The sequence below is a fragment of the Phocoena sinus genome, chromosome 1, assembly GCF_008692025.1.
Source record: "Phocoena sinus isolate mPhoSin1 chromosome 1, mPhoSin1.pri, whole genome shotgun sequence".
Classification (NCBI taxonomy): domain Eukaryota; kingdom Metazoa; phylum Chordata; class Mammalia; order Artiodactyla; family Phocoenidae; genus Phocoena; species Phocoena sinus.
Genome location: NC_045763.1, coordinates 58,285,319 through 58,342,540, shown reverse-complemented (window position 1 = coordinate 58,342,540; position 57,222 = coordinate 58,285,319). Strand labels below are relative to the sequence as shown.

The 57,222-nt window shown below is 37.7% G+C and overlaps 1 protein-coding gene across 1 annotated transcript; it reads left to right on the top strand.

The window, feature by feature from the left end:
* The first annotated feature begins 695 nt into the window (after window positions 1-695).
* Window positions 696-47,153, top strand: C1H1orf141 (chromosome 1 C1orf141 homolog). The gene is made up of 8 exons (XM_032605270.1): window positions 696-719; window positions 6,880-6,971; window positions 10,413-10,570; window positions 25,257-25,369; window positions 32,285-32,352; window positions 39,597-39,739; window positions 44,298-44,451; window positions 46,164-47,153. Exons 2-8 carry the CDS (start codon window positions 6,897-6,899, stop codon window positions 46,554-46,556), a joined length of 1,104 nt encoding a protein of 367 aa, XP_032461161.1. The 5' UTR covers window positions 696-719; window positions 6,880-6,896; the 3' UTR covers window positions 46,557-47,153.
* Window positions 47,154-57,222: the final 10,069 nt, after the last annotated feature.

The following is a 57,222-nucleotide window of genomic DNA, read 5'->3' as shown; positions in this document are numbered from 1 at the left end:
ACACAAGAAAATGAAACTGTCACTGGGACAAAGAATGAAAGAATGTCAAGCAAAGTCTCACAGAAGAGGTTACCTTTACATTAGGAGTTGGGAAAGAATAGGCTTTTGACTGGAAGACATGAGGAAAGAACATCCCAAGTGGAAGGAAAAACAGGAGTGAAGGACGTGCTTGGAAAGGGGCAGGATGTGTCTGGGGAATAGGAGTAGTAGCACATGGCAGAACAAGATGGGTTATGGTGGGAGATTAACTGGAAAGGTAGACCGAGCCAGGTCCTGGACTGTTTTCTTGAACTGTCTCGTATGTCATCTGCAGAGTTTGCGTGTTATTCTGCAGGTAATGGGGAGCAAGCCGAGGTTTGTGGGCTGGAGCTGGACCTGATCGGTGTCCTGTTTAATAAAGACAGCTCTGATGGCATTTTGAAAGACCAATATTTGAGGGATATTGAGGAGGAAAGTTAGGGGCTAGCAAATTAGGGAGATTAGAAGCGTAGTAACTGAGAGGAGGGAAAATGAACACCTGAAGATCTGAAGGAAGACATGACAATGAAAATAAAAGCAAGGATCAGAAAGGTCTTGTCCATTTGGGGTCAATGTTGCCTCACTGTTCATGGAATTATGTGAAAGACTATTGACCCATTTTAACCCCAAGATTCTATGGGTTAGGTTTCTGTGACCACATAAGAACTCTCTATTCCAGAAGGGAGGATTTCCCAGCAACTGTAAGTATAATAAGAATGCTTCAGATATAGCGATACATATTTAAGAAGTGAGATCATCTCTTTCACCCCTAGTTAATATATCAGTTGAAAGGGGGATGATTAGATCTATTTACTTGAACACAAACTAATTTTGTTTTTTGATGAGTCTCCAGTATGGCGGCATAGAAATGCTTATCAAAGTAGTGGCCCTAAACAGTTACTATATATTCAAGGCCTACAGTAACACTTTATGCGACAATGAGTTTTAGTTTCTGTTCACTGAACTCCGAATAAGAATTTAATAAAAAACTGAGAAGTAAAACTATGAGAAAATTAGAGAAGGAAAGGAAAGAAGATAATAGATGACATGGTACAGAAGACACTGAATTTCTGGATTAAAATAGAAGATACTGACTTGCTGAATACTTATTGTTTCCCAAGTTCCAAGCATTTAGTACAGGTATAATTGAAGAAATATACTGTGAAGGAAGCAAGTAGGCCATAAGACGTATGGAAACCATTGGTGATCGCATAGTGGCAGGTATGCAGAAAAAACCAAAATGATATGCACGTGAGGAACATGCATTTTGCAGAATTTATACGTATTCTCACACACCTTAACCCTAACTGGTAAGTGTATCATTACTTATATTCTTTTCTTATCAAGCACTTAATGTGTCACTTGCATTCACTCAATTAAACATCATAACCCCATGAAGTAGGTCCTCCTATGATTCCCATTTTATGGATGGGACAACACAGAAAGATTAGGCAATTAGCCCACAGTCATACAGCTGGTAAGTAGCAGAGCCAAGGATTCAAACGCAGGCAGTCTGATTTTAGAGTCCATGTTCTTAACCAGTATACTATACTGCCTTTCTAAGTTTGAAGGTGGGAGAGAAAGCAGTGCTTTTTAATGCTATGGCTTGATCTAGAAGAACCTCAAGAGGACTCTGTCAAGGATTTATGTATACTCAGAAATGTAAATGCAGGATGAAAGCAAGTGTAGCATTTACTGTTTTCCATTTCCTCTATGGCTGATGGTTAATTCATTTATTCAGTTTGTTAGGTATTAGGGATGCAAAGATGAATTAGACATGGTTCCTGCCTTCAAGAAACAGTATAGGGGGGAATCAAGTATATCAAATGCTTTAATAAAGTGTGATTAAGTACTAGGATAGCAGTATACATAGGCTATCCTGTGAACACAGACATTGGACATCTATATCACAGTGTATCAGGGAAAGCCTCCCAGCTGAGGTGTTATTTGTGTTGCGTCTTGAGAGATGAATGGGACTTAGAAATACAGGGAATGGATAACAGCATTGTAGGCAGAGGGAACAGCAGAGACAAAGCAACAAGTAAAGGAAAATACAACACATTCAAGAATTGCAAGTTGTTCATTAGGACTGGAATATCAAGTATACGTGAGGGAGAGGCAGGTGAGGTTAAAGGCTTAGTCAGAGGCCAAACCATGAGCCTTGCATGATAAATCAAGGAGCTTGACCTTTGTCCTGAAAGCTATAGGGAGTCATTGAAGCTGCAATCAGGGAGGCATGTGATTGTATTTTTCTTGAAAAAATAATTCAGGCAATAGTGAAGAATAAAATGGATAGGATGGAACAAATGTACAGATATTTTGAAACTACTACAATAATCCAGACAACAGGTTATGGAATCTTAAACTGAGGCAATAGCAATGTGAATGGATAAGAGGAAAAAAACTAAAAAGATATGTAGGATGTAGCATAAACAAGAGAAGGTGACTGTTGTATACTTAGGGAAAGGATGGGAGGGAGTTTTCCAGGAGAGTGGTGACAAAATTCTGGTTTGGGGAATGGCTGCATCAGAATGGCTTTAAAAAATAGATCCTGGGGGGCTTCCCTGGTGGCGCACTGGTTGAGAGTCCTCCTGCCGATGCAGGGGACACGGGTTCGTGCCCCGGTCCGGGAAGATCCCACATGCTGCGGAGCGGCTGGGGCCGTGAGCGTGGCCGTTGAGCCTGCGCGTCCGGAGCCTGTGCTCTGCAACGGGAGAGGCCACAACAGTGAGAGACCCGCGTACAGCAAAAAAAAAAAAAAAAAAAAAAAAAAAGTAGATCCTGGGACTTTACCTCCATAAATCCTGACTTAGTGGATCTGAGGTGGTAACTGGGAATTTGTATTTCTTCAAACCGTTTGAGTTCATTCTGCAGTGTAACTAGGATTGAGAACCTTTACAACTCCTAAGTTTATGGGCTGGATGCCTAAGATACAACCTGTGTGATAATAAAGAGATGCCTATGTGATAATAAAGGTTGGAAGAGATTTTTGGCTAAGGGAGCAGAAGAATGGATTTACTTTTAGACCTACCTTTGGGCTACCTGTGGGAAATCTGGATGGAGTGAGGTATATAGGTTTGGAACTCAGAAGAGAGATTTTCTTTAGAAATAAATGGTAGTTACTTCCAAACCCATGGTTTGGGTTTGGAAGCTCATCCTGGAAGAATATATGGAATAGTGGAAAAGATGGCTGAACATTTAGGAACACTAGTATTTAGGAAGCGGTCTGAGAAAGAAGAGAAGGCAAGAAGACGTGAGTGTTGTCACAGAAACCAAGAGAAGGGAGACCCATAGAAAGGGGTGGTCAACATTAGCAAAAGTTATAAAAACTCAAATAAGGTAAATAAGAGCAGAAAAGTGCCCACCTATGTATAAGATGGTGACCCTGGTGACTTATGAGAGCAGATTTAGAGGAATAGTTTAAGAGGAAGTCAAATGATGGCTGACTGAGAAGGACAAGGGATGTAAAAAATTAGAAAACCTAAGTATAGACAACTAGCTTAAGAAATTTGGCAATAAAGGGAAGATGAGAGAGAATAATGGCTAGTAAGGTTAGAGGAGGAATTTTTTTCCTTTTTTTAAATAGAAGAGACTTGAGCATGCTAAGGAGAAGAACTTGGGGAAGAAAACCAATGAAAGATAGAGGAAAGGGGATAAAAAATGGAAGTAATTATTTTAGGAGGCCAGAGATAGAAGAACTTAGAGTATTTGGGAGGGATTAGCTTTGGATGGGAGAGGAAACACTTCTATTAAAATTAAAATACAGGTGAGATGGGAATGGATGCTGATGAGACCCTGGTATGAGAAGTGGAAGTTGAAGAAGTTCTTACCTGAAATAGGAGAGACTATTTGCCTTGCCTAGGAAGATGGGTGTCACAAGAAAAATGTCTGCCAGGTGCCAACTTACTCAATAAATTTGGTAGAATACCTAGCACAGTGTCTTTCATGTAATAGAGTTAGTAGCTGGAGGCCAAATGAAATGTTTATCATTAAATGAAAATGTATGCTCATAGAAATAGGACAATGAAGCAGAATTTATGCCCATAGAAGTATAAATATGAAGCAGAAGTATGAAGCCAATATGCTGGTTTAAAATAGACATTAAGGGCTTCCCTGGTGGCGTGGTAGTTGAGAGTCCGCCTGCCGATGCAGGGGATACGGGTTCGTGCCCCGGTCCAGGAAGATCCCACATGCCGCGGAGTGGCCGGGCCCGTGAGCCATGGCCGCTAAGCCTGCGCGTCCAGAGCCTGTGCTCCGCAACGGGAGAGGCCACAACAGTGAGAGGCCCACGTACCGCAAAAAAAAGAAAGGACTGAAATACAGAAGGTCAAATTGAGGAACGTTTAATACAGTAGATGCATTTTGCATCAAAAGATTAGTTTTTACTTCATGCAAAAGCAGTTGGGATGCATTGTCATACTGGACCTGATGTTCCTTTGCTCTCAGCATTTACTTGAAGAGACACAGCTAGGTCCTCGGAACCCTTGTTGTAATGATGAAAGCAAGCAAGTTAGTCTGTAGTGTTAGTCTCACCTCCACTTTCTCCCAGTGCCCTTCCTCCGCTGGGAACCATTGGCACATTGCCAAAGACCTATGAAAGCATTTGCAAACTGAAAAAGGAAGTATTGGTTCCAAAATATGAAAATAAAACTGCAAAACTGAAACTAATATCATTCCGTCAATTTCATTAAGTGTCAAATTCCGTATTCTTCACTTCAAAGAAACTCATGATATGCACAGTGATTTGCCAGAAATCATATCATAGCTAAATAACTTACTCAGCAAAATAATTTTAAATCAAAACCAAAAATTCTTTCAAATTGCAGCTCTGTGTGCGTGTATGTGTGTAAAAAATGGGATGATGTGGTATAGCTTAAAATTCTGATGTGATGTTAAAGATGAGGGACTCTAAAAGTAAGATGCATAAGACACTTTACCCTTTAAAAGGACCTGCTTTCCATCCCTCTCATAGTAAGTAGCATGTCTCAGTTCCCTCATGTAATTTTTACCTTCCCCAAACTTGGAAATGCATTCATTTCAATATGCTGGTTCCTCTAGTTATTTACCTCTCTCTTTCATTTAGAAATAGAAACCTTTGTCTCCAATAAAATAAATTTTGGTGAGAAATATAGCATCCTTCCCCATACTTGAAGTCATATTATGTTTAAGGGAAACACAGAAACTAAAATTCCTGAAGTTGTTTTTAGGATATATAAGAGGGGTGGTTTCTGAATCTGAAAAGACAGTATATAGTGTCCAGATAATCTCTATTCTCTTCCAAAATCTCTCCCCTCCTCTCCTGCAGGAGACCCAGAGAGTCTGAGGCATTCACACTGTGCTAACACCCTTACCCTGCCTCTCTTCTTTCCAACCTGCAACCCAAGGTTATGTGGTTCACAACAAGGCAGGCTATCTGCCCGCAGCCTCATAGCCCACAAAAGCCCTTTGTCACATTGGATTACATCATGGGACAGAGGTGAAGTATTTAGATGTAGCAAAATGTCAGAGGGCATTCTGGGATGGAAAGACACTAGCAGAGCACCAGGAATTCACTCCCAGGGCAATAGGTAGTAAAGGAAAGAAAGTAGAAAAGAGAGCTAAAAGAAACCAAGTACAAAATAATATGAGCTTTTGACATAGGATTCTTAATTCTTGTCTTTTCATGCTTTACTGTCTCTGTGTGATATTGATTGAATAATATACAATATGGGAGACATCGCATAAAATTTTTTTGAGCTAGAAAGAACCTTAGTGTTGACATTGATATTTATTAGAAATATTAATGAATTCAATGTTTTCTGTGAACTTTTACATTTAAATGCTGCTGGAGCCCATTCAATTCACTGACCAAAAATATATCAAATGCATAAATGTCTGCTCAAACTTTTAAAATAAATAAAATAGAGGGAGATTTGGGTTAATATTCCTGATCCTTGCCTCCACTCTGCCCCTAGCTATTTGTACTGCATTGTAAGATATTCTGTGGCTTTTAATTTTCTCATCTGAAAGTGGAAATAAATTAGACCAAGTCCTGATGGCTAACACTCAGGTCCCCAAAACTAATGTGGACCATCTGACCCCAGATGAAATTTTCAGCAAATTAATTAACTGGAAAATAAGAACTATTGTGGCAACAGAACCTCACCAGTTTGGTTGCTGCTCCTTCTGTGTGACTGACTGTCTTCTAAGTGCTGTATTAACAGTTTTGGATCATTGACCAATTTATTTTATTTATTTATTTTCGGTACGCGGGCCTCTCACTGTTGTGGCCTCTCCTGTTGCAGAGCACAGGCTCCGGACGCGCAGGCTCAGCGGCCATGGCTCATGGGCCCAGCCGCTCCGCGGCATGTGGGATCTTTCCGGACCGGGGCATGAACCCGTGTCCCCTGCATCAGCAGGCGGACTCTCAACCACTGCGCCACCAGGGAAGCCCCCATTGACCAATTTAATTTGAATGTAATTAACTCTGTAAATGTGAGCTCTTCTTATTTACTTTCATTAAAATTAAATCATGACAAAAAGAAAATAGATATAAATCAAGCTGCATGCCCTTGCTTCAGGTATGAGTCACATCTGGTTCTCATACAGTAATCTTGAACTTTCTCCAACTCACCTTTATCATACATTTAAAAATTCCTGGGGCCCACATGCTTCCAGGAATTCTGATCATATGAGCTTCTATCTAAAAAACTTGGGTACCTCTACAATTCTGTGGTTTATTCCATGATCTATACAGTTCTTTTCTTTACCTAAAACAGTATTGTAAAAGTGGATCTCTTAATTTATGCCTAAATAATTGATTATATGTTTAAATTTAATTGCTTTGGAGATTTATTATTTTTCCCCCTCCTTTTAAAATAGGAATTTACTGACTGACAATGGCAAAAAAAATCTTAGAGAAGTTAGATATTCTGGATGAGCAAGCAAAGACACTCTTGGCCATAAGAGCAAAGGTTTGTAAAATATAGGCTAAAATTCAATTTTCCATTAAAAGGTTATCATTTCAAATGTGAACGATTTTTACTTCTTAGTTAATGATGCATTAGTATGAGGCTACAAACCAATTTGTAAAAAACAAATAATTATATTAGTTGAAAGAGTCATCTATGTAATACTATAAAGAATTAATTAAACATACAAGGTAACTTTTAGCTAGCTGCTGTATTTGGTTGTGATGTATCTAACCTGCTTAAAAAAAAAAAATCCTGGGTTTCCCTGGTGGTGCAGTGGTTAAGAATCCGCCTGCCATGTAGGGGACATGGGTTTGAGCCCTGGTCCAGGAAGATCCCATGTGCCGGTGAGCAACTAAGCCCATGCGTCACAACTACTGAGCCTGTGCTCTAGAGCCCACGAACCACAACTACTGAAGCCCGTGTGCCTAGAGCCCATGCTCCACAACAAGAGAAGCCACTGCAGTGAGAAGCCTGCACACTGCAACCAAGAGTAGCCCCCGCTTGCCACAACTAGAGAAAGCCCACGCGCAGCAACAAAGACCCAATGCAGCCAAAAATAAATAAATAAAATAAGTAAATTAAAAAAAAAAGAATCCTAAGCAGTCGAATAGTAAATGTGACTATTCCTATAGTTGTTACTAACCTGTTAAACATAAAGACTTGTTTAGCTGGTTCATTAAAAGGAAGAAAATATTTGGTATAGCTACCAAATTAGAAATAAAGTTCATAGAAAATAATTAAACTAAAAAGGGTGAGTCTCTTATAAAATCCAATATAAAATATTAATAAAGAATACAGTTCTGAAACACCAGATTTTTTACCATATGTGAGCAATTTAATTTGGTTGCAAAAAGACTTGTAAAATAATATAACAATGTGAATAAATGAGGCATATATAAGGAACAATAGCATCTGAGAAATCAAGGAAGACATCACAGAGAGGAACTCTTAAGTGAATGAACATATGTGCAATTTGAAAATGAAAACGTTGGTGTTTGAATAATAATTTGGTTTCTTTTTAATTTTTCATAATTATCTCCTTTCATTCAGAAAGTAAAGGAATACTGAAAAATGGGATAACTTAATTCTGTTATAGCTATCAAAATTTTGAATAGCAAGCCAGGGGTAACTTGACTAAAGCAAACCTTTTAGACTTTGATGATACCCCAAAGTTTATTGCTTTTTTTTTGTTTGTTTAAAATGAATTGTAATATACTTTAAAAAATACAATCAGATAAATCTATTAAATTTGTCACGAAATTTCCTTTTACATAAAATTTTAAGTTATAATTAGTAATAATAATTCTTACTTTTCCTGGGAGCTTCGTTTGGGCAAAGCATTTCCACATATTTTCTCATTTTGTGTTACTATTCATGTGTTACTGATAGAAAATTCTCTGGAGATTCTTCTGAAAGTATATATAATCATTTTTAAAACCTTTTCTTAATTTTCAAATTATACTTTTGGAAACAAGCAACATATAGATATGTATAAAGAAAGTTATACAAAAGGAAAGTTATATAAAGAAATATTAAGAGTCTGGCCTCTTCCCTCTAATCCTTTCCTCTGAGACAGACACATTTTAGCAGTTGAGGTTTATTCATCCACATCTTTTGTACTCTTACAAAGATATACAAGTATGAATATCTGTACGTATACATACATTTATCTTTACTTACAAATATCCATAATATAAATATACATGTACATATATACATATACATTTATGAAAGTGGATTATCTATTTTTTTCTATTGACAAAAAAATGAAATACAGTATATAAATCACTTTGGTAATTGTTTTTTAATCTTTTAAAAACATTTATTTTGAAATAATCATAGACTCACAGGAAGCTGCAGAAATAGTACCAAGAGTTCCATGTACCTTTCACCCAGTTGACCCTATCAGTGACATCTTACAGAGTTGTAGTTCAATAGCAAAACCGGTATGAGTTACATCCAACATTGACACGGGTGTATTACTGTTAACTAGACTACAGACGTTATTGAGTTGTCACCATTTTTTAACCTTCATTCGTTTGGGTCTGTAGTTTTATGCAATTTTATCCCGCTACAGATTTACAGAAATCACCACAATCAAGACACAGGACACTTCCATCCTATAAAAGTACTCTCTCATGTTACTTCTTTATATTTGTATCCATGCCCTCACCTCAATTCTCTGTCTCTAACCCCAGCAAGGACTAATCTGTTCTCCATATCTATGATTTTGTAATTTTGACAATGGTATATAAATGGAATTATTCAGTGTGTAAAATTTTGAGATTGAATATTTCACTATGCCCCTGAGGTCCATCTAAGTTTTTGCATGAAGCAATAGCTTTTATATGATAAATAACATATAAATTTTATTGCTGAGTAATATTCCATTATATGGATGTACAGAGTTTCAACTGCTCACCCATTGAAGGACATTTGGGTTGTTTTCAATATTTTGCTTTTAAAAATGAAGCTGCTAAAAAAATAAGATGAAGTAAAACTGCTATGAATATTTGTGTACAGGTTTTTGTATGAACGTAAGTTTTCATTTCTCTGGAGTGAATGCCCAAGAGTGTGATTGCTGGTGCAGGGTCTGTCTCTCCAACTCAACAAGGTCAGAGCCACAAGCTTTGGTTTAAGTTCCCCCTCCTTGTGCGTCAGTCCAGAAACTGCCTCCAAGAAGTAAGCTAGGCTATTGTAGGGTTTACCTAATTTGTTTCCCTTTCTTCAGGGATCATGATCCTGCTCTGCCTGTTTCCTAATGCCTGATTGTAGTTGTTTTCACATACTTTGGCTGGTTTTACTACTTGTGTATAGCAGAAGGACAATTCCTGTAGCACTTAATCCCTCACTGGCAGGAACAGAAGTTCCCATATCCTTTGACTTCTTTTTTAAGTTTTTATCTCTTTATGCCTCTGTGCTGTGCTCTGAGAGAATGTTTTAAAGAAGATTTTCGGCTCCTTAACTCACTCTTTAGCTTTACGCTTTTCCCTCTTCAGTCCATCTGTATAAATATTTGAACAAAGTTCTCTTTCGATTGCTTTCTTAACTCTATTTCTGGCTCATGTTCCACCATGTGTGTGGCTCCAGGGAGGAGAGCAGGTTGGAGAGAGCTGCCAGCTATAGTTCCAATAACTCTATGTATCAATATTGTCTTTGCTAAATACATAGGTCGTTCTTAAATTCTGGACTTTGGATTTTGGAGGGAGCCTTCATGATCATCTAGTCCAACACCCTCATTTCATAGATAGAAAAAGAGTTGGTACACAAGGCCTCCAATTTTCAGTCTGCATTATTTTTCCATTGTTGCCTGACACATAAATTCTGTGTGTGAGTGTGTGTATGTATGAAGTGAGATTAATTTTGTCCTTTCCATACCGGATTTGCCTTATATGAAAAGTGCTCCCTTTTTCACTGAGTTATGTTTTGGATTTGCTGCAGAAAAACTTTCTTCAGGGTGAAGTAAAGAAAAAGATTTCAGTGATACCCCTGACATTTGATTTTCAGTTGGAATTTGAAAAGGATATTGCTACCTCCATATCTGAGGCAGAATCAAAGATCACAAAAGACAGATCATATGGCATTAAAAAAACAAAAAGGTAATCATCATAACTACCTCAAACTTTCACTTTGAACTTTTAAAGCATTATTTTATATTTGCCTTAGATTATGCAATCTATACTAAATGTAAGCTTTGTATATTTCATAATGGTTATGAGTTACAATATGCTAGATTAGCATTCTGAATATTCCTAGTTTATAAAATATTTATTATAATATTTCACTATTGCAGATGATAATTTTATATAGTAATTATAATTCCAGATTTTTAAAGAAAGACTTCTTGAACTTTACTATATCACCCCAAATTAATCTCAGGATTTATTTCAAACTTTAACCAATATACTGCAAAAAAAAGTAGGCCTAGAAAACTAAGTAAGGCAGTTTCTCTGTGTACTTACAAGGGGTAGCCTGAATATGTAATAATTGGTCTTTCACTGGCATTGTGTATGTATGTAATGCTATATAATTTTCTAGGCATCAGAAATGTGGAGGAGAGCCCAGACAAAAGAAATACTCAGGTGCAGAATCAATAGGACTTCAAATCAGTTGGACATAGGTGGTAGTGTGTTCTTACCTCATTTATTCTGTAGTAAATCATTGTATTAAGTGCAGTTTTACAGATGCCAAACCCAAGTCTTGATGAGGTAAAATAACTTGCCCAAAGTCACAAAGCTAACACATGACGGAAGCTGGATTTAGACATAGCAGTCTGATTTCCGAGCCTATGCTCTTACCACTACCACATTCAACAGAATGATTTCCAGCTTTTGGTCTTGGTGACTAGATGTACTTTGGTGTTTTGTACTTAGGTGGAGATCATAGGATGAAAAGCAGATTGGAGTGGATAAGAGATTAGAGTGAGAAATGCTGAGCTTTATTTTGAATATGTTAAGTTTTAGATGCCTGTGGGGCATCCAGGTGATGGTGTCTAGAAGACAATTGGACAAATATGTCTTAATCTAAAGTAAAACAAGATCATTTGGACTCAAAATACAGTTTACTCAGATTTTTGTTGTTTATGATTTACCAGGATGTCAGAACATGTTTCCATTGTGCAGCCATAAGAAAAAGGAGTTTGTTCCTAACACAAATAAATATTAGTGGTTTATGTAATTCAGCTTTATCACAAACTTCTTTCACTACTACTTTGTTTTTATGTACAGCCGATAAAAGCCAATACTTTTACTTTGAAATCATTTATAGAACTATCCATGTTAAAATAGAATATTTTAATAATACATAGAAAAAGTTGCATAAAATGGAAGTTGGGCATGTAGAGAAGGGAAAAATAATGTCTTATTATATATTATGTATTATATAATTGTAATTATATATATTTTATATTTGTATATATTTATATTTTTGAATTTATATATATGTATACCATTATGTGATAACATAATATATGGCTAATGACCCATTAGACACATTTAAAGATAACGTGCAGTGTGTTTTATGACAGTATTTTCCAGGATGATACTGTTGCTTTCCCTTTCCTTTCTGTAGTTTATAAGTAGTTTATAAAGGCGTCATTGATCCTGTCTTTAGTGAGGATATCAAGAGCTGAGTAATGTTCCTTTTGAGTTAAGTCTGGCTGAGTTGAAGTTTGAAATCAGAGTCCAAAATAAAGACAAACAGGCACATAGTTTCAACATTCAAAGACCAAGTAAATTTTGCTTGCTCGGTGCTCAGAGGACCAAAACTATCACACACACACACACACACACACACACACACACACACACATACACAAGTACAGGAAAATGTCAAGAATTTACACAAGAATTAGGGTGTAACCTAGGCCAAAAGAAAGAAAATTTGGTTGAAGAAATTAAGAGAATCTAGTACATACAGATAAGTCCAACTGGCAGCATATCTAGGCTCCGAGTTTCGCTTTTAAGACCACTTCTAACAGTTGCCTCTCTTCAAGTAGCTTTGTGGCAATTTTGTACTGTCACTCATGCTTGAATGATTGGCCCTAAACCAAGTTCAAATAAAGAATTCTTACAGACAACTTCATTTTAATTTTCGTTAACAGTAGCTCTGCTATCCCATATGACTGTAATTTTAATTTATTGATTTTATTCTACAAGTGTTTACTGAGTGACTACTATACTCTAGGCATATAACAGCAAGAGTGAAATATTATCTCTTCAATGGAGATTCAGATAAGCAAAGGGGCAAACACCAGTTGCCACAGAGATTCCTAATGTGAGGATCTGCAAGTTTCCTAGAGGAGGTGGCCCCTCAGGTGAGACCCAGAGAGTTAGTGAAGAGGCAACAAGATTTAAAAGAGAGAAATTGATTCCAGGCCAAGGCAATAACATGAACAAAGGGTCAGCCAGAGGCAAAGCAAAGCCCAGCTCATTTGAGGAACCAAAAGTAGTTCAGTGTTGCTAGACTTGAAAGGGATATGGGGTAGAGACTGGAGATGGATTGGTAAGAAATGAGGCTAAAGGGGTAAACAAAGGCCAGATCACCAAGGCCTTATGAGCCAAGTAAAGCATTCTGGACAATCTCCTTCAGTGAGGAGCTGCTGCAGGGTTTAAACAGGGCAGTGCATACTCAGATTTGGATTTCAGAAATATCATTAACTAGCAAAAGTGGTCATTAAAAATTATGGGGGCTCCTCAGAGAACCGAACCTTTTATTAGAATTTATAGTATCTCCAGAAACCGCCTGTTCTAGGAAGCCAATCATCTTGCAGTGAGTCCTTTTCCAGCCATAGCGGAACGATTACTTAAATAACAGAGCATAAGGCGGTAAGTTTTTTCCCCATATCAACAATGATATGCTGATTACACTGGCTATATTGCACAGATTTAATTCCTCCAAATCTTGAGATGCAGCTCCTGGTCTTATAAGTTACGTTAATTATAACAGGGTACCAGCCTCCACCAGTGCTCACAAACCTCACTCCTGTCCTACACTGAGCCAAGATGTCAGATCTGAGTCACACAGCTTTCAGCTTAGCCTAAACCTTACATCATAACTACCACCACCAGTACCATAGTAACTCCTGGTAACTGCATGCCTCTTTCATTTTTGATCTCTGGTCTCTTGCTATTCAAAGTGTTGTCTTCCATCCAGCAGCATTGGCATCAAACTCGGCAGCTTGTTTGAAATGCAGAGTCTCTGACCCCATCTCTGACCCCATCCCAGATGACAGCTGCAGTTAACAAGATCCCCCAGGTGATTCCCATGGACAGTAATGACGGAGAAACCCTGCTCTAGCCCAGTGGTTCTCAAACATGGAGGACTAGTTAAAACACAGATTGGGGGCCCCCACTGACAGAGTTTTTGATTCTGTAGGTCTGGGCTGGGGCCTAATAATTTGCATGTCTAGTAAGTTTCCAGGTGATGCTGACACTGATGGTCCAGGGTCATCATCCTCTAGCTGGATGAGTCCCTCCTCTAGCTGTGTCCCACTATAACCATACTGCCCAACACTGACATCGGTTCCATGTTTCTCCTTGGCTTGCTTAATATCATAGCAACGCTCAACCTGGTGCTACCTGATTTGTAGCTGAGCTTTGTTTTCAAAGCAGTGGTTTTCAACCCACCTGCATGTTAGTATTACCTGGGAAGCTTTAAAGTAATTGGATTCAACTTTAATTAGTTTGGAGTAGGTCCCAGGCATTACTATTTTAATGATTTTCCCAGATGATTCTTACTTAAAGCTAGGATCAAAAACCATTAAAATGCATAGGGCTTCTTTTTCAGTTAATCCCAGAGACATCTTTTCCATGTAACTATTATCTCAGGATTTCTGCATTTTTCTTGGATAAAAGGGAACTGATAAAGTTGATGGCCACAAATACCCAGAATTTGCTGGAAGGACCTTCCTAAGATTACTTTCCTGATACAGAGAGAGTTTTATAATCATTCAAAAATCTCAGTCTTTTGCCTTTCATTTGTATATAGTCTTTAAGATTTGTCAATAAACACCAAATCTACTCTTCTTTGCAACTTTTCATAATTGGACCTTTTACAGAAGAGCCATACTCGGGCTTCCCTGGTGGCGCAGTGGTTGAGGGTCCGCCTGCCGATGCAGGGGACATGGGTTTGTACCCCGGTCCGGGAAGATCCCACATGCCGCGGAGCGGCTGGGCCCGTGATCATGGCCGCTGAGCCTGTGCGTCTGGAGCCTGTGCTCCGCAACGGGAGAGGCCACAACAGTGAGAGGCCCGCGTACCGAAAAAAAAAAAAAAAAAAGAGAGAAGAGCCATACTCATTTTAGAAAATTACCTGGAACATAAGAAATGTTTAAAGAGAAACAAAGTGAGTTCTTCAGTACCTAAGCATTCAGTACTGGATTATCAGATGAAAATGGCAACTTTACCATTTATTAAGTGGTAAGAACTAGGAAACAATTTAGGAGTAAGTAGACAGATTTAGATTAATAGGGGCTTCTCATTAGAAGAATTATTTTCCTAAAAATAAATTCAAAATAATATTCCTTTCAGAAATATTTTTACGACAGAAGGATAAACTTGCATACAGGAAAGACAATGAAATATAGAGAATATGGTAACAGCCTACAGTGAAATTTAATTGGTCAAATTCCACATGAGAAGCCCGCACACCGCAACGAAGGGTAGACCCCGCTCGCTGCAACTAGAGAAAGCCCGCATGCCGCAACAAACACCCAACACAGCCAAAAATAAGTAAGATAGTAATGAGATACACGAACCATGTTTACATATGGCAATCATTTCGACGATAAAAATCCTAGGTAAAGTGTGACATAATAGGTAGGTGGGTTGGGGAGGGACGGGAGCAGGAAGGAGAAGGAGGCATTTAAGTAAGTGAAAACAGAGGTTCATGCCTTGCTTGCTGCTACCCACACAACTTCTCCCTTACCTGGGCACAGGCTCCTTAAAGGCCCCACGAGGATTCTGGGCAGGTAACAGCCTTGCCTCCTCCAGCTGTCTGTGGAGAGAGCTTCACTTCTGGGCTGGATGCTTCCTCTCCCCTGCAGCTGGAAGAAGGCTCCCACTTATTGCTCATACCTGGAGAAACCTGAGACTCTCCCACAAAGCTTCTCAGCGGTGGCTGCTCACTTCAGAGTATTTGGAAAATGCACTGAGCCCTGCCCTAGAGATTGTGAGTTAACTAGTAGGGAAGAGTCTGGGCATAGGTGCTTTTTCAGAGCGCCCCGGATGGTTCTAATATACAACTAGATGTTTGAGAACCATTTCTGGAGGCCTCTTCATTTCTCACTCCCTCAGCTGCCATGTGAGACCCTCTCATGACAGCTTGTTTACCACTGATCACTGCAAAAGAATCTTCTCTCACCGCCTGATACTACCTGAGTCCCAAATAGCCTGACCTTCATAGGTGCTGCAGGAACCCACACTCACTGAAATGAGTAAAGAGAAACCACAGGTCATTTAAGGGGACTCACATGAAGGATGGAGATGAAGCCAAACAATCAGAACAGGTACCTGACTCCTAACGAGGCAGACTTATGGGAGGAAACAGAAGAGAACTTTAGAAAATATCTCTCTTAAGGACAGTAAACAGGAGAAAAGGGTATTTAAAAAAAACAGACATTTTTGAATCAAAAACTGAGTAGGGAAATTAAAAATAGAATACAGATGAAGACTGAATTGGTAATCTAGAAGGTCAAATAAAGGCACAATCTTATAAAAACACCAAAAAATGGATATCAGTTAGAAAAGAGACATGTAGATACATTCAGGATACTCAGTATGAAAATATATATTTAATACATAAAGCAGGAGAGTAAGAAACAGATGGTGAGGAAATAATCAAAGAAATATAAGAAAAAAGCGCCCTTTATTTAAGACAGACTTGAATCTTCAAATCAAAAGTGTTACTAAGTGCTAGACTTATGGTGAAATTACCCAATTCCAAAGGCACAGGAAAAAAACGGTTAATTACAAAGGAAAGGATAGCAAATCAGTTTCATATGTCTCATCTGCATCTCTGAGACTAGAAAATAGTAAACCATTTTCAACTTCTAACAAAATGGCAATCCAGAAATCTGCTATTCGGATGAATCATCATTTATATTTGAGAACAAAAGAAAGACAAGTGTTTGGACATGAAAGACTTTAGAATGTAAACTGCTTATTTATTCTTTCTGAGGGACTTGGAGAAATATTTTTATCCAAATTTAAATTAAATATGAATAAAATAAAGATCCAAACTGGGTATCTTTATTACACAAAAATGCGTTTGAAATTTTCCCATGGTGTCTGAATGAAATTCTGGACTTCCATCTCAAAGTGGCTGTTCTATAAAAACATAAAACATTCCAAAGAATTACCATGTAAGTGGTCCATAAGAGATTTCAAGTTGGGAAGAGACAGCTTTAGCTCAACCCCCATCCTCCCATCTGAGCTGTACTTTTCTCTGGGTTTCTTCCTTTGCCAGTGCCACTTCAATGGTCCATCCCAGACACATGCAGCAGCCTTCCTTTAATTCCAGCCCATGCAGCACAAATCAAGGCCTTTACTTGTATTCCCTTTAACTCAACTGCAACAGGATGTAATTTCACAGGGAATTTTTCTAACTATAAGACAAAAAAAGTGGGAGAGGGAAAAGGATGAATTTTTAAACATTTGAGCAGCCCCAAACCAATACAACTTACAAAAACGGATTTATAAACTTATGCTAGTGAACTAACCTACCAAATGTATAACTCCAGTTCCATTCCTCATATTCTATGAAAACCCAGTGCTGGGCTTCCCTAGTGGCGCAGTGGTTGAGAGACCGCCTGCTGAAGCAGGGGACACGGGTTCGTGCCCCAGTCCATGAAGATCCTACAATGCTATGAGATTAGATATCAAATACAGGAAAAAAATCTGTAAAAAATACAAATACATGGAGGCTAAACAATACACTACTTAATAACCAAGAGATCACTGAAGACATCAAAGAGGAAATCAAAAAATACCTAGAAACAAATGACAATAAAAACATGACAACCCAAAACCTATGAGATGCAGCAAAAGCAGTTCTAAGAGGGAAGTTTATAGCAATACAATCCTACCTCAAGAAACAAGAAACATCTCAAATAACCAACTTAACCTTACACCTAAAGCAATTAGACAAAGAAGAACAAAAAACCCCAAAGTTAGCAGAAGGAAAGAAATCATAAAGATCAGATTAGAAATAAATGAAAAAGAAATGAAGGAAACAATAGGAAAGATCAATAAAACTAAAAGCTGGTTCTTTGAGAAGATAAACAAAATTGATAAACCATTAGCCAGACTCATCAAGAAAAAAAGGGAGAAGACTCAAAACAACAGAATTAGAAATGAAAAAGGAGAAGAAACAACTGACACTGCAGAAATACAAAGGATCATGAGAGATTACTGCAAGCAACTATATGCCAATAAAATGGACAACCTGGAAGAAATGGACAAATTCTTAGAAAAGTACAAACTTCCGAGACTGAACCAGGAAGAAATAGAAAATATGAACAGACTGAACTAGGAAGAAATAGAAAATATAAACAGACCAGTCACAAGTACTGAAATTGAGACTGCGATGAAAAATCTTCCAACAAAAAAAAGCCAAGGACCAGATGGCTTCACAGGCGAATTCTACCAAACATTTAGAGAAGAGATAACACCTATCCTTCTTAAAATCTTTCAAAATATAGCAGAGAGAGGAACACTCCCCAACTCATTCTACCAGGCCACCATCACCCTGATACCAAAACCAGACAAAGATGTCACAAAGAAAGAAAACTACAGGCCAATATCACTGATGAACATAGATGCAAAAATCCTCAACAAAATACTAGCAAACAGAACCCAACAGCACATTAAAAGGAGCATACACCATGACCAAGTGGGGTTTATCCCAGGAATGCAAGGATTCTTCAATATATGCAAATCAACCAATGTGATACACCGTCTTAACAAATTGAAGGAGAAAAACCATATGATCATCACAATAGATGCAGAAAAACTTTTGACAAAATTCAACACCCATTTATGATAAAACCCCCCAGAAAGTAGGCATAGAGGGAACTTACCTCAACATAATAAAGGCCATATACGACAAACCCACAGCCAACATCATTCTCAATGGTGAAAAACTGAAACCATTTCCTCTAAGATCAGGAACAAGACAAGGTTGCCCACTCTCACCACTATTATTCAACATAGTTTTGGAAGTTTTAGCCATAGCAATCAGACAAGGAAAAGAAATAAAAGGAATCCAAATCAGAAAAGAAGTAAAGCCGTCACCATTTGCAGATGACATGATACTATACATAGAGAACCCTAAAGATGCTACCAGAAAACTACTAGAGCTAATCAATGAATGTGGCAAAGTAGCAGGATACAAAATTATTGCACAGAATTCTCTTGCATTCCTATATACTAATGATGAAAAATCTAAAAGAGAAATTAAGGAAACACTCCCATTTACCATTGCAACAAAAAGAATAAAATACCAGGAATAAACCTACCTAAGGAGACAAAAGACCTGTATGCAGTAAACTATAAGATACTGATGAAAGGCATTAAAGATGATACAAACAGATGGAGAGATATACCATGTTCTTGGACTGGAAGAATCAATATTGTGAAAATTACTACCCAAAGCAATTTACAGATTCAATGCAATCCCTATCAAACTACCAGTGGCATTTTTCACAGAACTAGAACAAAAAAATTTCACAATTTATATGGAAACACAAAAGACTCTGAATAGCCAAAGCAGTCTTGAGAAAGAAAAACAGAGCTGGAAGAATCAGGCTCCTGGACTTCAAACTATACTATAAAGCTACAGAAATCAAGACAGTATGGTACTGGCACAAAAAAAGGTATATAGATCAATGGAATAGGATAGAAAGCCTAGAGATTAAACCCACACACATATGGTCACCTTACTTTTGATAAAGCAGGCGAGAATATACAATGGAGAAAAGACAGCCTCTTTTCTGGGAAAACTGGTCAGCTACATGTAAAAGAATGAAGTTAGGGACTTCCCTGGTGGCACAGTGGTTGAGAGTCTGCCTGCCAACGCAGGGGACACGGGTTAGATCCCTGGTCTAGGAAGATCCCACATGCTGCGGAGCAACTAAGCCCGTGTGCCACAACTACTGAGCCTGCTCTCTAGAGCCCGCGAGCCACAGCTACTGAACCCACGTGCCACAACTACTGAAGTCCTCACGCCTAGAGCCCGTGCTCCACAACAAGAGAAGCCAGTGCGATGAGAAGCCCGTGCGACACAACAAAGAGTAGCCCTGCTCGCGGCAACTGGAGAAAGCCTGCACACAGCAACGAAGACCCAACACAGCCAAAAATAAATAAATAAAAATTAAAATTAAAAAAAAAAGAATGAAGTTAGAAACCTCCCTAACACCATACACAAAAATAAACTCAAAATGGATTAAAGGCCTAAATGTAAGGCCAGACACTATAAAACTCTTAGAGCAAAACGTAGGCAGAACAGTCTATGACATAAATCACAGCAAGATCCTTTTTGACCCACCTCCTAGAGAAATGGAAATAAAAACAAAAATAAACAAATGGGACCTAGTGAAACTTCAAAGCTTTTGCACAGCAAAGGAAACCATAAACAAGATGAAAAGACAACCCACAGAATGGGAGAAAATATTTGCAAATGAAGCAGCTGACAAAGGATTAATCTCTAAATTTTACAAGCAGCTCATGCAGCTCAATATCAAAAAAACAAACAACCCAATCCAAAAATGGGCAGAAGACCTAAATAGACATTTCTCCAAAGAAGATATACAGATTGCCAACAAATGCGTGAAAGGATGCTCAATATCACTAATCATTAGAGAAATGCAAATCAAAACTACAATGAGGTATAACCTCACATCAGTCAGAATGGCCATCATCAAAAAATCTACAAACAATAAATGCTGGAGAGGGTGTGGAGAAAAGGGAACCCTCTTTCACTGTTGGTGGGAATGTAAATTGATACAGCCACTATGGAGAACAGTATGGAAGTTCCTTAAAAAACTGAAAATAGAACTACCATATAACCCAGCAATCCCACTACTGGGCATATGCCCTGAGAAAACCATAATTCAAAAAGAGTCATGTACCACAATGTTCATTGCAGCACTATTTACAATAGGCAGGACATGGAAGCAACCTAAGTGTCCATCAACAGATGAATGGATAAAGAAGATGTGGCACATATATACAATGGACTATTACTCAGCCGTAAAAAGAAGTGAAATTGAGTTATTTGTAGTGAGGTTGATGGATGTAGAGACTGTCACAGTGTGAAGTAAGTCATAAAGGGAAAAACAAATGCCATATGCTAACACATATATATGGATTCTAAAGAAAAAAAAAGGTTCTGAAGAGCCTAGGGGCAGAACAGGTATAAAGACACAGACGTAGAGAATGGACTTGAGTACACAGGGAGGGGGAAGGGTAAGCTGGGATGAAGTGAGAGTGGCATGGACATATATACACTATCAAATATAAAATAGAAAGCTAGTGGGAAGCAGCTGCATAGCACAGGGGGATCAGCTTGGTGCTTTGTGACCACCTAGAGGAGTGGGATAGAGAGGATGGGAGGGAGATGCAAGATTGAGGAGATACAGGGATATATGTATATGTATAGCTGATTCACTTTGTTATAAAGCAGAAACCAACACACCACTGTAAAGCAATTATACTTCAATAAAGATGTAAAAAAAAAAAAAAGCTGTCATCTCCCAGTACTTCCACCAGACTTTGGCTTTCCTCTCATAAGCACACTGAATCTTTAAGAACATGTTGCAAAATTAGCATGTTTAAGACCTCCCCAAAGAATGTTAAAATGACCATAATTTAAGAAATTGAAGAGAAGAAACAGACAACGTAAAGGCACAATATTAGTAATGAGAAAGGAGCTATGACGATGGACGTAGAAGAAATTAAAATAATTATAATGAGTACTTCATATAACTGAGCTGCTTTGAAACATGAGTCTGTTAGTGGATAATCTGGGAAAATATGAATGGTGAAAATAGAATCAAGAAGAAAAAGAAAATGTAACTAAATCAATAACTAGAAAATTTTGAGAAATTGTCAAAGAACTGTCTTTTACAAAAGCAGTGTCTTGGATTTCCCTAGTGGTGCAGTGGTTAAGAATCTGCCTGCCAATGCAAGGGACACGGGTTCAAGCCCTGGTCCGGGAAGATCCCACATGCCACGGAGCAACTAAGCCCGTGTGCCACCACTACTGAGCCTGCACTCTAGAGCCCACGAGCCACAACTACTGAGCCCACGTTCCACAACTACTAAAGCCCACATGCCTAGAGCCCGTGCTCCACAACAAGAGAAGCCACTGCAATGAGATGCCTGCACACCGCAACAAAGAGTAACCCCCGCTCACCACAACTAGAGAAAGCCCGTGCGCAGCAACTAAGACCCAACACAGCCAAAAATAAATGAAATAAAATAATTTATTAAGAAAAAACAAGAAAAAGCAGCGTCTTGAAGCTGTGTCAGGGTGACTCCAACGTTTCAAGGAAGTATTTAAATGGTTTCTGAGCATAGAGATGGAATAGTTCCAATTCTTTTTATAAAGATAGCTTTGAACCTCAAGTCTGACCACAAGAATATAAAACAGTTGCAGTATCTTGCTTATAAATATAGATTTTTTAAAAATCTAAAATAAAAATATTAGCTTAACTGTTTCATTGCCTTTCTCAACTTGGGAACATAAAACATAAAGCAGTTTTATATTTATTTCTCCAATTTTACTCTGATCATTTTTGGTTATTAAAAGTCTGACCAGTTTAGTATTTTGGTCCCACGTATTAGTTGAGGTTTCCCCTTCCCCCATATCAGCCAGTTTAGTGACCTGAAATGAAAAGGGTTATGGCCAGCAATTTGATTCTTCCTGTCCTGACCTGTAAGTGGGAGATGGGTGTGGTCTTCCTCTAGCGCACCTCCTCTTCTTCCCTCTTTTAATTTTTTTTTTCTTCTGGTATGGGATCATTGGTGTGCTACAGCCAGCTCCCAACAATTTGTTAGAGCTGATTGTTGAATCTTCAGGGATTTTGTTAGATGGTTATTAAACACAGTCATTATTTAAATTAAATATGTAAGCTAAAAATTCAGTGACATACTAAAAAAGATAAAACTCATCACCTCCTAATTATTTTATTACATTTCACTGTTATCTAATGTTTTTTGTTTGTTTGTTTGTTATTTGAAGGCCCAGTGTTTGATTTTATTTCATCCAACAGAAGGTTCTATCTGTGGTAGCGAACAGACGGTGGGGATTAAGGCTGAGAGGGGGCAGGAAAAGGAAAAAAAAGCCACATCCACTACCACGCATAGGTTTTCCCCGGAATTGCTGCGTGGGGATGAATGAGTGATTCTGGAATTTATCACCTTCTCTCTCCTCCCTTCCTCTGGCTTCCGCTGGGTCTTGATAACGCCCATGCCTTCAACAGGAGGTCCCAAGGCGCGGGGTAGTGGGGAGATCCCTGGGGCAAAAGGCGTCACCCCGTGGCTGCAGTGAACGGCGGGTGCCTATCTAATGTAAATAATTCTTATAACAACCCCAAGAGGTAAATATTACCCTCAGTTAGCATATGAGGGACTGAGATTCAGAGAAACTCAATATTCTGCAGAAGTTTACGTAGAGTTTAGATGAAAAGTATGGTCTAACCTCAAAGCCCATGCTCTTTGGTTCACTGTAAGGAAATCCATATCTGAACATCTCTATATATTCTGCAAATGTATTTGAAAAAATGCCTTAGTAAGATAAGGATAAAAAAATCATCTCCTTAACAAGACTATATAGCCAGCAACATTAGGGTGGAATCTTTGACACATTCCCATTTAAATTAGAAACAGAGGGATGCCTGTTCTCACTAGTATAGTAAACTATTCTGGAAGTACTTGCCAATGATATTAAATAACAACATAATATACAAATTTAAATGTTTTGAAAGGAACAGATAAATTATTTTATGAAGATTAAATGATTGTTTATTGAAAAACCTAAAGAGAATAAACTGAAAACTCATTGGAAATTGTAAGATTATAAGAGAGTTCAATCAAAATTTACCAAAACAATTCATACATTCAACAAATATTTATTGTACGTGTACTATGTGCCAGTCACTGTTCTAGGTGCTAGGAATACAACAGTGACTACAAAGACCCTGCCCTCAATTTGCATTCTAGGATAAGGTAGAGAGACAGATAACAAATAAACAAGCAAATGAATGTATAATATACATTCACTAGTGATAAATGCTATGAAGAAAAATATAGTAAATTAACGGAATTAAGATTGATTCCCATAATTTACTATATTAGATGAGAGGGGGCACGAAAAGACCTTTCTGGAGAGATGGAAATTTGAGTAAAGACTTATGAAATACATCTCTTATGATTTAAGTGAGTAAACCTTGCAATACCTAGGGGAAGAATATTACAGGCAGAGGGGAGAGCAAGGGCCAAGGTACTTACGTGGGAGCATAAGTTCCTTTCCTTAAGCCAAACAGCCAAAAAACTCACTCTGCTTCCATGTGGAGGAGAGGGGTAAAGGGATGCACAGAGAGAGGCCTGGAGGGGCGTTCAATGGAAGCTCCTCTACTTGGAAATACAAGAATTGGGAGGAAAGTTTCTGTCTTACAATGAGAATTGTGAATTTCATTTCAGTGTGACGGGAAACAGTTGGAGGGAAATGACAGTCTCATTTATATTTTACAGGTGCCACCATGGTTGCATTGGGAAAATACTGCTGGGCACAAGAGTGATAGAGAGAGCAGATAGAAGAAGACGAGGGATGTAGAGAAGTAGTTCAGATGAGAGATGAAGGGGCCTTGGACTAGGGTAGGTGTGATGAGGAAGGAAGTGGTTGGATTTGGAATGTATTTCAAAGAAAGGTCCAATGAGATGTGCTGAGATATCGGGAATGGGGAACGAGAGAAAGAAAAGTCAAAGATGATTGCAGAGTTTTTGGCCTAAGCCTTTGGCTGAATGGAAATGAGAAAACCTGGGGGGAAGGAACAGATTGGAAAGGAAGTGGAAGCAAACATTTGGTTTTGAATATGTTTGAAATTCCCATGATATATCTAACTGCATAAATCATGTAGCAGTTGGATATATAAATCTGGAGCTCAGAGAAGAGTTTGGGGTCTGTACTATAAATCTGGAGGACATCAACCTATAGATAATAAAAGGTGGGAGACTGGATGACATAAACTAAAGGTGAGTGTCTGAGATCTGAGTCATAGCATTTAGAGGTCAGAAATATCATAAATTATATAATTATTATAATTACATACCCTCAATAGTCAGTTAAAGAATTTAGCGGAGAAAAACTTCTGTTTACAGTAAATGGATTCTGTGATCCTATCTGGTATACTGTTCTGGAATCTGAGCTGACCCTAACTGCATAAACCACCACTATGACTAGGCTTGGCAATGTCCCTAGTATCTCATTTAACAAATTTCCAATGTATTTTTCTAAAAGGGTTAATTAGCTTGTGAACAATAGTTTCCTGAGTGCCCTCAATTCTATGACAACAGCACTTTTCTCTGTTTCCAGTGATTACCACTAATATTTTTAGCTCCTGCTTAATCAGTCCCAATCTTTTACACTTTGTACTATAATATATTAAAACAATAACATTCAAATCTATATAACTGGGACTTGACCACATTTCTCCAAATTTATTTTTTAGATTAGTTTTGTAAATTTTCTGATTATTTTAATTTAGATTAATTTTATTTCTTTCAGATATGTCTCCTTCAGAAATATGCCTGAACCTAAAAAGAGTGATTTTGAAAAGTCAAATTTAAGACCACACTTTGTACCAACAAAAATAAAAATTCAAGAAATCAAGTCAATAGGTAATGCTTTGTATATTTATCTCTGTTTTGATGTATTAATGAAGTTCTTTTATTAAATACTTTATTATTTATTAATGTTTGTCTTATAAGTTCTTATAATTTGATGTTTCTGTTGAAAGCATTTGCTTGAAAGCCTATGGGTTATAACTGAAGTGTGAAAGATATCAGTGAGCTATAAAGAAGAATTTCCTAAGAGAAAGAGATGATAAATGTCAGAATAGACATTTGTACAATTCACAAATTAAGAATATATTTTTATGTTTACTTTTCTGGAAAGAAAATCTCTGGATTTCCTTTCAGCTCAATCCTGAGTTTTCTTGTAATTGTTTTAAAAAAATCACTCAAGCTTGTACACCTTACTTAGTAGAAATTTACTTTATAGGGACTGTAAAGGAACTCACTTTCCTAGAAACTTCAGGAATCTGTGAGCTAGGAAACAGCGTTATAGATCCTCAGAAGATTTGAGTGTTTTATGTTGTCTTTGTTTTTCTTTCCCTGGCATTATCAAAAAACCCATCTAATTGTGTCATGCTCATCAACAACCCTGACTGAGGCTCCTTGAATCCACATTGCCCCATATTGCCTCATTTCTGTGACTCTTCGTAATCTAATTTCTCAAAAGATTTGTTTACATATACTGTCTCTACTCCCTCAACATTTTTTTTTTTTTTTTTTTTGCGGTACGTGGGCCTCTCACTGTTGTGGCCTCTCCCATTGCGGAGCACAGGCTCCAGACGCACAGGCTCAGCGGCCATGGCTCACGGGCCTAGCCACTCTGCGGCATGTGGGATTTTCCCAGACCGGGCCGCGAACCCGTGTCCCCTGCACCGGCAGGCGGACTCTCAACCACTGCGCCACCAGGGAAGCCCACTCTGTCAACTTTTGTTTAAACTTCAACCTACTCCAAATTGGTCTTGCCTCCACCATTCTACTGAAGTTACACTGATTAAGAGTACCAGTGATCTCCATGTTGCTAAATCCAAAGGATATTTTTCTGCCACCTCTCAGTCCCAGTATAGTTAGTTGATCACTCCCTTCTGCTTAAAACTCTGTTTTTCTGCTATCTCACCCTTTCTCAGTCTCTCTTTTTAATTTCTCTTCTCCATCCTTAAAATACTGTATTTGCTCAGAGCTCAATCCTGAGCCTGCCTCTGCTTCTACATTCTTTCTCCTTGGGTGATCTAATCCAGTCTTACAGATTAGATCACCCAACTGTATTTTAAATCTCTATGGTTTAAAATACTGTAGAGATACCGTTAAATCCTTCATTTATATCTCAATCCAGACTAATCCTCTGAAGGGCAGGTACCTACGCTGAACAACCTATTTGATATCTCCACTCAAACTTCTCATTACATCTTAAACCTAATATCCAGAACTGGTCTCATGATTCCCTATCCTAGCCATCCTCTCAAACTTTCTCTCCCATCCCCTCCCCGCAACAGCATTCCATTCTCAGTACATTGGACCAATTTACGCCAACTGGCTCAAGTCTAAAACCTAGAAGCAATCCTTGATCTCTCCTTTCCTTCCTCCCCAAAGTTCAATATGTCAACAAGCTCTTTTCATTCTAACTCATCTTGAATTAATCTATTTTCACCATGTCTGCTGTCACCACCCTAATCCAAATCATCATCATCTTTGTGTGTCAACTATAGTAGCTTGCCGACAGGTATTTCTTCTTTCATTCCTGCCCTCTTTATAATCACTTTCCTTTTTTATTAAACCATTAAAAATTATGAAATAACATACATTATGAAAAGTGAATGTAGCATAAAATGTACAGTATAATAACCAATTATTAAAAAAACACCTATATAACCATATTGCACATCAAGAAATAGAGCATTGCCAACATCACCACTTGACCTTTCCCAAATCACCTCTCCCTTCCTTGTCCCTGGAAGTTACTACTGTCCTGATTTCTGTGGTAATCAATTCCTTACTTTTCTTTAAAATTTTACCATCTATTATTTGCATCTCTAAAGAATATTGTTTAGTTTGCTTGCTTTTTACTGTATATGAATGTAATCATGCCATATGCATTCATTTGTATTCTTTTTTCTTAGCGTTGTTTGTAAGATTCACTCATATTGTTCTGTGGAGGTGTAGTTGCTTCATTTTCATTGCTGTTAAGTATTCCATTGCATGAATATATCACACTTTGTCCGTACTACTCCTGAAATTTGGGGTTTTTAGTTTGTCAGTCATTGCAATGCTGAAATGAATATTTTTGTTTAGGCATCCTGCTGCATCTGTGTAAAAGTTTCTTGAGAGTGTATATCCAGGATTTACATTACCAGGGATGCTTATCTTCAACTATAATAGATAATGTCAACTTTCCAAAGTGTTTTTACCAATTTATGCTCCCATCAGATTTGTGAGGGTTCTTTTTGTTCTGCTTCCTAACACTTGGAATTGTCAGTTTTCCATTTTAGCAATCTACTGGGTATATAATAGTATATCATTATGGTTTAATTTGCATTTCTGTGATTACTAATAGGTTTGAGAACTTTTTCATAGACTATTGACAAATTGGATTTATACTTTTGGAAATCATCCAAGTTTTACCTTATTTTAAAATTAGTTTTTTATCCTTTTCTTGTTTATTTTTAAATATATTCTTTTTACTAGTTCTTTGTTGGTTTTGCGAATACCTTCCCCTTTTCTATGGGTTTTCTTTTCACTCTCTTTATGGTGTCTTTTTGATGAACAAAAATTCTTCCACTTTAATAAGGTCAAATATACCAAATCTTTTCTCATTTGATAAGGACTTTTTGTACCATATCTAAGAAATCTTTTCCTACTCTGTGGTCATGAATATCTTTTTCTGTTTATCTTGCAAAAGATTTTAGTTCTTCTTTTTACCTTTAGGTCTAAAGTCTACCTGGAATTACATTTTGAGTGAAGTAAGAGTCAAGTTTAGTTTTTCTTCATGTGAATACCCAGCTATCCCAGTGTGGTATTAAAAAGGCTATTCTTGGGCTTCCCTGGTGGTGCAGTGGTTGGGAGTCTGCCTGCTGATGCAGGGGACACGGGTTTGTGCCACGGTCCGGGAAGATCCCACATGCCGTGGAGCAGCTGGGCCCATGAGCCATGGCCGCTGAGCCTGCGCATCTGGAGCCTGTGTTCTGCAACGGGAGAGGCCACAACAGTGAGAGGCCCGTGTACTGCAAAAAAAAAAAAAAAAGAAAAAAGGCTATTCTTTCCCTAATACTCTGGGCTCTTTGTTCTGGAGTTCTTATTATGTTTCACTATATTATTTATCCATTTCAATATCAATACCAAACAACATTAATTTCTGTAGCTTAAAATAACCCTTGATATCTGGTAGAGCAAGTCTTCCCACCTTGTTCTTCAAGAGTATCATGGTTATTTTCTGTTTTCCATTATGATTTCTTCTTCTGACACATTGGTTATTTGGAAGTTTATGTCTTAATTCAAAATATATTAGGCTTTTCTAATTATCTTTTGGTTATAAATTTTTAGCACAATTACATTGTAGTTTGAGGATGTAATCCATAGGATTTCAGTCCTATGTAATTAGTTAACGCTTGTATTTTCACCCAGTATATGGTCGATTGTTGTAAATGTTCGGTATGTGCTTGAAAATAAAGTATATTCTGCAGCTGTTGGGTGCAGTGTTCTACATATGTCTTTTAGGTCAAATTTCTTCATTGTTTTTCAACTCTTCTATATCCTTTTTTATTTTTCTGCTTGCTTATTCTGTCAATTGCTGAGAAATTTCAGACTCATTTATTTTTTCCTTGTAGAATTATCAAATTTTGCTTTACAGATCTTTAATATAGTTTAGGCTGTGTTATTAATTGCATAAAATTTTAGAATTATTATATATTTCTAGTGAATTGAACCCTTTTTAATTACAAAGTGATTGTTTTATTATCCAATATTACTGTAGTTACCCCAGCTTTCTTTTGGCTAACATTTACATGGTATATCTTTTTCCATCATCTTTTTGCCACATTTCTGTAACATTATGATCTCTTACATAAGAGTCTTCTTATCTCTTGTAAACAACAAATTGTTAGATTTTTAAATCTATTCTGTAATCTTTGTCTTTGAAATGGATCATTTAGTCCATTTATACTTAGTGTAACTACTTATATCTTTGGATTTAAATCTACCATCTTATTTTGTTCTTTCTCTCCTGTTGATTCTGTGTTTCTTCTTCTGTCCTCTTATGTCTTATTTAGGATTGACTTTTTAAAATTTAAACTTTTCCCCTTTACTAATTTGGTAGTCATGCATTCTGTTTCTATTCTTTAAATGATTACCCTAGAAATTACAATATTCATCCTTTCAAAATATATTGTTACTCTCCTTCTGGACAATAAAGGAATCCTAGAACATGTTAATTATTTTCTTGCTGTACTGAGTTTTATGTTATCACTAAAGTCCAAAGTCTTACCTAAATATCATCTAAATCAGCTATGGTGAGACTCAAGGTATGATTGATCCTGAGGCAAAATTTCTCTCCATCTTGAACCTGTGGAATCAAACAAATTATGTGCTTCCAAAATACAGTTGGGACAGGAATAAGATAGACATTCTCATTCCAAAAGGGAGAAATAGGGAAGAAGAATGGAGTAATGGGTCCCAAGGAAGTTTAAAACCTACTAAGACAAACTTCATGAGATCTTAAGGCTCAAGGATAATCCTCTTTGGCTTGATGCTCTGCCTTCCTGACCCACTGGGGCAGAGGTCCTGCTCTCACAACTCTGCTGAGTGGGGGGGTCACATCTCCCCCACTTCCCCACTGGGACTCTGCTAGGCCAGGATTTCATCCCCAGGACTATCTAGTGAGAGTGTTGGCCCACCCCCAAGGGCTCCATAGGCAGAAACTGAGGCGGTGGCCTCTGATTTTGAAACTGAGGCAGGCCTGATGATCTTTGAGTCACCTTCATGGTCATTCTTCCCTTGTCTTGAGGAATAGCGTGTTTGCAATGCATAGCTCTGTGGTCCTATCCTGTAAAACCCAAGAAGTCCGACAGCCTTCCTTCATTTTATCCTGTCTCTATCCCCTTCACTTCAAACTGGCAGTGTCTCTGCTGGGATGGCTGATTAGGTCCATGTTTCACACCCATACCAATCTCCTTATCAAATGGTCAGTGCACCACAGCCTTAGTGTTCTCTTTTGAACGTGCTTTCTCAGTTTTTGTAATATGAGAATTTTCTAAATTCTTAAGTTCTGGTTCCATTTTGCTTAACAATTTTGTCTTCAATTCATTTATCTCGTCTTGCATTTTACTGCAAGCAGTCAGGAGAAATCAAGCCTCTTCTTTAACACTTTGCTTAGAAATCTCAGCTAACTATCCAATTTCATCACTCACAAGTTCTAACTTCCACAACAAAACCAGAACCCAAACACAAGTCAGCCAAGTTCTTTGCCACTTTATAACAAGGATCACCTTCTTTGCTCCATTGTCCAATAGCATGTTCCCCATTTCTGTCTGAGACCTCATCAGAATGGCCTTTACCATCCGTATTTCTACCAACATTTCTGCATATGGCTATTCATGTATTCTCAGTGAAAATGAAAGCTTCCTCAATGGCTCTCCTCTTTCTTTCTGAGTTCTCACCAGAATTGCCTTTAAAATCTCTTCATGGCCATATTAGCTTTTTCTAGCATGCACCTCACAACTCTTTCGGCCTCTACTCACTACCCAGTTCCAAAGTTTCTTTTATATTTTTAGGTATTTGTTACAGCAGCACCCCACCTCTCAGTCCCAATTTCTCTCTTATTCAGGCTGCTATAACGAAATACTATAAACTGGGTGGCTTAAACAACAAATACTTATTTCTCACAGTTCTGGAGGCTGGAAGTCTGAGATCAGTAGGATCAGGTTCTGTTGAGAGTCTTCTTCTTGGTTTGCAGACAGCCACCTTCTTATTTTATTCTCACATGGCGGAGAGAACATTATTCTCATCATGGACATTCTACCCTTATCACCTCATCTAAACCTAATTACCTCCCCAAAGCCCAACTCCCAAAACCACCACATTGAAAATTAGAGCTTCAACATATGAATTGTGGGAGAGACACAAACATTCAATCCCTAGCAACTACCCTATCTAAATTATTCCTCCCTCTCATGCTGTCCCTCACCAAAATCTGTCTATGTCTGTCACGGCATGCATCTCAATTTATAATTGTTCACTCCTTTGTTTCTTTACTTAATTCTTTTCTGTACTATCCAATAAAATGTGTGCATCATTGGGCAGAAATCACAATTCCAGAGTCCAACACCAGGCACTGGCCTGGCACATTGCAGGTGATAAACAAATAACTGTTGATTGAAGGAATACCAGATGTAAGTTTGTTACATCTATTATCTCATTTAATCCTCACAGCATCCCTGTTACATAAGTACTATTATTTCCACTTAACAGATGGGGAAACTAAAGCTCAGAGGGGTTAAATGATTTTCCTAAAGCTACATAACTCACAAACAGAAAAGTAGTTTTTGGTCCCAGGCTACCTACATCCAAAGTCTGCATGCTTGACCATACATTATACCTACTTAAAAAAAAAATCCATTAAATGATAATCCAAATTAGTAAAACTCATAATTGGAGATGGGGGATCTAAGTTGAGGGGAATCTTTCTCTTTTCAAAGGAATTAATGAGAAGATTTATTTGACTATCAAGTATGGTTCTGTTTTATTTAGAAATCTTTTTTTCTAAGAAAATACAGCTTTATTGTACAATAGTAATTGAATGTTATATTCTGTTAATAGAAATTCCTTTTAAAAGCAAATTATTCTAGAATATATTTAGCTCTAACAAACTACATTTCGAAAAAGTTTACAAGTAGAGAAAATGGTTTGTTGAGTTAAATTAGAAGTAGTCTAACAGTATAGAAATATCATTTATGTTTGGATTTCTTTCTTTAGAGCCAGTAGAAGAATATCTAAAATCAAGATCTATTGGATCTTTTCATTATCTTAAGGATACAACTGAGGTAGGTTTAATTTGCATGCTTACAATTATTTAATGGAAATCCAGGTTATCCCTTATAGTTTTATATATTTTTCTACAAATCCCAAATTCAAATGAATTTTAGGATTCAGAAGCATAAAATTTTAAAGTGATTTCATCTCTGATATTATGCAAAACTTTATATATGGCAATAATAGAGAAAATAATATGTTATCTGTTGGACAGGCAATACAGTGGAAATTATTTATTGAATGTTATCATAAAGTTATCAAAGTCAGTTAAGACAGGGCCTCATAGAAAATTATATGTGCATAATTTAAATATTTTATTTTAATTTAGAATATAAAAATATACATCCATTTGTTAAGCTTTTGATATGTAGCCAAGACCATTTTTTTTTTTTTTTTTTTGCGGTACACGGGCCTCTCACTGTTGTGGCCTCTCCCGTTGCGGAGCACAGGCTCCGGACGTGCAGGCTCAGTGGCCACGGCTCACGGGCCCAGCTGCTCTGCGGCACGTGGGATCTTCCCGGACCGGGGCACGAACCCATGTACCCTGCATCGGCAGGCGCACTCTCAACCACTGCACCACCAGGGAAGCCCCAAGACCATTTTTGTTACAGTTATTTAACTCACGTAATTACAATAACAATGATTATAACAGGTTTAGCACCAATACTATTGGGAACATTTTTTTAAAATTTATTTTATCGAAGTATAGTTGATTTACAATGTTGTGTTAATTTCTGCTGTATAGCAAAATGATTCAGTTATACATATATATACATTCTTTCATATTCTTTTGCATTATGGTTTATCACAGGATATTGAATATAGTTCTCAGTACTATGCAGTAGGACCTTGTTGTTTATCCATTCTACATATAATAGTTTGCATCTGCTAATCCTAAACTCCTAATCCATCCCTCCCCCACACCTCTCCCTCTTGGCAACCCCAAGTCTGTTCTCTATGTCTGTAGCACCAGAACTATTGACTCTTGCTCACAACCTGAGCAGAGGTACATGGGCATCCTGAAAAGTGACCAACCAGTCTTGACCATTGAGCATGCCTGGATATTATTCAGGAGGTTTTATCTAGGAGACTAGAGAGAGAAATTAATACAGAGAATCAGCAAAGGGAAGTCATTTAAGAGAGTCTCTTAGGTGTTAATTTACTTCTTATTATTATTATATTTATTTATTTATTTTTTAAACACAAAAAGCAATCTATTGGCTCATGTACATGAAATGTCCAGGGCTGTCTAGCTTCAGGCACACCTGGATCCAGGGGCTGATATGATGCCATCATGGCTCAGTCCCCATCTCTCAACAATGGTTTCCTGCCTTGGTTTCCCACTCTGTGGCAAGATGGCAGCTGAAGTGCTGGACCTCGTTCCCCTCTTCTCAGCAGGCTCTTTCTTTCTTTCTTTCTTTCTTTTTTAACATCTTTATTGGAGTATAATTGTTTTACAGTGGTGTGTTAGTTTCTGGTTTAGAACAAAGTGAATCAGCTATACATATACATATATCCTCATATCTCCTCCCTCTTGCGGCTCCCTCCCACCCTCCCTATCCCGCCCCTCTAGGTGATCACAAAGCACCAAGCTGATCTCCCTGTGCTATGCGGCTGCTTCCCACTAGCTATCTATTTTACGTTTGGTAGTACTTGTAAGTCCATGACACTCTCTCACTTAATTTACTTATTATTAACCCTGTTTATTGCTAATCTGTAGAATGAAACATGAAGAAATACATACTTTGCACCATAATTAATAACATGTTATCATTTTATTGCAAATTTATACCTTTTATACTTTTTAAAAATATTGACAAAATACACTGTCTGGCTTATTAGTTTTATCCTCATCTACATGTTTTATATAGGTTTGTGTTTAATAAAAATCTCCCAAGAAATATAAATACATTGTAACTTCATCATAAGATTACTCATCATAATAAATTTACTAGTATCTTATATAAAACATTTTAATTTTTAAAAGACAAATTAAAATATACATATGCCTTTGTAAATTAAATAATACAGAAAGGCTAATAAGAGCACAAAGCCCTTGCACCCGTGCTTCCTGTTCTAATTTCCTCTTTTCAGAAGCAACCATGTTTAACCTTTTGGGGTTTCAATTCCTCTTATGATTAACTCTATAATTCTAAAGAATGAGCTTCTACTGCTAATTTTTTACTTATCAACTTTAAGCATTATCTACTGCATAATCAAAAACAAAGATTTGAATTAGTTTATTTACACTACATCTCACCTCTCTCCCTCTTTCCTCTTCTGTATCTTTTTTTTTTATTTTGGCTGTACACGGGCTTCTCACTGTTGTGGCCTCTCCGGTTGCGGAGCACAGGCTCCGGACGCACAGGCTCCGAACCCACAGGCTCAGCGGCCATGGCTCACGGGCCCAGCCGCTCCGCGGCATGTGGGATCCTCCCAGACCGGGGCACAAACCTGTGTCCCCTGCATCAGCAGGCGGACTCTCAACCGCTGTGCCACCAGGGAAGCGGAAGCCCCCTCTTCTGTATCTTTGATAGTTACTTTTCTGCTTCTTCTGTTTTAACTTTGAAATAATATATCTAAATACTTTTTTCTTTCCTATCAACTTTAATCACTAACTCCTGATTCCTCTTTACATAAGATGAAAGATCTTAGCAGTCTTAGCCTTTCCTCCACATCTTCTTCCCTAGGTCAAATATATCTTTATTTTTACACTTTTGAGGTCAATGATTATACTCACTTTGAAACTCTGATTAAGCCTTTATGTTTTATCTGTAGATTAATTCTAAAGCTAAAAATGCTTTAAACAGCATTTATATTATTACATTTTTGTAAATAATTGTTTATTGTAGAACAAAGTAGTGTGCTAGGACTATGTTTCTTCTCAAGGGGTGCAGTGTAAAAACAATAGGCTCTCTTTTCTTATTCTCCATCAGTTACTAAAAAATAATGCCATATATTAATTTCCTTTATATTTAGATCTTGACTGTCTTGTGTACTTTTTCTGGAGTTCCTAGTTGCCTTTCTTTTTTCTTGTGGTGAATGATAATAATAGCAAACATCTATGTAGTACGTGAGTGTGCCAAGCACTGTTCAAATGCACATATATGCATATATATGCATTCTTCTTTTCCTGCCTTCTTTTGGATAATTTGAATATTTTTTAATATTTCATCTTAATTTATTGACTTTTAGCTGTACCTCTTTGTGTTTGGATTTTTTAGTGGTATCTTTAGGGATTAAAATATACATCATCAACTTTTCAAAGCCTACTTAGAGTAAAATTGTACTATTTCACATAAAGATTTAGAAGCCTTTAAATTGTATAAATCCATTTACTAACCCTGTCTTTCATAATATAGTTTTCATGTATTACTATAAACCCCATAAGACAGTATTATAATTTTTGCTTTCAACACTCCTATATGTTTCAAAGAAATTAACAGAGTAAAAAAACAACCAACTACAGCCAGATCTGATGCTCTTTAGTACTTCCTGAAGATATATTTCCATCTGGTATCATTTCCCTTTATCCTGAAGAACTCCCTTAAGTATATTTTGTAGTGAAGGTCTGCTGGCAACAAATTCTCTGTTTTCTTTTACCTGAAAGTGTCTTAAGGATATTCTGAAGGAAATTTTTGCTTGACACAAAATTTTGGCTGATAATTGTTTTTTCTTTTAGCATATTGATGATGTTCCAATATCTACTGGCCTTCACAGTTCTGACCGCCATAGTTTCTGATGAGAAGTCAGGGGTATTTTGAATTGTTCCCCTGTGTGTATAACTTGTTTTTCTCTGGCTGCTTAAAGATGTTTTCCTCATACTTGGTTTTCAGCAGTTTGATTATGTGCTTAAGCATGATGTTCTTCTTAATTATCCTGCTTAGGGTTCATTAAGCTTCTGGAATTTATAAATTTATGTCTTTCATCAAATTAAGATCATATTTCATCTCACCACTATTTATTTAAATATTTTTCTACCCCATTCTACCTTTCCTGTCCTTCTGGGATTCTTGTTACACATATATCAGACTTTTCTTTTTTGAGTTCAGCAAGTATTTATTGAGTTCCTACAGCAGCCAGCCTCCTGTCCAGAGACTTGTGGCCTGAGATCACAGGGTAGGTGAGCAGGCCCAGACTTTTCATTATTGTTTTCTCACAGGGACACATATGTCTCTGAATCCCTCTTTAAAAAAAAATTCTCCTCTCTTTTTTCATATTGGGTAACTTCTATTGGTCTGTATTAAAGTTCCCTGACTCTTTGCTCTGATGTCTCCATTCTGTTTTAAAGTCAACCAGTGAGTTTTTTTACTTCAGGTATTATATATTTTCGGTTCTAGAATTTCCATTTTTTAAAATAGCTTCTATTTCTCTAAGATTTCCTTTTTTTCATTCACTGCGAACATATTTTACTTTTTTCATTGAGCATAATTATAATAGCAGCCATAAAATCTGATAATTCCAACATCTGGGTCATTTCAAGGTTGGTTTTGATTGATAGCCTTCTCTGTTGAGACTAGGTTTCATTTTCCTGGTCTTTGTATGTTAAGTTGGATTTATCCTGGACACCACAACTGTTATAATGTGGAGACTCCAGAGTCTGTTGTATTCCAACAAAGAGTAATAATGTTACTGTTTTAGCAGTCAGCTAACTTGGTTGGGCTCAAAATATACTCTGTCTCTATAGCAGCAGCTCAAATTTCAGTTCAGTTGTTATATCCTTAGCCGCACTGCTTGCAGTTTTCCCTAAACATGCATCGTTCATGGGTCAGCAAGAGACTTGGACAGGGTTTATACATAAAAGATGGGGCTATCATCTTTGGCACTCTTCTTTCTATCATTCCTTTCTCATTCCCAGAAGTTTTGGTCAGCCTGAACTTTTTCCTCTGGTTCTTCTGGCCAGGAAGAACTTAAATTTTCTATCAGAGATTTAGATGTCCTATACTTTGGCCTGCCTTCAAACTAAAAGCCATAAAAATAGAAACTTCACTCTACGGAAGTCAGTAATTCCAAGTTTCAATGCTTTTGCTTTGTCACCTGCTTTTGTTCATTCTCCAGGACCTTCAGGCAACTTGTGTGTGTGTGTATGTGTGTGTGTTTTCTAGGGTATTTTGTCTAGAGTTTATAGTTTTTATCTGAGAGAGAGTGGCTCTGATAGAGGCTTACTCAGCCATATTGAATAAGAATTTTCCAGAGTTTTTACTACTTCCTTTATTTTTTCCTACTGCATTGCTCAATATTTCCTAAACATCTATAAATAATAGTGATGATAGGTGTCACTATTGTCATGCCACAGACTAGTGTATTGTCATTAACCATATTAGTTATTGGTTTTATATGGGTATAATTTTTTAAATTTTGCTAAGATATTCTTTATCATATTAAGAAAGTATTCTCTTTAGTTTTATTACAGTTCTTATCAATGATGGTTACTGAATTTATCAAATGTATTTTAAATATTACAGCTATTAAAATAATTACATTATTTTTCTCCTTTGATCTATTGGGACATAAATTATAATAACTTAGAACTATTAGGAGCTTTTAATTTCTTTTATTTTTTTTTGCGGTATGCGGGCCTCTCACTGTTGTGGCCTCTCCCACTGCGGAGCACAGGCTCCGGACTCGCAGGCTCAGCGGCCGTGGCTCACGGGCCTAGCCACTCTGCGGCATGTGGGATCTTCCCGGACCAGGACACGAACCCGTGTCCCCTGCATCAGCAGGCAGACTCTCAACCACTGTGCCACCAGGGAAGCCCAGGAGCTTTTAATTTCTTGATAATTTTGTTTGGCCATTACAAATTGTTCCATTAGTACAGTGTTGAGTAGTATTTTATTTTGAATTTGTGAAATCACCTGAAGTCATATGTGAAATTAGCTTGTAGGCTTCTTCTGGTGCATTATCTTTTCAGACTTTGGTGTCAAGACTATGTCAGCTATGAAAAGAACTGAAAAGTCTTTGTTGTTATTTATTTTTTAATTTAACTGACATTATATTGCATGAGAATTGTTTGTTGCATAAAAATTTGAAAGAACCTATGTATAAATCTATTTGGGCTGGGTTACTTTTTTAAAGGGAGTTATTTGAAACTTCTTTACATTTCTTTTAAGAATTATTGGTATGCTCAAATTTTCTACTTCTCAAGTCAATTTTGGCCATTTTCTTTAGGTTAAAGTTTATCTGTTTGACTCTGAAGACATCGATAGTCTATCCCTCTCACAACCATCCTTCTTGACTATTGAAACTTACCCTTTATACACTACAAATGATAAATGCTCCCCTGCCCCACCTGGCTTTAAATATGCTGTTGATTGTCTTATGAATACCCTGGACGTATGTTGTTGGCCTCTCCTGATATGTTCTTATCTCCAAATCCAAGCATTAAGTTCTTCCTCACTGATGAAATGTTTCCTGTCTATTCCAGCCCTCTCTTCTAAAATCCTCCCCATTTAAAGATTGTATTGATTGGTTTGGTTCTTAGTGATATTATCTTATTACATTATTTGCCAATGACTCATGTATGCTAATCATATATATTTAGAATGTGAATTCTTTATGGCCTGGATTTTTGTCACATTAAAAATTTTTATCTCATATTATCCAGAATGAAATATATTCTGTGCCTAGTGTGAAAAAAATTGTAGGTACTAAACAAATATTTGTTTGGTTGGTTGATGGACAGTCACAAGTTACACAGTTTATACTTACATATGCATGTTTATTTTGGGTATCTAAATAATTATATTTAAATAGAAATATACAGAGACAATCTGAGACACTAGGTAAAGCTGGATCACTTTTTTCCAGTTTCTCCCCCTTTACTCAGAACTATTCTGCTGTACCTGCTCTGTGTATGAGACAGTAAAGTTTCTGTTTAAACCAAGAGGGGTTTTTTTTCTCAGTACTTAAACTTTAGACTTTCTCTGCATTTGGAGAAATATATTTTATATGAAAATAATGGCTAAGTTTTAGAGACAAAGAAAATAAAAGTTAGTAAAAAGTGTGAGCATAGGCAAATTTTTAAATTTCTGTAGATTTGTTCCCTCATCTAAGAAGTGGTAATAACATCTATTTCATAGGGCTTTTTTTTTTGAGGATTAAATAATCATTATATTTGAAATTATTTAAAGATCTAGTCAGCTGTTAGTTATCATAATTAGCTATTCCAAATATGAATAATCAAGTATAAATTATTTACAATATAGACATGGAAAAAATAATTTCTAAGATAGTTTCCCCTTTTCTTTATGTTTAGGAAGAACATGCTAAGCCCTTCCATGAACTGTATTCACAGCATAGACAACAACAATGTAGAAGAACATTGGGCTCTACAATCTTTCCTCCTGTACCCAGCATTCAGTCTAATGCTTATAAGCATGGAAAAGACTCTATTTACAGGTATACACATTGTGTGTTTATATTGAAGTAACTGAAAATTAACTGCATCTAACTTTAAGATATAGGCATTAAGAAAATCTTTAGCCAAGGAATATCAGTATCTAATCATATTACCCCATTATTTCACTACTTAATAACATCTGAAGACTCTATAACAAAAATGGTAAAGCTTAGATTCCTTAGTATGGCATATAATATCTTTCCAGTCGTCTCTTCTGTCCTTTGCTTATACTGAGTCTAATCACAGCAAACAGTCTGTTCCAACTACTGTGTGATTGACCCACTCTGTTCTTTATGCTCAGAACATACTTCTCCTGATAGTTTCCTATTCATCTTGAATAGTTGGGACACTTTTAGCTGCAATTAAAAGAAAACTAACTACATATGATTTAGACAAAAAAGATATTTATAATCTCAAATAACAAGAAGTCCATCAATAAGGCAGCTCCAGGTTAATTCAAGGGTTTAATGATGCCATCAAATATCCATCTTCTCCATCTTTCCTCAACTTGCCTCTACTGTCTCAGCAACTAGCTTGTCCTCCTAGCCTTGCTGTACAAGATGGTGACCACTATTGAAGATAACTGGTAACAGCACCCACTGAAAAGGAGAAAAGCTCTTTGACCCTTTTTTTCTTTTAAAGATTTATCTTATTATTTTTGGCTGCGTGGGGTCTTAGTTGGAATGCAGGATCTTCATTGAGGCATGTGGGATCTTTCGTTGCGGCATGCAGGCTCTTCCTTGTGGTGCGTGGACTTCTCTCTAGTTGTGGCGTGCGGGTTTTCTCTCTCTAGTTGTGGTGCACAGCCTCCAGGGCTCAAGGGCTCTGTAGTTTGCAGCACAAGGGCTCTAGTCGAGGTGTGCAAGCTCAGTAGCTGTGGCACACGGGCTTAGTTGCACCGTGGCATGTGGGATCTTAGTTCCCTGATGAGGGATGGAACCTGCGTCCCCTACATTGTGAGGCAGATTCTTTATCACTGGACCACCAGGGAAGTCCCTCTTGGACCCTTTTGTAAGAATGAGGAAAATGCTCCCCAAAGCCCTCCAGCAGACCTCCCCTGGTGTCTCTTTGGCTAGAATAGCTTCATACACTCATATGTAAAAACCAGTAAATCTTTATCAGCTTTTAACACAACCCACAGTATGAAATACCTTTTATATCACAATGATTGATATCTATATCAATATCTATATGTGTCTATCAATCTATCTATCTGTGGAGGAGAAGATTCAGATTCATAGACCCCTAATTATTTGTCTTTCTGTTAGTTGAAATTGATTGCAGTATTTTAGTGTTTTGAACAACTGTTACTAAGGATCTATGTGATACACTCTATTCTATTCTACTTTTTAAAATGTTGGTCAGGAGATGCTAAATTGATTTATTGTCTAAATTGATGGGTTGTAGCTCACATTTTGAAAAGCACAGGCTTAGATTATTCCAGGTTCATTCCCTTGATTTAGGAAGGCGCTCAGCCTCCCTTGGAGGACAGGGTTGCTTGGAGAAAAGTGAATAAGATCGGAGTTCTGTTAGCAAAAAAGGGGGAAAAAGACTCTTAAGTAGGCAACCCTCTGTTTACCACATTATCCTTTAAGTTCTACTCAGATGTCACATCTTCTCTGAAATGTTCCTTGATAGCAGTGGTGGGCTGTTCTACATGTGCCCTTACATGTTTTGGCCCCTGACACCTGTCTCATCTCATCTTACTCCACTCTCCTCATCACTGCACTCCAGCAACACTGGCCTTCCAGTGAGCATTCCAAGCTGGTTTCATACTCAGACCTTTACACTTGCTATTCCCCCAGCTCTTCACCTGGCTGTCTCCTTCCCTTTCTCAGATTTCAACTCAAATATCCCTTTCTGAGAGAGGTCTCCCATAGCCACCTTAGATGAAGTATTATGTTTATATTTTTCTGTAATACTTACAAGTAGTTGAAATTATTTTATATATATGTTTTGTTGGTTGGTTGGTTGGTTTTTTGACTATTTCCTCTCTCTAGAACAGAGCTTCCTAACCAATAAACTGTGGTAATTTTGTGCTCAGAGAGGGTTATAGGTGTGCTGAAATGTTGATCCTTCAGCTTTCAAAACTGTGGAGTTGGCGCCATGGTAGCCAGGCTACAAGTGTTCTCAAGTGTTTATCTCAGTGTACTGAACAAAGACTATAAAACTAATATGTCTGTCATTATGTGGAAAAGGTTGGGAAACATTGCACTAGGATACAAACTACTTGAGGGTAAGAAAAAAACTGAATTTATTGCCAACAGCATGTGTGTCTGGGAACATGTTTAAGAAAGTACAGAAATGCTGGAGTGGCCAGCAGGCATATTTGGAAGAGTTCCGCCCTGGACACTTTATTCATGCCAGGTGGCAAAGTCTGTTTGGCATGTGCTAACTGACCTCTCTCCATACCAAGTGTTTAACCATCTGAGGCTTCCTACTGGCTAATAATGACTTTACATTTTAGAGAGATTTGCAAATTTGGGAATGCCTTTCTTCAACAAAAATCCCCCAAGACCAGTTTTATGTTAGCCAAACATTAGATCCTTGATCTCAGTCTTTTCCAGTTCTATCTTGTTCACTTAAGAAGTTTTTACTGGGCTTCCCTGGTGATGCAGTGGCTGAGAGTCCGCCTGCCGATGCAGGGGACATGCGTTCGTGTCCCGGTCTGGGAGGATCCCACATGCCGCGGAGCAACTAGGCCTGTGAGCCATGGCTGCTGAGCCTGTGCTCCACAACGGGAGAGGCCACAACAGTGAGAGGCCCACGTACTGCAAAAAAAAAAAAGAGAAGTTTTTACTGAATAGCTACTACAGATCAAGCACAATACCAAGTGCTTTCCATGTTATTTGACATTGAAAAATATTTTATACAAAGTATTTTCTAAATGCCATAATATATATGTGTCTTTTGTGAAAATCTTTTATAATTTCAGCTCAAACTGAAAAAAAAAACCTAGGGGATCATTTGATTTGGTTGGTCACTTAGAAGATTAAGTTAATAAAAGGTAATTTATTTAAAATTTTTTATTTTATTTTGTTCAAAGATGTTTCTAAGAAGAAGAGTTCTGCCTTTTATTTTCTTGTAGACCAGAATGAATTTATTCTGGCTTATCATGGCCATCTAGGCCCATACTACAATCCAATGACCGTTCTAAACCTGCTCAGCTAGTCACATTCACATTCAGACAAGGTCATACACATGTGACACAAGGTCACATTCAGACCTTGAGCACATGCTCTATCTGCTGCAAGTTCATAGTCAAATGGAGAGGAAGACAATGAAAAATGAATGGAGAGAATACAATTGCATTTTTATAGTAGATACAAATTTAATTACACTACAACATGGATGTGAAAAAAAAGTAGCTTTTTATTTTTATATAGTTCTGATACTTCTCATGAGATCCTCAAACCCTGTGTAATGAAAAAAGTTCATATTAATCCATTGTGTTTTAAACTTTGTTTGGAGTAAAAATGCACAGCCTCTTGAGGTTTAACACAGTCTTTCTGTTTCTTTCTACCATGGTATCTTAGTATATGAGTGAGGGGCTCAGTGGACTTTGTGACATTGAGGAAAAGATACTTGGCCAGGGATCTTGGTCAGTGCCCTTGTACTGCTGACCTCATTCCTAGATGTTCTGTGGCTACTGACATTTGTGCTTCATGAACACATAGTCTATTCTCTCTGAACCTGGATAGGGTCCACTCTCAACTATCACTAGTGTGGTAGAACTCATTTAGTTCTTGTCATGTCTTCATCTCTTCTTAGACTGTCTATTTATACCTCACCCAAGTCAAGCCTTTGCTATGGGTCACTGCACCCCTGCAATGACAAGCTTGTTGCAAGCCTAATCTCAGTGTCCATGTCACATGTGGACCAAGGGAGATCTGGAATGAAAGCTATATCCTCTCTCTGCCTAACCACACCATTTCATCCTGATAACAAAGCTAGGGTCACCCTGTGTTGGCAGGAAGCTGCCCTGCAAAGCACTTTCATCCCAGAATCTCAACAAAGGATGTGGCAAATATATCTCTCTTCCTTTGTCGTTCTCCTCAACCTACATAATATACTTCCTCTCCACTCAAAAACCAAAGAGGCACACATACTACGGTCTTGCTTCCACCCCTGCTTTTGCTATTTTCCCCCACAAACCAAGCAGGAAAGGATGGTCTTGTCAGGTTGAAAGTATGGCAGAGGGTTTGAGGGAGATGTTAGCAGTAGTGATATTTTTAAATTGGGGTATAGCTGTTTTACAATGTTGTGTTAGTTTCTACTCTACAGTGAAGTGGAGTTCCCTGTGCTATACAGCAAGTTCTTATTAGTTATCTATTTTATACATATTAGTGTATATATGTCAATCCCAATTCATCCCACCCACCCCATGCCCCCGCTTTCCCCCCTTGGTGTCCATACGTTTGTTCTATAGCAGTAATGACGTTGAGGAATGGGAAAGGCAGACAAGAACAGACAAGCTGAAATCAGCCCTATAAACATTTATGCTGAACTTGTGTTCATTTTCAGAATAAAATCTCCTCCAGAGATGAATGATTTTAGTACAAAAGACAATAAATCCATCAGAAATGATCAGTTAAATGAGTACTCAGTAAGAAAGAAAAGCTTGCTCCCCTTGTGCTTTGAGGATGAACTGAAAAAGTCAAATGCCAAGATAATCAACATTAGTCCAGCAAAGACAGCAACTTCTTACACGGTAACAAAAACATCTACTACTGTTCGGTAAAAATGTGTATTATTACTCCTTGTGGGAATGTCATACTCCAGTGCCCAGAATCTTTGATAAATTCTCCTTCCCTCTTGGCTTCATATTCTGAAGTGACAACAACACAAATTCTTAGTGTTCTTTTTAGAACCTCCACCCCAAATCTGGGGATTCCTCTGCACCAGCTGAAAATTTTGTGTTTTTCTTTATAAAGAACGATTTATCAAATTTTCTTGATTATAAAAGAAATATAAAGATGGTATTTTTTTAAATGACTGGATTATGTTTCACTTTTCTATCAATCTATTTTAACTATTTCAACCAGAAAATACATTTATTAAAGGCCATCTGGTAGCTCAGAGTCTCTAGGATGCTGGAGAGACAATCTGGCTTGAAAGCTCTCCAATCAGGACTAACCCTGTTACAGCCCCAGGTTGCTCCACTGGGGCCCATGCTGTTGTCACAGATAAAAGTTTACAACTCTGACTCTGGGCAGGGGGCACTGTTTCTAAGATCTTTGCCAGTGCTGCCCTTCCGCTAGACATATCTTCCACCATCCTCGCTAGAATAGTTTTCACAATGCCTACTTTTCAAAATGCTTGCTTTTTCTGAACTGAAGACTGTCTTAGGTGTGTCTGAGTGGCAGAGCCTAGGTCACACACCTACGCCCTAACCTCAAGCGAGGCTGATAAAGCGAGTTTTTGCCTCTACCTAAGTGTACTTTGACTCGGAAGGTGGAAAATTCCCTAAGGTATTGATTAGACAGACCAAAAATTTGACAGACCTCTATTACTATCACTAAATAGGTAACATGGGCACCACCAGTGGATTGCAAAACTAGATCTTTTGTCATTTTTTCAGTGATCATATGCATTAATATGCCTTTCACACTAATATACAATGAGATGATCCTAATTTCTTACTTCATTAATTATATTTCTAAAAGAAAAGTAGCAATCATTGACTTAAAGTTTACAAACTAAATACTAGTTCTACTCATATTTGATGAGTTTCTGTGGAGTTAATCTTTTTTCCTTACAATGGAAATATGGAAAAGAGTTCAGTGAGTAGCTCATACATACAGATTTTGCTACTACTGTGATAAAAGTAATCTATGTTTAAGTCCATCTATTACTTTGGCTATTTTATTCCACAGATGTATATTGAGCACTTTTTATTGGGCTAAGTATTGTGCTAAATGTTGGGGTGTAGTAATGAATATAATTATTTTAAAGAAAATTTTCCACTGTCTGAACTTATTAGGATACTCAGACTGTAATTTTGGCTTATAATCAGTTATATTTCTTTTGATTTTTTGACTCAATCCATTTTTTGGTATGCTGCTTATTTCTGGACATGGAAACCTAAGAAACGACAGAACAATGTTCCATCCCACCAACTATCATCTTTCCCAGTGACAACACCAAACATAAAGACTTTATATCTCACTCTATTTCAAAAAGGGTTTTAGGAGGCCAAAAGTTCAGATTTTACTCCTAACATCTGAACGGAGTGTCAAGAGAAAGAAGTGTGTCACATACAAGGACATCTTTTTTATGTGTTTAAATACCATTATCGTTTATATTAAAAACTTCTATGTAGTCATTTCTAGAATACCTTACGACTTTATTTTCATGTTTTAAAAATTATAGCCTTCTTGCCTCAATAGACTGATGACGAATACTCTCTTCTTTAATCCACAGGAAGAAAATGATACAAATCCCATAATTTTCCATGAGACTGGATATGTACAAATGTTACTTTTGACAAAAAACAGGCTTCCTCCCCATTCTATGGAAAGTGGGAATGGTTACCCATGTAAAAGATCAAATCTTGTTTTAGAAAGAAATTGTGAAACGCGCAAATCTGTAGCTAGAGGTCAATCTACTACTCCTTCCAAACCCAAAAGAACTCTGCCTACAACACAGAAGAAAGCTATACAAGCAGTATCTTTTGAAGTAAGCCGTAGAGTTGTAGATGATAAACTAAGGAAGAAAACTAGCAAGCAGACATTTGAAAACGTATCTTGGAATAAACTCTATAACTTTTCACAGACTTTTTCCAGCCTAACAAAAAAAATCTGTGGGTTTCCTTGATAAAACTGTTATTCAAGAAATGAGTGCTAAAACTGGCAAATTTGAAAAAATGTTTTCTACAGTCAAAACAATAGCAAATTGAGTGCCTCGCCTGTCAAATATTGCTCAAAGCCTTCAAAAAATATACTCAAAGTCCATAAAATAAATAATGTAACACCATTGGATGATTTGTTAAACTTGTCAAGTAAAAATTAAGCACCTCATAAAATATTGTTTATACAGCAAAATTTGGGTAACAGGAAGCAAATAAAGTTCCAAGATCACAGAAGAAATCCTTGTCTAAATGGTAATGTTCTAGTGGATGGTAGAAGAAAACAAAGCATAGAAATTGGAATTACAAACCAACAGTGGTATACTATTTTTAGTAAATAAGAGGACAAAATTAGGAAATAATGATCAACAAGAGGAACTAGTTCAGGAATTTCTCTTATCTCAATTAGATCCCTCAATCATCAGCATTCCTACAGTAAAGTAGATTCAGGACCAGGAATGGCACAGACTGACTCTGGAAATTTGCCAAATAACGGAAGCTAAATAATGTCAATAACCTTGCTCCATAATTGGTTATCAAACAAGACAAATATACCATTAACTTGATGCATGTGGAATTAATCGTCGTAGCAGCATTTTGGGTGATCATTAGAAACTAGTATTACATTAGCAATTCATGCAATTAAAAGACTTTGTAAAATTTCAAATACCTTTTTGTTAGTAAATGTTGGAACTTCTTTACTACATAATGCCTTTAGCAAGTATAACTTTGACTTTTTTCTGAATTGCTAAATAATTTAAAAGAATAATTTATCTTTAATAAGATAAATAATTTTGGCAGCAAATCCTTAAAGGATTAAAAGTTCTAAATATATTATTATATTGCTATTTTATCTACTCATTAACTTCTTGTGAACCCAAACACTATAAAGACGGAATTCACCTTAGAAACAAGTTGCATTTGAAGAGTTCATTGGCAATCCGCTAGTTTAAGGACTTTGAAAAAAAAATCTTAACTGTTAGTACTTGAGGAGAAGTAGGTTAATTAGAAGCATTTCAGTTAAAGGAAGGTTTTGGAGGTCTTTTGGAAACTTTCCAGGGTAAGGAGGTAAACTTGTTCAGGATTCTCTGTTTCCACTGACTGGAGGTTTTCTTTATGGTGCGTCATCAGTGTTACTCTTGGATATCTTTTCACAGTAGAGGCAGATTTTGGCTCTCAAATAGGATGACAAGTAGAGAAAACGGAGATGAAGGAAAGATAGTGTAACTGGAGACTTTGTAAATGAGGCAAGAGCAAGAGAAAAAGGGTTCAAGATAAGGTGGTGGGTTCAGGTATGTAGGAAGTAGTAGGGTGGAAACATACAAGCTTTCCCTGGCTCTTTACCTTTCTTTTTGTTACTGGTTGGGAAGGAGAAGCAGCAGCTGCAGCAACTCAAAGTCATGAAGTCCTCTTTCTTTCTTTCTAGAAAACAGGGATTGACCCTCTTGCTCTCTTTGCTTGCTCTTATCCACTCTCCCCCTACCTCTACCCCACCCCCATATTCACTCCTCCCCTGCTCACTGCAAAGTAAAATAGTTTCCCTAACTACCCTGCTGGCTCAGAAGAGAAAACACAGACTCTTCTTAACCACTAACAATAAAAATGACAAGAAAGAGAAAATATACCTAATAATAGCCCGAGTAATGACGGTAGGGTTTCCTGATATTCAGTACAAGAGAAACAGGTGTAGGCCCTGGGTTTGGGCAGTTATGAGTAAACTTGGGCAAATAATGTAAACTATCTGAGTCTCACTTTTCTGTATCCCTGCCTTAAGATGAGGACAACAATACCTTATTTTACTGTATTATCATTTTTAAGATTAAAACAACAGTGTGGAGTATCTTGAGTATGGTAAGCATTCATTTAAATTTCCCTTTTTATTCCCATCCTTTCTCCTGCTCTTAGTGTAAGCATAACATCTTAAAAGATGTTCCCCAAAGTGTCTTACTACCATCTTTTCTAAATTAAATGCTAAACCTAACTACAATCAGTGTCCAGACTTCAGCCCAAAGTAGACTCAAATTAGAACTGAGGATTTTGTATGTTATTTTTGGAAGTTTCTGCTGGAGCTTGTGAGTTTTATCCTTTAGAAAGGCGCTAAATCAACTTAAAAATTCCATTTGGCTGAGATTGGCCATTGACATAGCTGGACAGCAGGGAGCAGTGGATTCTGGGAAGATGGTGACATAAACTCAGCACCTTTCTCTTCCATTCTCAGATTTAATCTATTATCTCCTCAGCCAAGTAGATGCTGGCATCTGCAAGACGTGGGCTGCAAGATTAGACATGGTTTCTATTCTGATGCTGAGATCTGAACATGGCCCTAGAAACCAGTCTCTGAGTTAGAAGGTAATAATGAAAGTTGTGCTGTATCCAGGGACTAGCTAGCATTTGGGATCTGTGGATTACCCAGGGAAAGGTTGTCTTTGGTCCTGTGTAAGTAAGTGTTCCTGGTCTCATTGGTCCCCAGGAGACCAACAAGGAAACTGTAAACCTATGAAAAAACTGGGAAGTCAGAGGTCCATGAATTTTCCTTCAGATGCCTCAACAGAGGTCGTGCTCTGCTTGCTTTTATAGTACCAGTCCATAATGGGCAGGATTTTACCTTCTACCGTTTACACAACTGTGGTCACTAGATATTGCAAAAAACAGACCTGAGCTTCCCTGAGCCAACTAAGAAAAACAACAAACTATCTAAAGGGGCACAGCAAGTAGACGGTGGCCAGCCAGGCAGGATGTAACAGAGAAAAGGGCAAAATTATGAGGCTTGCCAGAGGTTTCACCTAGGAATGGGGAGGAATAAGCAAACATAGTAGTTTTGTAGGATTAACAGTCAGAAAAAAATCTGAAAAAATAAAGTTTTTTCCTGTTTGCTCATCCTGCCAAGTCCAGCTCATTCAGCAATCAGCTATTAAATAAATAGAACAGTTAAAGATGCTAGAGGAGACAGGGATAATTTGACAAGAAAAATAATAAAAGCACTTAAGTTGATTCAAATGCAGCACAGACACCCCCCACACACACTCATTACACTATTTTTTATAAAACACTGGTTGTATGTATTACTCTCAATTGTAATCTGAATTGATAGAAGAGTTAACTGTTACCTGAATAGAAAATATAAGAGTTCCAAAATAAGGAGAAATGGAATTAATTTAAAAATGTATGGAAAATGAGAAAGAACAAACATAATATCATAAAAACGTTGATATCAAGTATCTGTCATACTACATTTGAACTGGTTGAATTTTCTCTTAAAGAAACAGAGACTCTCAGACTGAGTTAAAAATAACACTTAACTATACAATCAGCTCTCTGTATCCATGAGTTCTACATCTGTGGATTCAACCAACCACAGATAGAAAGTAGTCCAAAAAAAAAAGAAATTCTGGAAAACACCAAAAACCAAAACTTGAATTTGCCTAGCACCAGCAACTAGTTACATTTACACTGTATTTATAAATATTTACATAGCATTTACATTGTATTAGGTATTATAAGTGATCTAGAGATTATTTAAAGTATATGGGAGGATGTATATAGGTTTTATACAAATACTACTCCATTTTATATAAAGAACTTGAGCATGATGGATTTTGGTATCTGTTGGGGGCCTTGGAACCAATCCCCTGTTGATACAAACGGATGACTGTATACTGTTTATAAGAAATATCATTAAAACAATAAAGAAAGCTTGAAAATAAAGGAGTGAAGATGGAGATATCAGACTAATGAAACAAAAAGAGATTGGAGTGGCATTATTAATATCAGATGTTAAAATTTAGGATTAGAAACAATAAATAAGACAAAGAAGGACCTTATGCCTTATGTAATGATGAAAACACAATATCTGAAAAAGATATAACAGCATCTTTGGTGCACTATATATGTACCAAACAACAGAACAGTTAGTTATATAAAGCAAAGGCTATTGGAAATCTCAGGAGAACTTAAAAAACATAAAATTATTGTGGAAGGCCTCAATTCACCTCTTTCAGAGTTAAACAGGTTAAAAAAATAGTATGACTATGGAGTAATTATATAATGCAACTAATAAAATTGATGTAGTGGATATAAACCCCTGTTTCGTTGCTTCTTTGAAACAGAGAAAATAAATTTTTGACTTTGTCCATAGAAAATGGATTATGTGCGAGGCTACACAAAAACACTTAACTTTTTTTTTAATGAATGTAGAGACCTTTTAAAAAAATAACCCAATAAAAAGAAATCAAAATTAAACAGAATCCAAATATATTAACTATTTAAAATAAAGAAAGGATAAAGAAGAAATCAAAACTCAAACTATAAAGTGAAAAATAATGAAAAGGAAGCCACTTCATTTCAAAGCTTATGGAACAACAGCAAAAGCTGGTTTAAAAGAAAAGTGTAGGTCTTATTTTTCTTTCCTCTCTCTCATCCTTCTCCTCCTTCCCGTCCTCCCCTCCCCCTCCTCCTCCTTCTTCTTCTTCATTTCTACCTTCTTCCTTCTTCCTCTTTCTTTCTTCTTAGTGAAAAGGATCCTGAGGTTCTTATTTTGGAAAACAGAAAACATATAAAACAAACCAAAAGCAATTATGAGTAAGACATTAATACAGATAAACATTAAAAATACTTTAGAAATAAAAATACAGTATAAAAAATAGATAAAAGCAAAAGTTGTTGTTTTCTGTGTTTGTTTTTAAAACACACTAAAATGGATAAGCTCTTCTCAAACCTGATTTAAGGGAAAGGAGCAAAAAAAGCAGTATAAGATTATGAATGAGAAAAGAAACAACCATAGATGTAGGAGCGAGCAAAAGAATCATAGGAAATATTACATGCAAATTTATGCCAACACATTTGAAAGTCTAAAAAAAAAAAAAGGTTAATTTCATATCCAAAAAGAAATGCTCAGAATTGACCCCTAGGAATGGATATTTTGAATAAACCAACTTCCTAGAAGACAGTGACAAGCACCAGGACTAGATGAGTTCAAAAATAATTTTTCTTATTTTCTTATTGAAGCCAGTGTGGTAAGTCGAATTTCAAAGATGTCTCTCCAAGATTCCTGATCCTTATTTTTCAAACACTAGATACAGCTGTGAATGGACTTTGTAAATGGGTTTGTTTTATTAACCATCTGACCTCAAATATGGAGATTATTTGGAATTATTGGTAGACCTGATGTAATCACATGATCCCTTAGGAGCAGAGGAATGCAGAAGTCAGAGAGATGTGGCAGAAGTGAAGGTAAGAAAGATGGGAGAGAAGTAGAGGTTGGAGACTTTAATTCATAAAGGCAAAACTTTTAAACACTTGTTTACGATATTTTCAATTTGTTCACAATTACTCATTTCCTCCCTACCTTTTCCATGTGTCTCCATAGTTGGAGTGTGTCTCCCTACTCCATTGACGTGGGCTTGGCCATGGGACTTACTTTAACCAATAGAATATGAGTAGACATGACTTACATGATTCAGCGTTGCCCCTCTTGCTCCTGTCCTCCACCATGAGATCAGCATGTCTCAAGTAGTGGCCACTCCTTGAACCTGGGTGCCAGTATGAGAAGACATTCGGAACCAAGGCAAGCTGAATCCTGCAAAGCCCAGAGGAGCCTCAACCAACACATAGCCCTCACGTAACACGATCAAAAAATAAATTTTTGACATTGTAAGTCACTAAGACAATGTACAATTGTTTCCACAACAAGGTCAGACTATTACAATCTCTTTGGGACTTTAATCTTTGAATTTAATTTCTCACAAGAAATTTTATAGTTGAGGGAGTTGTATTCAAAATTGGGCATTTCTGTGTTAGCATTTTATTACTGGAGTGTATTAATCTCATAACAGTGCCTCTGATGACTTATGCTGGGTGATGGGCTGGCCATGATTTGAGATGGGAAATAAAATAGGAAATGGAATTTTTACTCTTGACACATCATGGTCTCCGAGTTAATTGAATTAATATAATTGTTACTGAGTCCAAGCTTGTACTGCTCACTGCATGACAGGTCAATAAATCGAGAGACAAGGTGTTGGGGCAAGGAATAGTGACTTTATTCAGAAAGCCAGCAGACCAAGAAGATGGCAGACTAGTGTCCCAAATTGCCTCCTACCTGAGTTAGAATTCAGGCTTCTTTTATACTAAGAGCAGAGGAGATGTGGCTGATTGCTGCACACTGAGGGGATGTGATAATCCTTTGTTCTTGCAGCTGCCCAGGCAGGTCTGGTCATGATGTGCCTATAAACCTCCAACAAGACAACTGTTATTCTGTTTTGCAACTTTATATAAATGAAAAGTGTTACACCTTTAAATAAAGGTCGAGGGAGGCAGAGCCTTGAGGATGGGCTGTTGTGTAGTTTTCAGGTTACAGGCAACACTGTTTTACAAAGGTGCAGAGCCAGCATGACTAGGCGCAGGCAACAGAGCACAAAGGTTAGAGCTAAAGGAATAGATCCAATACAGAATCAGGTTTGTTCTTCTCTGTGAAATAACGATTAATGTGTATTTCAGAGCCTTCTGAACACGAAATTAACACTATTAACCAATATTCCTAGGAGAATCCAAAAAGGTACACTGCTGGAGTGATCTCATAAAGGTAGGAGCAGGACTTCCCTGATAGCTGCTAAAATCCTCTCCAAAGGGTGCTAGACACACCCCTGATTGAACATAATGATTAAATTCAAAAGGTAAGGGACAAGAGCACTTATTCCCCCACCCTTCTTGTTGCCCTGTGGAGAGACGGACTTCTCTATGGTAACACCCATGGTCTCCTGCCCTACACATTGCACCACTTTTCTCCACCGAGGAGTGAGAAGCCTCATTAGGGGTGGAAGCAATTAGTCCAAGTTTCTTGACTGCATGGGACTAATCTGTTAAAAGACTGTTAACACTAGGGAATTGATTCTTTTCTTCCCTCTTTGACCCAATTCAGAGGGAGCAGCAATATATGGGGTAAATGTGTGCATTCTGCAGACTCAAACATTCCGTTGGGTGGACAATCCCATCCTTGGAGACAGGGAAGCAGAACACAGTCCTAAACAAGTCCATTTAGCTCTCAAACCTAAGCCACACTCTCCAAACAGCTTGAACTGTGTTATGATTGCCATCAAACTACCTGCTGCATCTATTTCCCAGTTACTACCAAATTTGGGTGGGGAAAATGGACCTTATTCTTTAGCTTCCTCAAATTCCAACATATATTTTCCAATGTACTTTCCCAAAATGCCTCTTGTCAAAGATTACGATTCAATCACATAACATTGAGTGTGGATATGGATGGAGTGGCAGAGAGAGAACCACCAGAGCAATTCAAACTGCAAGTCATCAATCTTCCCTTGAGTCCTGAGCCACTGTCCTGGAACTCAGTCTAATAGCCTGGGCTAGCATCAAATAGATCCCAAAATGGCTTAGGCCAAAAATGACTTCTCTTATGTCAAGAAACCCATACTTGGTTTTCTTTCTCCGGGGACCCCCTACCTCATCTGCTTACAGTAGTAATAATAAATACCAGAACCTCACTCTCCTCTTGCGCTTTTCTGACTATAATGCTATTGGCTAAAATCAATCTGAAGTCTGGGTTTAAGACAGGCCTGAGACTAGAGTGAGGCTAGAGAAGTGCCTAGGGCACCACATTTAAGGAGGCACTTTCTATCACGGCCTGAGAGTGAGTGCTTTTTTATATGGTCCCAGCTCTGAGTTAGGAGTGCCCACAAGGTAATCCATAGAAATCGACCTCCCAGGGCACAGAGCTGGGTGGTAAGTAGATTTAAGGATCAATTGGAAGATAGTACACCCTGTCAGAAAGTTCTTTACTAATAATAAGTTAAAAATCTATGGGGAATCCCCTGGCGGTCTAGTGGTTAGGACTCAGTCACTGCCGGGGGCGGCTGGGTTCAATTCCTGGCTGGGGAACTAAGATCCCGAAAGCCTCGCAGCAGAGCCAAAAAAAACAAAAACAAAAAAAAAACACAGACTTGTGTTTAAAAAAACAAAAAAAGCTGATTAACATCCTATAGGCAAATGAATTTAAAATTTTGAGGTTATCTTTTCCACCAGAGGGAAATCAATTATATCTCTACAGATAAAATTTATTTCCATTGCTGTGAACAAGTCATTTGCATTACAGTTGATTTTCTACAGGTAGAAAGCCCATCAAAGGTGCACACCCCCGGGCTTCCCTGGTGGCGCAGTGGTTGAAAGTCCGCCTGCCGATGCAGGGAACACGGGCTCGTGCCCCCGGTCCGCGAAGATCCCACATGCCGCGGAGCGGCTGGGCCCGTGAGTCATGGCCTCTGAACCTGCGCGTCCGGAGCCTGTGCTCCGCAACGGGAGAGACCACAACGGTGAGAGGCCCGCGTACCGCAAAAAAAAAAAAAAAAAAGTTGCACACCCCTATAGAATTAATCTACCAAGGATCCATCCAACAATTCCCAGTGCTCCACTGCAAGGACAATCAGTAATCACCTTTCCTATTTCTACAGTTGGATAAAAATTTTAAACATTCCTCCTCTTGCCTGGAAGCCATTCAGATATTTAAAGAGATCAGAGACATCTCATCTTTCTCCAGGAGTCAGGTGCCCAGGATTAAGCACAGGTGAGGTATGAGCAAGACGGTGTTTTATTTCAATTACCAAAGGGAGAATCAAAACCACTTATTATTAAACCTGGGGTATATTATTAAATGTAAATCCCACTTACCGCCTATTTCACTCTAAAGAAAGCCTTCATTATATATATTCTCTGCTCAAAAAAGAAGTAGGACAGTACTCGTAGCTATAGCAGTGGGTTGACAACAGAAAAAAAAAAGAACTAGTAAGACAAGTAGTCACAATGTAGATTCCAAAGGGGCGTTTAGTTTGTCAACATGCTTAATTAATTTTAGTCAATAATTAATTTGATCTAAACACTAGACTTCTGTGTGAAACAGAATCAAAATATGGCCTGTGGGTTTCAGATATGAACTATGTTTAGTGGCAGTAATTGGTAATTGATGCTGCTGAAGGCAATTCTATTTCATTCTGTTGCCTTATTTTTCTTTCTGTTAGCATCCTTACTATCATGTTCTTTTCTTTCATTGATTGGCTTAGGACCTCAGAGGTTAAAAAAGGATCTTGAAAATCTTCTAGACCAGAGCTGTCTGGTAGAATGTTCTGCAATGATGGAAAAGTTCTATATTTGTGCTGTTCAATATAGTAACTGCCAGCCACATGTGGCCATTAAACACTTAAAATGTTTCTAGGGCAGGGTTTCTCAAACTCAACACTGTTCATGTTTTGGGCTGAGTATTTCTTTATCGTTGCCAACATTGCTGAGAAAATTCATGCACCATACTGAGTAGGTCCATGCACAGTCATCCTATTTAATTTCAACCTCATTCCCTCAGCTCTCAGCAATCTTCTTATTTAACTCCTGTTGACTTCCCTTTGCGCGTTCCATGGTTGTTGTTCCAAACTCTCCCACTCTGCTCAAACTCATGACTTCGCCCTGCTGCCCACCAGTTCCCAGAATAGGAAGAAAGCAAGACCAGTTGCAGCTGTAATATGAGATTACTTCCTGTGTAATCCTGGAGTTTACTTAAAATTTCCACTTCCTATGTAGACAACAGTACTGATCATCTCTGAATTTCTCCATGCTATGAGAAATTCATAGCGGGGTTACTCGTTTTTGTTTTTTTTTTGTTGTTGTTGTTGTTTCTTGCAGTACGTGGGCCTCTCACTGTTGTGGCCTCTCCCGTTGCGGAGCACAGGCTCCAGACGCGCAGGCTCAGCGGCCACGGCTCATGGGCCCAGCCTCTCCGCGGCATGTGGGATCTTCCTAGACCGGGACACGAACCCGTGTCCCCTGCCCCGGCAGGGGGACTCTCAACCACTGCGCCACCAGGGAAGCCCCATAGCGGGGTTACTTGTATTCTTGGAGCAAAGAGAGGGAGCCCAGTGCAGTGAAAAGAACACTGATGAAGATACAAGAGGCCAGAGTCTTTCAACAGTTCTATTCATAATTCACATGGTTGATTGGGCAAGACTTTCAACCTGTCCAGCCTCAGATTTCCCACTTGCACACGAGAGAACACGTCTAATGATTTTTTTCTCAGGATTTTAGATGACATTTCCAGGTCTAGACCTTTAAGATTCTACCTTCTTCCTCTTTACTGTTCAACTTTTAATCAAAAAATGTTTATTGAGTACGTACTATGTGCCATCACTGTGCTAGTTGCTGAAAACGTAGCAATGACTAGGACAGACTTGGCTTATGCCCTCACATAATTTGATGGGGAAGTGAACTACCTGTTCAGTGCTCTACCCTGAGAAAGCTCAGCCCTAGGGAAAACAATGTAAGCCACAGATTGCTCTGTTCTTAGGCTAATCCACGGGTACCAGGAGGGTGAGACTAGGCCTCCTCTCAGTTCATGATTTCTCCCATGCAGCTATGTCGATTGCTTAGTAGAACCAGGCTTATATGCAGAAGATTTAATAATGAGCACAGTACAGGCACTGGCCAAACTTATGGCTGAAGCAAGGTATTATTCCTAGACTTGGTTGCAGGTTTGTGGGGAGGTCTGAGGGATTTCAGAGGAGGGGCTAAGATGACCATGGCTGTAGGTCAAGTCTCAGAGGATCTGAGGAAGTTACTGTTTACCAGCATTTATAGAAA

What these genes read in the sequence shown, in the direction of transcription:
- C1H1orf141 (XM_032605270.1), top strand. Translation starts at nt 6,897, where the DNA reads ATGGCAAAAAAAATCTTAGAGAAGTTAGATATTCTGGATGAGCAAGCA. An exon ending in TCTTGGCCATAAGAGCAAAG is followed by an intron (nt 6,972 to 10,412) that starts GTTTGTAAAATA and finishes GATTTGCTGCAG; the next exon opens with AAAAACTTTCTTCAGGGTGA. An exon ending in AGACAGCAACTTCTTACACG is followed by an intron (nt 44,452 to 46,163) that starts GTAACAAAAACA and finishes TTTAATCCACAG; the next exon opens with GAAGAAAATGATACAAATCC.